Genomic DNA, 72,089 nt, shown 5'->3' with positions numbered 1-72,089 from the left:
TGTGTGTGTGTGTGTGTGTGTGTGTGTGTGTGTGTGTGTGTGTGTGTGTGTGTGTGTGTGTGACTGCATTGCTGTACGTGGAGATTCGGTAGCATTTAATAGATGCTGGTCTTAAATGAAGGCAGTTTCATAGGAAAAGATGGCTGCCTGAGAATGTCAGCAGATATTCTTACAAAATCCCTGCAGAATTTGATATAGTGTTTTGTATTTAAATTTGATATACTGTTTTGTATATTGGGAATCTTATTGTTTAATTTTTTGCAAGCTTTGTCTATAATGTCTCTTGATCATCAACCCCCTTCATAGTCATTGAACAGCTTTGATCAATCAGAGAGGCGAAGTTTGACTAGGACAGGCTATCATTCAGACAGCTTCAGTCATAACTTGCATACACTAAGAAGACTGCAGACAGCGGTGTACAATGGGCTGCCCATGGAGGACATTCCCTCAGTTTTACAAGGTGCATTCCATGCAAGCATCACTATTGCTACTCACATGACACATGTAGTGGTTATCCTGGGCTCAGCCAGTGAAATCACATCATCCAATGTTGACCCAGTATGTGTAAACATCTCCCTTCCTCACTGCCTCTCTTCCAAAAGAAGTGAGCAGTCCATACTCTTTCACTAATTCCACTGCTTGCCTGGCTCTTCCAGTGCTGTGGCCACTTACTGACCCCTGGTCTCCTCGGTTGCATTTAAGGATCCATCCCTCTATGCCATGGAACCAGTCCATGGTTTTTCCATCAAATATTGATTTTTGCTCTATCATTGCATTTAGGGAGGGCGATTCTTCCTTATGTACATTTGGGCTTTATTGTGTACATTTTTGAAATATTTCTTTGTTTTGATATAATTTTATTGACATTCTTAGTTTTTTTACATTACTGCTAGAGAATGCCATTATTTTCAGACGTGCCACTTTGAGTAATTTTTTTATAGAAATGTGGTAAGCATTTTTTTTTTAAATTTATATTATGTACATTTTGTTATATGTTTTTAGACTATTGGCTAGAATATGTGCAACTTAGGCCTTCTGTTTTGCTTTTAGACTAAAGGTTTTCTGTTTATATTTCTGGTATTTATAAATTATGTTAATTAATTTTCTTATGTTTAATTGCAGTTTATTTTAACTGCAGTTGTTGTTGTATATGCAGTTTTATATATGTTAAAATTTTGAGTTGTTAATTACACTAGGCAAATTGATGATGCTCAGGTCATATGTACATATCTGTTGATATGTAAACCCTACAGATAAAAGGTCTGCAACCAGTAGCTCTGGTTTAATTTAGCTATTTGACTTTATCTTTGGCTTTCTGAGAAGTGTAACAACATGGCTTGGCTGAACAGTAAGATTTTTAAAATACATCAGTATTGTCAAAATTTTAAAACATTTGTTGTTGACACCAATAAATATATACTTTTTTATTTAAAACCATTATTCCTATGTGGTCATTAGTCAGTTATTTAACCAAAAAGCTACACCCTCCTCAGCTCTTGAAAGACTCACCCCTGGATTTACTAATCTTCCGTTGTGCCAAGTGGTTTTTATTCTTGGTAAGACTAGATTAGTCTTACATGGAAGCGCCAGTCTAAGAGTATGATGGCAGCGCGCCATGCATATTAATAAGGGCGCGCTGCCTCAACTCTAAAGCTTACACAGAGCATGGAAGAGTGTAGGGGGCCTGTCTGACTGCCGAGCAGTCCAAAAATCCACGCCCCTGCAATGAAGATACGCCGCAATTTCGAGTTACATGAGCAAGTCTGCTCACATGTGCACAATGTAACACTACACTCCCCCATATGTTAAACAACTGACAAAATTAAAAATAAAAAGAGTTTTTTTATTTTTTTTTTATTTCATCCGATATAGCTGCCCGTATTTGCACATGTTTGTGCGGGTTTGCCCATTGCTTAGCTACAGTTAGCAGCTTAGACACCAGTAGAGGATAATAAGAAAAATATATGCAAATTAAGTAAAATAATGATAGTGTAGTGGTTAGAGCCTTCACACAAAGAGGAGGTATTCCCGGTTCGAGTCCCACTACTGCACATTCCATTTTCTGTTGGAAATCTGTATACAAAAATATTTCCTGACATTTTTTATGTATAAGTTTTGTAAAAAGTATTGAAATGTTAAATGTAGTAGTGAATGAAGTTTATATATATATATATATATATATATATATATATATATATATATATATATATATGAAGGTGAAATGGTTATGCATTCTGAGTCATGAGTACCCTATTTTAAGCAATATAAAGTACTGCTAAGCACATTTTACCAGTATTGAAAATATTTAAAACCAATTGTGTGTAGCTGCGCACCGTGTTAACCAGCACAACGTCTTTGCATGCAGCTGCGCAATGCACTAACCAGCGCAATCACAACATATTTGCGCATAGCTGTGCACCACGCTAACCAGCGCAACGCCGGGCAACTTTGAGCAACGTCAAGCAACGTCGAGCAACATTGAGCAACATTGAGCAATGTTGGGCAAAGTCAGGCAAAGTTGAGCAAAGTCAGTTAAACATGGCCACACCTCCTTTACTGTACCTTAACCAGTCATGTCTGCCCAGTAGGAAAATAAAAAGCAGTGACAGGGCTCGAACTCAGGATACTGTGCACTATAGTCACAGTACTTAGCCACTAAGCCATGACAGCATTTCATAAACATGCACTTTCAACAAACACATATCTATCAAAGGAATTTTAAACATTGCCAACATCAGCTAAGCAGGCGTGCCTACAGCTGAGTTTTTCCAAAAGTGGCCAATCACAAATAAGTGTGGGAAATGAGGCATATTTAAGCTCCACAGGTGAGAATACTTGCTATAACTGGTTGTAGCTTCCTTCTGCAATCAGCATGGCTGGTGTTGGAGAAGGCACTCGATTTATAGCACAATGCTGGGGCATTGAGGAGTCCAAAGTAATGGTTTGGCTCCTTGTCCATAGTCATGAGGAAAGACTCCTGCAGGGCCATTACCAGGGTACCCAATATAAAACGGAGGCTTGGAACAGTCTTGCCCATGATCTCGCCAGTCCCACTGGTGTTCCTTGGACAGGTGAGCAGGTCAGGCACCATTATTCTGACCTGAAGTGACATAGGGAGGATCAACTGGACCAGTGGATCCAGGAATCCCATGTAATGCCGAACGCCCCAGTACTGAGTAAGTAGCCATTGTATTAAGTAGTTAAGAATTGCTATGCTTGTCTATACTATGGATAGGTATGGCTCAATATCACTGCATTTACTTCACAGCTGCAGGTGTCTGGGCTATGAACCAGCAATCCCATGAAGATAGGCTGCAAAGGCTGCGTCATCAGGCAGGTTAGTAATTATTCTGCATATACTGTTATATAAAATAAAGGAGAGAGCCTTCAAAAAGTGTTTTAACCCAATAAATAAAGGTGTAATAATCCTTTAATAAATGTATAATTCCTGGAGTGCGTCTGTGTCATTTTCTTTGATATGTTGTTGTACTGTTGCATTCTACAAATAGTAGTGTTGTATTAAGCAGTGTCAACCCACACTTGGGTAGGCCCATATAACATGAATGAAGGGAGTGCCAGTAGCTTTTATGCATATTTACAGCCCTCAACTGTTGGGTCATGCCCAACATGTACAGGTTAATCTGACACATAATTAGCTTGGTATTGTGTTCCCCAGAAATGTCAGTGTGCTGCCAGAAATGTAGGTAGCTGTTAACATATAACTGATACTTTCACCTGAACATATCTAGATAATTATATGAAAGTAGAGCTGTCAGTGTACCATCTTAGCAGTAGTGTGTGTGAGCAACTCTCAAAATATGTTGCAGTAACACCTGCATCTTGGACAGTTTGTATGTAAGATACAGCTAATGTATATAATGATCTAGCAAAATCCAATTATACAATATAAGGACATTGGGTAGTGTAATAATACATGTAAGGGACATATAACTGCAGTTTATAGGAATGTAGTGAAAACTAGAAGGACATATAAGTTGTTAATTGAGCTATCTTTTTCCACCCTACTGTATGTGCATAAAAATGCAATTCCACACCTCAATCGGTATGTCTAATCTCAAAACATTTGTTGGGACATATGTCCTTTTGGTTTATAAATATTTGCATTTATGTCTATGCATGCGCCCTGTTAAAATACCACAATATTAGTGGCCTGTTGCCATCAATTAAACCTGCATGCTGTTGTAATGTCCACTATTGTTCTATATATGCATGTGTTATGCTTGCTTTTCAACTATTGAAAATCTGGTGTGTTGGGTTAATGGGAATACTTCTGCATGCTGTTATAACTAATTGGCAATGCTGTTGACTGTTACTAACCCATACCTTTACTAAACTCTCCAAAACATAGTTTGTATGGGAAGGCCGGTCCCAGCGGACCCACCTGTCCCACCTCAACTTGCCATGGCACCTGGCACCAGCAGATCTGGTGCCCAGCCTGGGACCTCCTCCTCCACTGGCCCTGTGCCACCTTCAGGTGGAAGCACTGCAGGGGATGGGGCTCACCCCCCCCTGTGCAAGCGTGGGTGGATGAGGGGCACCTATCAACCTTCTAATGATCCGGGCTGTGGTGCGTAGAGAGATTGAACATTCTGTTGCAGAACATCTATGCCGGCTTAAGGCCTGAGTGACGCAACTCCCGGGTTAGTCTGCCCCTCCTACACAGCCCTGAGCACAGCCACCCTCTGGGCCGTGAAGGTGCAGTGGTGACTGCCCATGAGTGTGGACCTCAGTCCCACTGTTTCCATCTGGGGGCTCATGGGCTTGCGATGTCCAAACATCCCTCCCTGTCAAAGGTGTTCACCCACCACGTGTCATATACCGCCCCTGTATGCATCTTGTTTGTCTGGTCTGTTTACCTCCCCAACCCACTTCCCCAAATATACCTACTTTCCCTACCCCACATTCCACTCTCACCTGAAAAAAAGGGGAATCTGCTCCCAAAAAAAAAAAAAAAATGACGCCCCATACATAGCTGCTCATTTTGTACACATGTCCACTGGACACATGAAATGTTATTTAATTGGCATTACAACATACTTTGTTGTTCTCACCCCTCTCTCAGGGGTTGAAGGTTTCATATCTACCACCAAATTTATTGCATATGCACAGCTGTTGCTGTTGAAGAAATGGGCAGCTATGGACCTTCCCTACACCCGTCCTGCACATCCCACGCTATTTTCCATACTGTCTTTCCCTCTTTGTGCCCCTTTTTCACCACTTTCCTATCTCCCCATTTTTCTTTTCTTTCAAAGAAATGAGCGCAGGGGTTAGCGGGAGTAAGCACTATTAAGCAGTAGTTAGTGGGTTTGCGCGAGTTTGCGCTTGTTTACGCTTGGCTAAGCAATGCGCAGCAATGCCCAAACCCATGCAAACCCGCTTACAACTGCTTAAAAGTGCCTTAGTCACTCTGTATGTGAGGGCCCTTGTTCTGCTCAGGAGCACAATAAAACACCTCTGTAAGTCTTGAACCCCGGATCTTGCACACACTACACAACATGAAGTACCGCTAAGCCATGGTAGATATACATCAAGTTGGTGCTTAAATAAATATATCATGCATCAGAATGAGTGAATGTAAAGGAAAAATAGGAATACCATACCACACAACTTGTTCTGTGGATGTTGACCAACAGTTGTTGTGGGATAACATTACATGACTGTGATAAGAGAAACAGCCATTCTAGCAGGAAATAATGTTACACCATCACTTTACAACCCCACACAGTATCACAGCAGGACAAACACTGGCATATCTGTTTAGGGCAGAGGACATACCTCCCAACTGTCCCTAATTTTCAGGGATGTCCCTGATTTTGACACAAATTTTAGCTCTATCCCTCTGAATCCCTCCGAAAACTACTGACTTTGGCCAGAAAGGTGGTGAATTACACTTAATGAATAATGACAATAACTAAGAGTTAGACACTTCTTTTACTTCAGAAAATGTGTATTAATTCATATGCTCTGATTCTCTCAATGTCTCAACTTAATGGCACTAAAAATTTAAAGGTGTCCCTGATTGTCCCTGACTTTTTCTTGACGTTTCCCTGAGTCTGTTCAAATATGTACCTGATTGGTTGTGAGGTCTGGCAGAGGCAGAAACACAGAGGCATATCAGCCTTTCTGCTGTTACACACTGTGCAAATAGCTTTGGAAGGAGTTTCGGAAGCATACCCTTATGTAGGAATACAACCTTAGCCTTACTACAGGATATGTACCTGAACACTGGCGTACAGCAACAGTAGTCCCACTCCACAAAGGAGGCACCTCTACAGACCCTGTTAACTACCGCCCCATAAGCTTAACCAGCCTGGTCTGCAAAGCTATGGAAAGAATCATTATGGAACTCATAAACAGAGACACTGGGGACTTACAGATACTTGATCCCACCCAGTTCGGCTTTGTAAAGGGCAGATCCCACCTTTTGAACCTGGTTGACTTTTTCAAAACAGTCACTAAAGCCATTGACGAGGGCAAAGCAGTCCATGCAGCTTACCTGGACTTGGCTAAAGCTTTCGACACAATACCCCACTCAGGCATCATAGACAAGCTCAACAGCTTAAATGTAAATCCATATGTCACAAGATGGGTTGCAAACTGGCTAAAGGATAGAACCCATAAAGTCAAAATCGCTGGAGCCATGTCAGACTCAAAGCCAGTCACAAGTGGTGTCCCACAGGGCTCTGTCCTTGGACCCCTCTTGTTCGGCATTTATTTCTCAGATGTGAAAGCAAACATGGGAGGGTTGTGGCTGACAAAGTTCGCAGATGACTGCAAACTAGGCACCATAGTCGATACACCAGCTGACACATACATCCTACAGAAAGGCCTTACTGAAACGGACAACTGGTGCCGGAGTCATGGCCTTAAACTAAATGCCAAAAAATGTATAGTCATCCCCTTTGGGACAAACAAAGTATCCACAAATTATCACATAGACAGTAACCCACTGAGTACGGAAAAATTAATCAGAGACCTGGGGACCCAAGTCGATAGTGACCTCTCATTTGACACCCACATTGCCAAAGTGGTTAGAAAGACTTGCTACATTGCCCACCTTATCATGAAGGGATTCACATCCAGATCAAAGGAGGTCATTGTACCCCTATACTCCTCCCTTATCAGGCCCATGATTGAGTACAATGCCCCATTTGGTATGTAACTCACCCGGCACTTGCAACTGCTAGAGAGACCCCAAAAGTACCTCACCAAGAGGATCAAGGGTCTCCAACATAAGTCATATGCTGCCAGACTAAAGAAACTCCAGCTCTATTCAGTAGCATACCGCCTACTCAGAGGTGATCTGTGCCTGACGTACGAGGCCATGTCCAATCAGGAATTGATGGACATGCTCCACCTCAAAAAATCCAAATCCATCAGTACCATGAGAGCTAAAGATTTAAACCTCAGCACAAATATGAATAGGACATGCTGGAGGGACAGATTCATAACTCAGAGGCTTCCCATACTCTGGAACAGAATCCCAGTTCATGTTAGGCAGAGCCCCTCACTGACTCTCTTCAAGAGAAATCTTGACGAGTGGATGGGAGATCGTAGGTTTACCCCAGGGGCCATCTCTGTGTCACTACTAGACACCCAGGGGTCATCTCTGTGTCACTACTAGACAGAGGCACAGTAAACTAATTATATTATGTAAGGGGGTCTTCACTGTGTCACTACTAGACAGAGGCACAGTATTCTAAATCTATTCTGTACACTTTTGTACCATTACATGGGGTGGTGAAAGCCACATCACTATGGCTAGGCTTATAAATGCCCCAGGGCAGATAGCCTAGTACTAAACTATGAAACTATGAAACTATGAAACACTGAAATACAAATAGATGTAGCCATGTACTGGTAGCAACCAACTGTAACAATCCCATTGCTCTATTGCTGAAAAGATCTGTGTGGTGCTCAGACAAAAAATAACAGGCTATTCTCTGGCTATCATGTGGATAGGTCCACAGTTGGGAGTTACACAGACAGACTACTTGCCTTGATAAACTAACATGTACACAGCAACCCTGTAAGTCCAGCAAGATAAAATCCACACAATAATACTTAAGCTCTCTGTACTTCTGCAACCCTACCCAAATGCAGAATATACCTGTGTGTGCAGGGTCTACCAAGGATGTAGGTAAGCATACTCACAGTACTGAAATGTGTCCAGTTTTTCTGAGCAGCTTGTGCTGATGTCAACACTAAAAAAGCACAATCTGTTTAGAACTGAGTAAATGAGTATTCACAGTATAGCAGTTCACAAACAATTCATGTGCCAAAGGAATACATCTCAATAACTAACTTTGTATGGCAGTTAATTGTAACAGTTGAAAAGAAAGTACATCTTTTCATGTATCTTGGGGTAGCATTTTGAGGGGTGAGTACATTTCTACACTGACAAGTGGGTACTGGAAGCAGCAACATTAGGTCTGAGTACAAAATGTAAATCTCTGGCTACACCCCTGGCTTCTGATATAAGAACTATACCAACCTTCTGTCTTAAACAATGATGTCCACAGCAAACAAGGATGATCTCCATCTTGGAAAGATGAAAGGGCCACGCCTACATGAGTCAGCAATTTATAGTACTGGGATGCTATGACAGTGATTACTGCAAATACTACACAGCAGGCTGCATGCAATTAGCAAATGGTGACCACTAATTGGTGCAGAGGCCATCACATGCTCATGTCCAAATTCCTACAAATGCAGGCTGCAATCTCTGCCAACAAACTCAATCACTCTATTGCAGAGACTGACAGAGAGAGAGAGAGAGAGAGAGAGAGAGAGAGAGACAGAAAAAAGGAAAAATAAATATTACCAAATCATACAAAGGAAAGGTATGTGACACATATGTATTTACTGGCATGTAGTAGATGTTATTGAAGAATAGTCTACATAATGTGAACCATTCATATGTGGTAGCAGTACTACTTTATTCACAGATGTTCTGCTTAACTACTGCTATGGACAATACTGTGTGTACCTGTGGGCAGTGGGACATACCTGTGAAATGTGTAGCTCAGCATTAAATGTCAAAGATCTGATCCATGTTATCTGTGTTCTGTACAGTAGTGTGGCCAATGGCTGTTGGGGGGATTAGCGCTAACATTATATAAACATGGGTGTGACAGAACAACACATGCATGATAGTCATATTAAAGTGTAGCTTAGCACTGGCAACTGCTGTAGCAGTCTAGTATGCTCTAGCATCTGTTGCCATACATACCACCCCTAATGTTAGTGTGTGTTCATATGTGACACCTGTTTGTGTTGCAGCAAGGCCCAACAGTTCAGCTGTGAGGTCCACGGATTTACAACAGTGTGGACCTTGTGTGTGTATGCCACACACATATGGAGAAATATATATGTGTCATATATATTCACATCTGTATATGTGCATAGAGCAGGGGACATATTGCAACTGTTTGTGAAGGGGGGGGGATATATATGTTGGTGAAGGTTAGTATGCGCATATTTGTATGTAGGTTTTAGTGTGTGACAAATAAGACAGCATACAGTGCTGGTATATGACATGTGGTGGTTAACCACTGTGGGTGGTTTGTTCAGTTTGCAATGTTGAAGCCAGTAAGGCCTGCTAAAGCTACCTGGGCTGTGAACACCTTCAATGCATTTATCCCAAGACTATGCAATTTTATTACATTACTGTACACCTTACATCCTTTGTATAATTGATATTCTCACTATGAAAGGTGAAATGTACCAATGGATGTGTATATATATATATATATATATATATATATATATATATATATATATATATAGTTATATATACTCATACACACCTACATCAACTTGTTGCAATAGATTCTCTGTACTGTTGACTGACTGTGATGGTCAATATGTTTGTGAATACGTCAAAGATATGTATCTGTGGGATAGCTTAGTGGGAAACTGTTTATGTCATGGTATTATGGGTCCTTGCTTTGATCCTAGCAAAAGCTGTGTATTCTGTTGCTAGGCAGAACAAGTGCTATTGCATACAGTGTGATTAAGTCCCTTGGTTTTAACTAGGGATAGGGTGTATCATTGGAGGTAAAGCCCTACATCTAGGATTATTGATTGATACCGATGTTGAATGCAATTCCTGTGTGTACTGTAGTACTACTTGAAGCTCTGGGCCTGTACAGCAAAGAATGGTGTATGTCCACATTGCTTGCATCCACTGTTTTGTGTGGTCCCTGTATTCATCACAGATTATATTTCTCAAGATTAAGGTTGTGTAAGTACTGACACAGTACTGTATAGTACACACTGAAAGCTTATCTGAGTTGTCATACCTTTGTGCCCTGTAATTATGTCTGATGTGTGTGTGTGTATGGGTATGTCTGTAACATGTCCTTTGACATATGTGTGGTAAAACATATAACTGCGTATCTAGCAACATTCATAGTGTACTACAGCAGTATGCGACCTATATTCCCAATTGTGCACATATTTTGGCCATGGGTTTGACATTAACAAGTTGTGTGGTATAATAGTAATTCATTTACTGGACCTTACACTGATTGTGATGGATGATATATTTCTTTACACATCAGCTTGATGTATATCTGCTGTGGCTAGGTGCTGTATCATGTTGCATACAGTGTGCCAGGTACTCTTGTATAGTCTTATATAGTGATTTTATTTTGTTGCTGTGCAGAACATGGTTCATTAGATAGAGAGTGAGCAAGGCACTTTCAAGCAGTTGTGGGGTGAGCAGTGATAAGTGGCAGTTATAGTGTTTCACTCCCGGTTAGCTTTTAGGTTGCTATATATGGCAGTTCAATGATATCTGTACTGTATAATGTTAAATGTGCCATATGACTTGCTCAGACATATTTTTGTATTTATGTCTTCCAGGGATCATGGCCCATCGCAGGAACCCCAGTTACAGTAGTGCTGAAGATTATATCATTACTAGCAGTATGATTCAGCACTACCGTCTCACGTTCTCACGAACCAGCCAGGACCAGCAGGAGCATACTGCAATGTGGCAAGATGTTGTCCACAGGGTCATTGAGGTAGGCCTGCATAACCAGACATATGAGCAGGTACACCACCACTGCAGTGATCTTCTCAGACATGTCCATCAGCATGCTGCTGATGTGCATAGACAACAGCTTGCAACAGGAGGTGGTGTTAATATCCACCACCCCCTCACTAGAGTGGAGGAGCAGCTCCTGAGCCTGGTGGCACCTGCCAAACAACAGCAGCAGCCATACACCATGATGGAGGTTGGAGCCACCCAGCAAGCACACATGGATCATGCAGGTAACATGGCATATCTGTACACTACTGTTATCTGTATTGGTAGATCATGCATATGTGCAGGAGCGGCTCGTGGCATCGGTCTGCCGGACTGCAGCCCCCTCAGCTAGACAGCTGAGTAGTTTGTTTAATTGTTTTATGTAAAAAAAAAAAAAAAATCTGTTTTTGTACGTTTTAAAACGGTAAATTTCGAGTCCGCGACTCGAAATTACGCGCATGCGCATTGCGCGCTTTAATCGCAACGGCGTTTTTTTTTCCCCCTAAATTCTTGCTGGGTTGCTGCAATGTTTACATTGCAGCCGAACTAAGGAGGCATCATTCTGATGCCCAGAACTTCCCAGAAATCTATGCGGTTGACTCACAAACCGCATAGATATGGAAGGGGCTCGGACTGCGACGTCCGCAGGCACGTCATGACGTGCCTGCTGGGCAAATGCTACTGATTGGTTGTCGCTCTCTTCCCGGGCTTTATGAGCTGGGAAAAGAGCGAGAATCAATCAGTCGGTTTTCGGCAGCATTGGATGAACCGTTAATCTTTTTTCTGTGTGTTAATTTTATTATAAAGCTTAAAAACGTCTTTTTTTTGGCTCAACAAACAGTTACAGGAAAATTATAGTGTCAGTCTGTGGTGGTCTGGTCACTGGTCTGGTGGATTTATTGCTGCAGCTGCTTGAAGAAGTTGAATCAGTGGATTGGAATCAACGACAACAGGTGAGTTAGCGGATTAAATGTATATAAAACTATCTTCTGTTGAGCATTTGCACTTTAAGTTCCATCTGTTGCTGTAGGATGTTTTTTTTTTTCTTATTTAAAATGCAGAAAACACTCTGGTGTAATGCTGCCAAGTTCTTACAGCTATATTGCTTTGTTAGAGCCACATGTAATTTACTAGATTTATCTTTTGCAATGATTGTATGTCGGTGTTTCTGTCAGTGTTTGCCAGATATTGTAAGAATGGCTAGCAGTATTAAACAATTTAAAGCTAGATACAGGATTACACGATTACACAAATACAACATATATGGATTACTAGTTATGCTGAGCAGTTAAGAAGGCACTGGAGTTCAAAATAAGAGAGCACGCATACAAAATGGTGGAATATATTATTAAAAAGGAAGGTATGAAAAACATTTCAAAATGCAGTTAACAAACTACCAATCAGTGGCCGAAATATGTAGGTGCTACTTTTAAATGGTAAAACACCAAGCCTTTATAAATGCTACATCAAAAGTGTTACTCAGCTAAACATTATGAATTCTGGGTTAAAACAACAAAACAAAAAAAAATGTCATAAGATAAACAGCAAAACAAACTAGCTTAAATGGTAATTCCTGCCTCATGATTGCAAGCAATGTTGCATTGTTGTTTAATAACAGACATTCCACTGAAACAACAGGTTGTTGAGAAGGCACAATGTCACTCTTGGATATCCATTTTCTTATGTTACAAGGCGTACTTTATAAATTAATTTGCAACCCAGATTTCTAGAATTTTATTTTATTTACATGTGGTTCTAACTGTGGCTTCAACATATGCATTATGTCACCCATTTCTGATTTAGCATTGTATCCATACTGAACATCCAGTTGTGAAATTTAAATTAATGAGCAGTGGGTGAAAGTCCAGCTATAGCTAAAATTTCATGTTTCTGTATTTTGATAGTTGTGGGCATTAAAATATTCAAGGTCCAAATTTACCTTTAGCGATTCCCTCATCAGATGTGAAGATAGTATTGTGGTCCACTTCACTTGAAGGATAGCTTTCATTAGTGGCATGTGTTCCAAATGCCACCAAAAGCCTTGATGATCTCCTTTGCAAGGTTTTCAGGGGTACAGTGGGTTTTGGAATTCCCAGCAGGGTAGTTAGCTGGTTCATCTTCATGGATGCTGAAGGTTGAGTAGGTACTGGTCAGTAGCTGAACATTTTTCTTCAAGAGCTATGGCAGATTTCACTAATCTCTGATTATAGTTTACTAAATTTTTAAATGATTTGTCCATCTTAAACTGGAGACACTGCAGGCATGACTTCAATAGAAGCAAGAAAAGTTCCCCAACATAGGAATATTTTCTCAAAGCAACCGTTCCTACTGTAGTGAGCGTGTCTGTATGTAAAATGCCCCAGATGGCTAGACTCAAACCCTGCACTTTGCAAACAGGTAGCAACAGCTTGAATTCCCTACCCACCACCACTTGTAAAGTTTTTGCTTCATATTTGTGGTTGTTTGGATTTTGAATAATGAGAGGCATTTGAATTTCAGTCTTCATGTTCTTCAGGAAGTGCATGGTAACACAAAACCTTTTATTCTAGCAATGTTCTGTTTATATAATTAATATTTGAAGTTTGTCACTATTTTGGGGGCTGTATGCCTCCATTATTGCCTTTGTCCAGGTTTTTTGTGCTGATAGGTTGAGAGCTATGATGAGAACTGAATTCACTGAATATGTTTAGGGATCTCTATTCCCCCATTATTGGCTTTGTCTAAGTGTTTTGTGCTAAGAGGTTGAGAGCTATGGTGAGAACTGAATTCACTAAATGATAGCCATTTAAGTTTCAGTCTACCTGTCTTTCAAGAAACAGCTGATTTGGCATAGTGGTGTGTTTCTCTGACTGTAGTGCACAGGGTTCAAGACATTGGTAATGAAATGCATGGTGGTAACACAATATTTTATTCTAGCAACTTTCTAAAATTATGCAAGCAATGTTTAAAATGTGTCCTTAGCTTTTCAGCTTTTGCTCCCCCCTGCCAATAAATTTTGGCTTTTTCCAGATTTCTTGTGCTTCAAAGTTGAGAGATACCGTTACGTGTCAAATGGATTTTACAAGGAGCTGAAAGCTTAAAGAGAAGTTTAATGCTGGTTATGTTGAGTTTGCTTGTATTAATAGCACAACAGGTAGTGTACTTGCTTTTTATGCAGAAGGCTGTGGGTTCTACTCCCACAGTATATAGATGCATTGCTGATACTGTACTATGTTGTACTTTGGCAGAGAATCCTACTAACAATGAACCTGTTATCAGTTTGCCATCCATTCCCTATTGCAATATTGCTAGCTTATCATTTTGTTTATTGTAACATAGGCAATTTATTCCTCAATGACAACAGGTACTTTATTTGTCGATGAAACAATGAAATATAAAGTTATTTGCTAGCAGCAACCTCTTCATTAGTTACAGATCTCTTTAATGTGGAATTATTTAGATTACCTTTACTTCTGCAGAGATTGTGAATATTTACTGACACTGGTGGATTGTAGAAGTTTGAGTAGACTTTTATGATGGAAATGTTCCGAACTGGGCAGTTTTGTCATTATTAGTGCATGCATTTTGTTTTATTGTTTACTGGAAAAATGTTCAAAACAATAAATTTAAAATGCTCTCTAACAACTGTACTGTATACTGAGGAATATAATTTAATACAATCAAGAAGGTGTATCAAAGAATATATGTATGTTTCCTGTGCAAGGGGCCTATGATTTGAAAACAGCCCAAAGTTAATCTTTATCTGCCACTGGCCAGATGTATTTTCTTTGAATGTGGGTTTCAATGCTGTTTCAATGAATGTGAGTTTCAAGGGCAGAGGAGTTATAATGCTAAGTCTATTTTCATTGTGAGACTGCATTGCTTTATCAGATTTCTATTAGTGTTTGTGCTGCAAAATGTAAAATAAAACTTTTAAATGAAATCCAAATCATTGTAGAAGTAAAGCAGTATGCACATTACATTGTTTATGGTAAATGGGGTGAAATAGCCAAGTCATGGTACATTGGAGTAGCTGCAGGAGGGAGGCACCATTCAACCATGATTTTGTGAGGAGGGGAAGGGCAGCAAACTCATTCAGCCCCAGGTGAACTATACCTCTTAACTGTCCAGATTTTTGCAGAATGAATAGATTTTTGCTTCTTATTTTTGGTTCGTTCCTCATAACATTTGTAGTTTTCTGGCAAATCATTTAGGAATGAAGTCAGTAAATAATGACAGACATTGAGTTTCAGACATCATACTCTTCAGAAAAATTCATGCCTAAGCAAGACCTGTTATTCTGTCAACTGACTATGTTTATACAAGAGCAACTTTTTGTACTGTTGGTATGTTCCCCTAATATATTTGGCCTTGTCCAAATTTCCTGTGTTAAGAGGATGAAAGGTACGTGCAAATAAATCACTTTATAGAATTAGGTATACCCAAATCTCTCAACTGTCCCTGATTCTGGCTCAAAATGTTGCTCTCCCCCAATAATCCCTCTGCAAAATGGCAAATCTGGAAGAAAATGTGGAGGGTTTACAATTAATAAATTGTAATGATCAGTTATAGATTACTTTTAATTTCAGAAATGTATGTAGATTCTCTTATTTTGTCAGCTGCTCAAGTTAACATTAGTAATATTAAAAAGTGTCCCTTCTTTGACAGGTTTCCAGCTGTATTGTGTGGGTATTTTATATTTCCATCACATTTTAGGTCCGTTTTTCGTAAAATTGTGGTTTTCTGGCAAATTAGTGGCAAATCATTAAAGACTGAAGTTAGAAAATAATGACAGACATTTGAGTTTCAGATTTCATACCCTTCAGAAAATTCATACTAATACAAGACCTACTATTCTATTATCTTCCTAAGTTTATAAGAGCAATATTTATAAATTGTCCTTATTTTTGGGCCTGTGTCCCACTTCTGTTTATGGCTTTGTCCAGATTTCTTGCTCTGAGGCTGAGAGATATGACAAATGTATCAGGGCCATCACCGTCAGCCAGAGACATTTAATTGTGACATACTTGTTGCACCCCACTCCCCACTTAGTGGCTCTGGATGTGTCCAAGCAAGGCAAGGAGCAGTTATGCAGTGTTAAGTGTGCAGAGTATCCCCCCCATCCAAGGTAGACACAAGTACTACAGCGTATTTTCATCTGTCCTTGATTTTGCAGAATATTCTGGTTTTCTGTCATCTTTTTATACTGTTGATTTATGATTCTTATTCAGAAAATGCATCATTACACTACCTGTTGCTCTGTGTTTAAGTAGCAATGCTTTAATAACCATCAGGTATGCTTGTCTGAGATTGTAAGATGCAAGTAAGCTTTAATAAGCATACTGTTAAAGGATTACCAACACTGAAACCTTTTTGTTGTTGCCATGCAGATAATATTTACATAACTAAATAACATATAAGCCTTGGGTATTGAAATGCATATGACAGTATTTGTAATAAAGGACAGGATTTCAGTATTTTCAGAACTTCACTACATTTGTTGGACACTTGCAGTCATCTTTGCAGGCTTTACCATTAAACTAAACAGAGTGCCAATCTGTCATGTGTGGTCCATAACCTGTGCAGTAATCCTTTTAGCAATTTATCTTGAGCTTGTTTGTTCATTTTTTATTTTGATCATGTTTTCCCCATGAAACAAGTAGATAGTTGTTGTCAGGCAGCATGTCTTTTTTGGATAAGAAACATTTGTACAAGTGGGAGAAACACAGAGATTGCTACGTTCAGCATGTTACTTGGTACTTTTATAAAGCTGAAAATATATTATAATTAGAACTGCAGTGCAAGGAGAAGTTGTTTGAGTTGAGTGCTGCTTGTTTTTTTTTTATACTTGATTTTGACTGGCATTTCAGTAGTGCATTTAAAAAGTAATTTATTTTTTCATGCCTCAGAACCTTTTTGTTTCCATCTAGATATTAAGTAAGCTGTCATGAAGCCAATGCATTGAAATATTTCTTTTCTACACTTTATTTTGGCGTGACTGGACTCTTATAATGACGGTTTGGCACCCAGGGCAGCGTATTTAATTAAAGTCCCATTTTTGTGGTTTTGAGCATAGCTCCACCCCTTTCTAGTTGGACACACCCCTTCCCATTGGCCCCACCCATTCAGCTGTCTTCTGCAGCCCCCCTTTGATTTGAAGTCACCAGCCGCCACTGCATATGTGAGATGTGGAGTTTGTCGTTCAAAGATGTGGAGCCTGTTGTTGTGCAATACTGATCATTTGGAACATAATCTGTAGCCCTGTGAATGCAAACTGTTATTGTACTGTAAGATTGCAAACACACAGTAGCAATGCCACAGTTGTGGCCACTGACAAACTGTCTCATCTCTATGTAGGTCCCTCTGGGGTGACATCAAGGCAGCAGACAGATACTGATGAGTGTGTTCTACATTTATTATTGTAAATAAAAAGTGCATGTCATAGTTAAGGTGTAGGCCATGTACACATGTAACACACCTACCCATAATGCATGCTGTGCATGTTTGGAGTAAGAGCACACGCATCTCACTAATGTGATTAGCTGCCTCAAGCACATGCAATACCCAGACCATCTCAAACAAATGTGGCTAGACTGTAGTGACCATTGGATAGGCACAGGTGATACTCAACATACACATAACATACACATCTATGTCATACACAGAGCATTTTAACATGCTACACATAAAGGATTCCCAAACCCTCTGTAAAGACACACTCCAGTATTCAAAATCTCGTCCAATCATAATATACCTGAGGGGTAGAGGCCTTTCATGGGACATTTAGACACCCTGCAATACACTACACATTCATGTCAGGGAATGCTCCTTATTGGGCTGCTTACAAACTCACGTAACAACTAGTTGTGAAATGGTGAATTTAGCCAAGGTAGTACAGTTCCGGCACAGCATGAATAGTGCTGGTTTGTGAAACATTTGTAGCCTTGAGTGACCACCTGATGCTTCATGATGATGGCCTATGGTATTATACCCCATCCAGTTATTGTAACCACAGTACTACACATAGCTTTCATTGCTATACACCTTAATGTTGTGTGCGTGCACACATATGCACCTCTAAACAGTATGCATACCAATCACCATTTGCACAACTGACACATATATGTCTTGTGATGCTATTGAGTGGCTAGGTCATATGACACATATTGAGTATGTGTAGTGTTTAAATATGCAGTTGTGTTTTAGCATGCCATGTCATGGATGAGACTGGCATGTCCACAATATGATCTACACTCACCATAAGTACCATACATTGGGTATGTGGCCAAATGGTATTCCATCAATTATCCATGCACCACTGATGATGCTGTGTGAATACTCATCATGCATGTGATAAAAATGTGTCCACAATTATTTGCTAAAGACACAGAGGCTGTAATCAGCATTGGATACCTATCTGACACACAGATACACATCCAGCAATGGTATGTACACCTGTGAGTTATGGTGCACAGTACATTACAGGGTTATGAATACCTGCACAGCAATGTTGTGTCCGTGTATGCATTGTGTTCCAGGGGGAGGGCCATCACCTAATAACAAAGCACATGCATCAAAGCCATGTATACTGTTAGTAACAAGGACTGACTACACTTGCACTGCATGCTGTTGATCAACACATGTCCTGCATGCTGACATGTGTGATATGACTGTTTTGCTTGTAATACTGTACCCCACCATCACCTGCTATTGTGCATGTTCTGTGATTGCTGGTGTTGTGTGTGTCTGCTTTAGGGAGGAGTGTAGTTTTGTGTGTGTGCATGTGTGCATGTGCGCATGTGTGCATGTCTGCATGTGAATGTGTGCGCATGTGTGCATGTGTGCATGTGCGTGTGCGCGCATGTGTGCATGTGCATATGTGTGCATGTGTACTTGTGATCTGAAGTCATGTTCAGGTCTTAAAGTGTGTTTCCTGTTTTCATCTCACAGTTGCCAAGGTGGGGCTGGTTCAGTACAGCAGGTAACCTGATGTCAATGAGACAGACAGTGATGATGAGGATAGGTGTGTTGAGGCACAGGCAGGTTTGTCAGGGTCTGTTATTGGGCCACCAATTGACAGTACACAAGTCTCCACCCCATCCATGCACACAGTCATACTGCCTGTACATCCATCATCACCATTGCCCTTAGCTGAGGGACAGTGTACGGTTGGCACTGGCCAAGACAGTCTGGTATCTATGGCACATGTATCAGGACATAGCAGCCATAGCCAGATGTCTGGAACGGTACCACATAGGCAGATGCCCAGGGGTTCTCGTCAGAGCACTGCTGGTCATCATGCCCCTGGCAGACGTGCCACACCTCTTTCTACCACATGTATGTTCCCGGCTGTCATGGAGGCACAGACACGAATGGAGCGGTACACCAGACATGGGCTAAGGGCATAGAGGGCTCATTACACCTCTGTAAATGACAGTATCCGTGACCTAGCAGGTGCCATACATAACTACACTGAGGTCATTGATAGATGTTGGGGTGAGACATTGAATGTCTTCCACAATGTCATGTCCATGTCTCAGAACAGTGTGGGATGGATGAGAAGTCGATGTGGATGTATGCCAGCAACATAAGCAGCTGGAGGTCGCCGTGGACGTCCAGCAAGTCATGCCACTCCTGTAGTGCCCGTATCAGCCCCAGCAATGCTGGGGGGCTGTCCATAGACCATCCTAGCAGACCACATGCATGTGGCTCTGGCCAGTCCCAGCAGGGACCTGGATCCAGTGGACATATGTCAACCTCTTCAGATAGTACCCAATCTGGATTAGTACCTGATACTGTCTGTAGCACCCCTGCCAGACACAGGTTCCATATCCGTGGCCAGAGACGGTGATCTGTAAAGCCTACCAGGTACAGTCTGTAGCTGTCTCACAAATCCCCGTATATGGCAGCCACATAGTGGAACTGTGTGCATGCAGTCACACACATAAACCAGAAACCTAGGGCAAATACATACCCTCATAAATTACATCAACATTGGCCCATAACAGTACTCATGGCCCTCACACACACACTCACACACACATGTCAATTGTATGGCTCAGTGTAGGCCTCTGGCAAACCAACAACACACCCTGAGCATATGATGAAACCTGTGCAACCTCCTGTCATCTGTAACATCGATGCAGGAACAGGGTAACATGGTGCTGATGCACAGGGTGACTTTAATAAAGTATAGCAATGGTTGGATGTGTAGCATGTTGTCAGCAGTAAAGTGTAATGATATCCTTGAAGGTGTAGCTGAGCAGGCATGATGCATTAAAGATGTAATTAGCAATGTTGTATTGTTTTCACCAGTGTTTATTCCAATTGTGTTTTGTTTGCCCATGTGCCACTTGGCTGATGTGTGTAGTTGTGTCAGCATGCATTATACAGTGGACAGTAAGTGTGGCATGTGTGCAACACACGTTTGCAGGTGTCCATTTGTGAACATGGTGGAGGTGCACTGTCTGCATGTACATGCATATTGGACACATGGGCAGGGTGACATGCCCTGTATTGGCCAGTGTTAACAGTCCATAGTTTCTACTGGTGGCCAGTATGCATTGTACTACACACGTTTTGGAACTTGAGTATGCATGTGTGTGTCTGACACAGGTTGACACTGTGCTGTGGGTGATGCTGTTTTTGCTATCTGTCATTGGTTTGCATTACTAAGGTTAACACTGTCCTAGCTGAATAATCCTTTAGTAATGCACACTGTTCACCTACAGGGTTGCATGGACCTTGCTATCACAAACACAAGAAATTCTCACTTATACAGTAAAAGTGCATTAGTCTCATGGACCCTTGCCATAAACTAAATATATAATAGAAGGTGTGAAGTTGTACCAAAAAAGAGTTGCATACCAAGAAGGGATAACCTCTCTGGTAAGTATCATTGGGAAAATACAATCCCTCAATAAACATACAAGGCAAGCTTCAAAATACAAAATGGCAAGGATTCCAAAGAAAACACTAAAGCTTTCTTTAGTGTTGTGTAAAATCTACAGGAGAAATCTCAGATTGGGTCACAGTTAATGTAAATGGTCACAAAGCACACTTATCTGACTGACATTACCAGTTTCTTGTCAGACAGTGTGAATGCGGATTTCACCACCCTGTCGTTACACAAGGGCCACATTTCCAGACCTGAAGAATGCAAAACCTGATGATTCACAGACACTCTAGTTAAAACATCTCTTTACCAAAGTCCAAACCACAGTGGTAATGATACTGGACAGTGTCCCTGGCTGTGTCATACACACGCTGACATATGAAGTCACCACTCACCTAAACACTCTGTCCAGATGCAGTTTCTATACAGCTTACATACTTGTGGAATGACGAACGGTAATGGTGTTCACAGTCCACAAGAGCTGAGCTAAAACATCTTCTTCTTCTCCTTTCAGATGCTCCCATTAGGGGTCGCTACAGTAGATCATCTGTTTCCATTTCTTCCTGCCCTCTGCATCTTGCACTGTCACACCATCCACCTGCATGTCCTCTCTCACCACAGCCATAAACCTCATCTTAGGCATTCCTCTTTTCCAGTTACCTGGTGGCTTCATCCTTAGCATCTATTTCACAATATACTCTGCATCCCTCCTCAGCACATGTACAAACCAACTTAATCCTGCCTATCTGGCTTGGTCTACTAACCTTCAAACCTGGACTAACCCTCTAATATACTTATTCCTAAACCTGTCTACCCTCATCACACCCATTGCAAATCTTAACATAAATTGATTAAGGGTAGAACTACAACAGATCCTGGAAACTCTCACCCTATAAGCCAGACAAATGTTATCAGGAAGGCTATGGAGCACAGCATTATGAAACTCATTAACAGAGACATTATGAACCTGCAAACACTGCACCATACCCACTTAGGTTCTCTAAAGGCCAGATCATGGCTCCTACACCTAGTGGACTTCAAGCCAGTTAGCAAGGCTATAGGTGAGGGAGAGGAGGTCCACACAGCCAAGCTATAGCTCACCAGCAATTCATACCCATCCTACATTCTGGTATTATACATAACCTCAACAGACTGACCATAAATGATTGTTAGATGATGGATTGACAACTGACGCACAGATGTAGGACACACAGTAACATTTGCAGCCTCCATGTACAATTCTATGCCAGTAACAAGTGGTATTCGGGTCTATATTATATCCTCGAACGCTTAAAAAAAGCGAACGCTAATTGATCGAACTTATTTTTGCGAAACTGCAAAATATTGAAGCAGCAGAAACTCGAATTTTTTCCTAGGGAAAGAATTCGGTTGTCCGTTTCTGTTGCTTCGATATTTTCAATGTTATGGTGGAAAGTTACCAGTCGGATTCAGGTAAGTGTGCGATTGTGTGGATGTGAGTGTTAGGGTGATTTAGGTGAGTTAGGGTTAGGGCTCGGGTTAGGTGTGTGTGCAATTGAGTGGACATGAGGGTTAGGGCGGATTTAAGTGAGTTAGGGTTAGGGAGCGGGTGAGGTGAGTGTGCGATAGTGACAGACCTTAGTGTTAGGGTTTGGGTTAAGGTAAGTGGGTAGTTAGTGGTGTGTGCATAGTTTAGTGTAGGGCTAGGTATCAGATTTTAGGTGTATGTGTGTGGATTTCTGTTTGTTTGGTGTGCTTGTGTTGTGTGTATGTGTTTTGGATCAGCAATTTTTTTCCCTGGGAAAAAAATCGCTGATCTGACAGTTCGAGATTGTAAGCTTTTGCTTAAATTAGGTCAATCAATCAGCGTTCGCTTTTTTAAGCGTTCGAGGATATAATATAGACCCTGGTATTCACCTGCACTCAGTCCTGGAACCACTCCTGTTTGGCATATAGCTTTCTTAGGTACAGGCAAACAGAGTAGAGATATGTCTGCCCATGTTTGATGTAAATGCATTCTGTGGGCTATACGTTATTCTCCAGATGACACGCACATCCTCGAAAAGGGTATCATAGAGACAGATACCTGGTGTCAAACTCATGCTGTAAAGCTATAAGCCAAATAAAGTATAGTTATCCACTTTTAGAAAACAAATTATCCCCAGATTACAACATAGGTAGTAGCCCCCAAAATGTGGAACAGGTACTAATGTATACATAGAGCCATGTGTTTAGTCATCTCTCCTTTGATAATTACAAGCAATAAAGGATTTGCATGCAGATCCACAGAGGTTGTTGCACATCTATAATGAGTAGTCATCTTTGCCAGACTTTGCTTGCTTTGGAACAGGATTCAAATATACTTCAAGCATAAATCCTCACTCACACTCTTCAATAGAAACCGTGATGAGTGGATGTGAAACAGAAGACGTAGCCCAGGGATCACTGCAGTGGCTAAGCTTGTCACTAGCATACAGAAGTGACCTAAGGTCTGGAAAGTGCCAGCATGCTCTGGCAAAGATAACAGATGCGTTCACGGAGAAAACAGAGTACCCACCTATGAAATAATTGAGGTCACATGTATGTATATGGCTTTGCCCTACAGCTACCTTACATGCGTAATGCACATACAGTTGTCATTGTAATATGTCATACACTAGAAAAATCAAAACCAAGTCCACATTGACCAACGGTGTCACACACCTACACAGTCAGCAAATGTGAGATTCAAACTCCTTCATAAGTACATTAAGATACCACAGAAGTATGCATTTACACGATGCGCTATACACATTACTGGAATTTCACCTTTTCACAGGTATATTTGTAGGATGGTGACATCATCAGAGTTGACAAAGATGAGTATACCACTTTTAAGGGGTGTAAGTATTCTCCAAAAAGGTTGCTCCTCCCCAAGGAGACACACACACACACGCACACAGTTGGCAATTGCAGGATTCAAACCCCTACCTAACTACATTATGATACTACAGCAGTACACATTTACACAACGCACTATACACATTACTGGGATTTCAACTTTCCACAGGTATATTTGTATGATGGTGACATCATCGGACTTGACAAAGATGAGTAGACCACTTTTAAGGGGTGTGAGTAGTCTCCAAAAGAGACGCACACACACACACACACACACACACACACACACACACACACACACACACACATACACACACACATAGTTGGCAAGTGCGGGGTTCTTAATCCAAACTAAGTACGTCTTTACACTTCAGCAAGCAATATGGAGTTACAGGGTGCAATACAGACATTACTTGCTGACAGTTTGCCCAAAGGTTTTTTCACATTTTCTAACCTCAGCAGGCTTATCATACTAGGTGTATTGTGAGTGTATTGCATGCATAGGCCATGACCATATCATATATGGGTTGATGCACCACATGCTGGCACACACAGGGTCAAACCGGTGGCTAAGCTCTGTCAACCCAATACTAGACAACACAGTCAAGAGGAGCAGGGTCATACAACTACAACACCAACAGTTTTTCATAGACCTACAATATAAGCACCAGCAAAACACACACATAAATACTCATTACCATACTTGGAGAATACAAATATTAATCTGAAAAAGAGAGAGTGTCCTCCTAAGCAGACAAGCAAGCAACATGCACCTCCAAGCACATGCCAGAAAACACATAATATACCAAAGCAGTGTGCCTCACAACAGGCCCTAAGGCAAAACAACATACCCAACACACTAGTAATAAGTGACTTCATAGTCAGGCACACAGATGTTCCACTCACTCGGCTGGACAAGGGAAAGTTACTGTCAGTTGTCTGTCAGGTGCTATGATCCACCACATAACACAAGCACTTACATCACTCCAGAACAGGTACATATATGATGTATTCTTTGTACATGTCCGTGTGAATGATCTGAGACATACCTCCCAGGACAACATGACATATAGAGTAGCTCTATGATCATGTAGCCCAGGCTGGTATGACCCTGACCTTGAGTAGCATCTTACCTTCACCTACATGATACTGTAATATAACAGAAAGATGATAAACTTCAACAATTGGCTGAGCTTCTGGTGTCATTCAAAGGGGATCCAGTCTCTGTCTGCCAGTGATGACATGATAGACAAGCCTCGTTGCTTTACTACAGATGGTTTGCACCTGTCGCCCCTATGCTTCTGAATACTGGCCAAGGCTCTTGCTGTCTCCATATTACCTTTTTTAGGCAAGGCTCAAAGGTTCATAGGTTCATAGGTAGGTACTAGGCTATCGGCCCTGGGGCCTATACAAGCCCAGCCAAAAAGGTACCCTGGCTTTTGCCACCCAAGAACTTTATTTTCCTGTGCCACTGTCAAGCAGAGACACAGAAGTGATCCCCAGGGTGAATTTCCTATTTCCCATCCAATCATCAAGATTTTTCTTGAAGAGTGCTAATGAGGAGCTTTGTTTGATATAGATAGGTAGTTTATTCCAGAGTATGGGAAGTCTCTGGGACAGTAATCTATCCCTCCGGCATATTTTGTTTATTGTGGTGACAAGGTTTAGGTCCCTAGACCTTGTAGCTCAGAGGGATTGGGGATTTCTTTAAGTGGAGCATGTCCAACAGCTCTGGGTTTGACATAGCTTTGTATGACAGGCAGAGATCACCTCTGAGAAGGCGATATGTGACAGAGTAAAGCTGAAGTTGTTTGAGATGGTCTGTGTAGGGCATGTGTTTGAGTCTGGTAATCCTCTTTGTGAGGTATTTCTGCGGCCTTTCCAGTTGTTGTAGATGTCTTGTGAGGTACATACCAAAAGGGGCATTGTACTCTATAATGGATCTAATGAGTGATGAGTAGAGGGGAACAATGACCTCTTTTTTTCTGCATGAGAAACCTTTTGTGATGAGGTGTGCCACGTAGAAGGATTTCCTGACTACTGTGGCAATGTGATTATCAAAGGAGAGACTACTGTCCATCTGTGTCCCAATTTCTCTTATCAAACTTTCAGTGTTAAATATACTACCGCCTGTGTTGTAGTTCATGGGTACAGAGTTTTTACCAAAGGGGATGACAATGCACTTTTTGGCATTGAGCTTGAGGCCATGGCTTTGACACCAGGCATCTGTCTCATTGAGGCCCTTTTGTAGGATGTCCACATTGTTAGTAGTTTCGATTATGGTACCTAGTTTGCAGTCATCTGTGAACTTCATTAGCCAAAGACCTTCTGTGTTAGCCTGTGCTTCAGGGAAGTAGATACCAAACAGGACAGGACACAGGACTGAACCCTGTGGTACTCCACTTGTCACTGGTCCGAAGTCAGATTTGGAGTCTGCTACTTTCACAGTGTTGGTTTTGTCAGTGAGCCAGTTGGCAACCCATCTTGTGACATAGGGATTTATACCTAGTTTAGTGAGTTTATCTATAATTCCAGAGTGGGGGATGGTGTCGAAAGCCTTGACAAGATCTAGATAGGCTGTGTGAACCACCTTATCCTTGTCTACGGCTTTGGTGACTGCTTCAAATAAGTCTATCAGGTTTAGGAGACATGATTTGCCTTTTACAAACCCAAACTGGTTGGGGACCAGAGTTTGGAGATTACCAATGTCTTTGTTTATAAGTTCCATAATTATACATTCCATGGCCTTGCAGACTAGGCTCATCAGGCTAATGGGGCACTAGTTCCCGGGGTCCATGGTGGCTCCCCCCTTGTGTAGTGGGATAACCATCAATGTGCACCATTCAGCAGGCACAAAGCCTGAGGTGAGGTTACGGTTGAACATGGTACTTAGGTGTGGTGCCAGTTCATTCTGTAGTTCATGTAGAATGCAGCCTGGGATATTGTCTGGTCCCATGGATGCTGTGTTCCTGGATTTGGAGAGTGTGGTTTTTACCTGTGCAGCTGTGATGACAGGAATTTTGCATTCTTCCGGTATAGAGACGGGCTCTTTCATGGGTGAGAGGGGGGTAAAGTTAGTACTGAACCTATCTGCCAGGATGTTGGCAATATCAGTTGGGTTTGTATATTTAGTGCCATTGTGCTGTAACTCAGAGCAGATCTGAGTGTTGCCATTGAGATTCTTGACTTAGCTGTAGAATGCTTTGTGGTTGTCTTTAGAATCAGTGGTGATTTTGTTTTTGTAACTAGCATTGGAGGGTTTTATCAGGAATCGTAGCTTCTTACAGAGGCTGACCAGGGAGCTCCTCCACTCATGGGATTTTACCCTCTTTTGCAACTGTTTCGTCCTTCTGTTGTACAGTTTGTTTATGGCAGGTGACCACCAGATTGGCTTCCTTTTCTTGGAGAATAGCGTCTTGGTTCTGTTTGGGATAGCATGATCCATGCACTCATGTAAGTGCTTATAAAGTGCAATTGTGTAGGATTCAGTAGTCGTAACTGTATTGTTCATCTGCATGGGTGTCATGAAGTTCACCACTTCTGTTTTAAAATGCATGAAGTTGGCTTTGGAGAAAATTTTTAACATGGTTTCCTTAATGGGGGGGGGGGGCAGAATGTGGATATGTAGGGTAATTAGCTTATGGTCAGATTGGACCAATGAGGCATTGACTTCAGGTTTGGAACACCGGTCACTCAGGACAAACCAAACACCATAACCAACACAAATAACCACAAAGTGAGCTAAATGCTACTCATTGCCAGAACTCTCATCCTCCAAATGCACACACTCGAGGCACTTCTCAGTATGGAGAATATTGATATCTGTGCAGTAACAGAAACCTAGTTCAAGGCTCCAGAGAGCACACCAGCACTACCAGGATACTACTCATTCCATACATTCCAGTATCAGAACCTGGATCATAGCACATATGGTGGGGATATATCCATATTCATCAAGGATACCTACACCTCTCTCTACATCCTCTCTACAGGATATGTACCCATAGAATGTTGCACAGCAACATTCTTCCCACTCCACAGGGGTGGGGCCACAAAAGACCCTTGGCATTTATGCTCTATGAGCCTGACAAGTCTGATCTGCAAGGCGATGGAGCCAATCATAATGGAAGTCAACAATAAAGACATTGAGAACCTTCACACAGTTGAGCACACCCAGTTTGGCTTCATGAAATGCAGACCATGCCTCCTGAACTGGGTGGATTTCTTTGAGACAGTTACCCAGGCTACAGATGATTGAAAGGAGCTCCACACAGCCTACCTATACCTCGCTAAGGCCTTTGACACCATACCACAGTCAGGTACCATAGATGAACTCACCAACCTGGGCATGAATCCATACATCACAAGATGGATTGCAAACTGGCTCACAGATAGATCCCACAAATTAAGAGTTACTGGCTACATGTCAGACTCTACACCGGTAACAACTGGTGTCCCCCAGGTTTCAGTCCTGGGGTCCCTCCTGTTTGGTATAGACTTCTCAAATGTACATGCCAACACAGGAGGGTTGTGGTTGACTAATTTTGCTGGGAACTGTAAAGTGTTTGCCATAATAGATTCCTTGGATGACACAAATATTCTCCAGAAGGGACTCTATGAGACAGATGTGTGGTGTCAGAATCATGACCTCAAGCTCAATGTGAAAGAATGCATAGTAATCCCCTTTGGGGAAAACAAAGTACCCACAAACTACCACATAGGTGTTACCCCCTAAAAACTGACAAAGTAATAAGGGATCTGGGGACACATGTAGATAGTCATCTTTCCTTTGACAACCATGTTGCCAAAGTGATTAGGAAATCCTATGTGGCCCACCTAATCAACAAAGGGTTTGCATCAGGATCAGAAGAGGTAGTGGTGCCCCTCTACTCTTAAGTCATCAGACCCATCACTGAGTACAATGCACCATTTTGGATGTACTCGACTAAGCATATCCAGCAGCTGGAGAGACCACAGAGGTAGATCACCAAGAGGATTACTGGCCTCAAACAGTTGTGTTATGCAACACAACTGATAAAACTAAATTTGTTCTCCGTTGCATACCGCCTACTCAGAGGCACACTCTGCCTAACATACAGAGCCATGTCCAACACATAACTGTTGAACATGCTCCATCTACGGATAACAAAATTGAGACACACTACACACTCCAGGGATATGAACCTCATCACAACAATGAATACAACATGCTGGTGGGATAGAGTACCATCCCAGATACTTGCCTTACTGTGGAAAAGAGTCCCAATGTACATCAGACAGAGCCCCTCGCTGACACTCTTCAGTAGGTACCTTGATGAGTGGATGGGAAACAGACAATTCATGCCAGGCATCACATCAGCAGCCCCACTAGAAAGGGGCTTAGGGTACTAACTATTAGAACTAGGGCTTAGGAGACTACCCAACGGGGTGGAGAAAGCTGCACAACTTGCCTAGGCTAATATATGCCTTCTTGAAGATAGTCTACTACATACCTATGAACCTATGTGACAGGTACATGTCTACAGATGGTAGATTTGTACTTCATTGTACAGTCATGGTTTACAGCAGGCACATGCACCTCATACACTGTAATGCTTACATATACTGGTGGCTATTATGTACAGTGGGTGAGATGTGCACCTCATGTCTTTTGTGCCATTGGGATGTGTGCTGGATGGGACAGTCCTGGATGGCTCCCTGTCATGGTCACCCTCTTACACACATCTCTGCCCATCCATCTTTAGCTTATCATACTGTGTTCCCCCTACATATATATAGGTACATAGGTAGGTAATAGGCTATCTACCTGAAGGCATATATTAGTATGGCCAGAGTGTGCAGCTATCACCGCACATGGGGTTAGTTTCCTAGACCTCCGTGTAGTAGACCTGATGAAGTGACCCATGGTGTGACAGCTCAGTTTCACATACACTCATCAAGGCTCCTCTGGAAGAGTGTCAGTGAGGGACTCAGCTTAATGTAGGTTGGGAGCCTGTTCCAAAGCAAGGGAAGTCTGTGAGTTAGTAATGTATCCCTCCAACATGTTCTATTTATTGTTGTGATGATGATGATATCCCTAGAGCATGTGGCACAGTGAGCTTAGGTTTACTTCAGATAGAGCATGTACATCAGTTCTGCATTGGACATGGACCTGTCTGTTGGGCAGAGATCGCCTGAGTAGACAGTATGCAACAGAGTACAGATTGAGTAAACTTCAGTCATGTTGCATGGGGCAACTGTTTGAGGCCAGTAATCCTCTTGTTGAGGTACTTCAGTAGTCTTTCCAGCTGCTGAAGGTGCCTAGTCAGATTTATTGCAAGTGTGTCGTGATACTCTCTGATGGGTCTGATGACTGATGAGTAGAGGGAACCTCCTTTGACCTACATGCAAAAACTTTGTCAATTTGTGGGAACACATAGCATGATTTTCTAACCACTTTATGAATGTGTTTCTGGAAGTAGAGATGACTATCCACATGTGTCCATAGATCCCTTATTATTACCTCCATATTTAGGGTGTTGGCACCTATGTGGTATTTGTATAACTGTAGCTCGAGACCATCATTTTGACACCACATCTGTCTGACTGAGACCCTTTTTAAAGATGTCTCTGTTGTCCCAAACATCGATTATGACAACCTTTTTGCAGTCATCCACAAACCTTGCTAACCATAGCCCTTGTGTGTTTGACTGTAATTCTGAAAAGTATACACCAAAAAAGGAGGGGTCCCAGGACTGAGCCATGGGGGCAGCAGTTGTTACCAGCTTACAGTCCAACAGGGAGACCACAATTCTTACCTTGTAGGATTTATCTGTGCCCCAGTTGGCAATCCAACAGATGACATACGTGTTTATGCACAGGTTGCTAATTTTGTGGATACATGTGTGTGGGATGTTGGAAAAGGGCTTTTCAAGGTCTATGTAGGCCATGTGGAGCTCATTTCATTGATATATGTCCTGGGTGACTGCCTTGAAAACTGTCTAGCAGGTTTAGGGACCATGATCTGCCCCTGACCAAACCAAAATGGGTAGGATTGGGTGTTTGTAGGTTCCCAATAGCTCTGTTTATGAGTTCCATAATGATGGACTCCATGGTCTTGCAGATCAGGCTTATTAGGCTTATAAGACAATAGTTCCCATGGTCTGCTGTGCATCAACACTTGTGGAGTGTGCCAAACATTGCTGTAATCCATTCAACAGTTTCATATCCTGTACAGAGGGTGAGTCTCAACAGAATGTTCAGGTGCAGGGTCTGTTTGTTTTGGAGTTCACATATAACACAGCCAGGGACACCATGTCATCCCACAGACACCGTGTTTTTAGGTTTGGATAGAGCTGTTTAACCATTGTATATGTGATTTCTGGCTTTTCACAATCTCCAGGTATGGTAATGGGCCCTTTTGTCAGTGAGAGGGGGGTAAATATGTATGAACCTGTCTGACAAGATGTTGGCAATGTCAGTCATGTACATGTATTCATTTACACTTTGCACTGACTCAGAACATGAGTTTACATTGATATTTATGACATAGCTAAAGAAAGCTTCATGGTTGTCTATGGACTCTTTGGCAATATGTTTGCCAGAACATGGCTTGGATAATGTTAGGAGTGCTCATTGTTTCCTGATGATACTGATCAGAGGTTTATTGATCTTCTTTTGATTTTCACTTTCTTTGAACAACTTAAGTACTTGTATTACATAGTTTGATTATGACAGGGGTCCAATATATTATATGGGTCTGTTTTCATATCACTGTGTGTGCAAGGCAGGATTGGTGAATAATGACATGTGTCTGGAGTAAGAATTGCAACTGCCAGATATGCATGGCCCACTGCTGTACTCAGACATGGCCTAAGTGTGTGAGCATGCTCAGTGTGACCTTTCGGTATGTTGTTGACTGAAATTTGCTTTGTTTGTTTAAGTGTGTGAGCATGCCCACTATGGGCATATATATACTATAAATGTGTGTGGAAATTCAAGTTGGTTTTTACGTCAGGGCTCACCTTTGTGTTGTACATCGACAGGAAGCACGCTGTGCCTGCAGGGCTTCCATGAGTCAATTTGCATAGAGTTATCAACATTTCTACATACAGGGGGGACAGCTATTATTTGTACATTTCTACCCGGAGGGGGCACACCTGATTGTTACTGTGGGTGTACATAGGTACACCTGAGACTTGTACAGATTTGCTAGGCCTGCACTGCTATGTCAGGTATTCCATTTTGGTCTGTACTGTTGCCTATCATACTGGCTTGAGACATACCACTGTATTACAGACCTTAGCTTTGAATTACATGCATATAAGTTTGTGACTTCATAGCCTCCCCAACCCACATCACACTGCCTGGCCTGCTATCTGTCTGCATAGGCCTGGGGGAGGTTACTCATATCCCTCTTCAGAGGGCACGATACAGCATTTGTTTGTGTTTGCATTAGTCTACAATTGTCCTGCTGGCTGTGACTGTTAGGTATGTGACCCCCCCCCCAATTGGTATGTGTGAGGGACTTAAGTTGTGTCTGTGCCAGTGAAATGCTGTCATGGCTTAGTGGTTCAGTACTATGAATACAGTGCACAGTATCCTGAGTTCGAGCACTGTCACTGCTTTTTATTTTTATTTTCCTGCTGGGCAGACCTGACTGGTTAAAGAACAGTAAAGAACAGTAAAGCAGGTGTGAGTGTGTTTAACCGACTTTGCTCGACTTTGCCCAATGTTGCCCAACTTTCCCCGACGTTGCCCAATGTTGCGCTGGTTAGTGCGGTGCGCAGCTACGCCCAATTGTATTTAAATATGCTCAATACTGGTAAAATGTGCTTAGCAGTGCTTTATATGGCTTAAAACAGGGCACTCATGCCTCAGGTGGTGCTGCAGGGCTGCCTATGTCGGATCCACATAGTACACTCCCAATACATGTTTGAAACCAGGTAGTGTCAAGTTAGGTATCCCTTTTACTGTATGTGCGAGTCAGAGAGAGGTGTAATTTCCAGGGTTTCTACTGAGTCAGTGTATGTGCTATGTGTTGCTCCTTTGCCAAGGCCAGGGCATACTGGGCATGCCTTCTTCTGCCTACTGGGGCAGGCTCAGGTTGTTCCTCCTCCGAGTCACTCTGTGCCTGTGCAGGCCTTGGCAATGGTGGGGAGCTATTTGGCCCTGCCCCATGCTGTTCCTGCTGCAGCTGTTTCTGCAGTATCATATTGTGTAGCATGGCACATATCATAACAATTTTGGTACATGTAGTTGGCGAGTACTGCAAGACTCCACCACATGTGTCCAGGCACCAGAACCGTGACTTGAGCATCCCAAGCACATGCTCAATTATGTTTCTTGTTTGTGCGTGTGCCTCATTATGGAGTTCTTTTTCAGTTGTGTGTGTATTTCTGATGGGTGTCATCAGCCATGGCTCAAGTGCATATCCAGCATCCCCCACTAGGTGACCATCAGGAATGTCCCCACTGACAAATCTCTGGTACAGCTGTGTCAGATGCCAGATGTGGGAATCGTGATAGCTTCCAGGGCAGCCAGCACACACATTCATTATTATGCCCTGGGCATCGTACATAACCTGGCAGTTGATGGAGGGGAAGCCCTTGCGGTTGATGTAGACCTTACCCCGCTCACCGGGTGGTGCTTTGATGCATATGTGCATGCAGTCTATTGCACCCACTACCTCAGGGTATTCTGTTATTTGGTGGAAAAGACACATATTGCTGGCCAATGCCTCATGGGAATTGGGGAAATATACGTGCTCACCGGCATGTGCTGACATGGCATCCAGGAACTGGTGGAGTACCCTGGATGCTGATGCCTGTGAAATCCCCATCATATCACCAGTAAGTCTTTGGAAGGTACCTATAGCTAGTATTCTTATGCCAACACATACCTTGGTATCCACTGGGATGGGTTCCCCTCTGTTGGTTCTGTGTGTGAGTCTTGGCCAGCACAGCTCAACAATTTTCTGTAGGAGGTCTCTGTCCACCCTATAACGCTCCACTATCTCTAGCTCATGTAGCCCCTGGTAGGTTACCCTGGGTCTGTACACTCTTCTCCGTCTCCTCACTGTGGGTTGCTCAGCAGCATTCACAACATCACCACCCTCAGCACCTTGCACATGTTGGTTTATGATAGCAAGAGCAGCCCCTAACATTTTGTCGGACTTAAGCTTTTTAAGCTTTCCCTGTTTGTTTATTGCAGTGTTGCAGAGTTCTTGGGAAAAACAAGGAGGAATGCTGTTTGTAAAGTTTAAAGTGCTGGGCTGGGCTGGGCTAGTCTGCAGACTGTGTAATTGGCTGATTCTGAAATATTTCACCTGGCAGCTCTGCTAGTTCTCCTTGGTTAACTTCCTACTACTTCTTTTCCTTCCTTTTGTCTTTCTGTTTCTGCCCGGGGGAGGGGGGAGCGGCGCACAAACAAGCGCAAACGCGCACACACGCTGTTTGCATGTTTGCAAGGAGTTTCCTATCTTTTAACATTGTGCACCTTTGGTTTGAGGTTTTCAAATAGGACAACTGTAGGCACGCCTCTTGCAATCCTGAGCAACTCAAAGCAAACATAAGCCACTGTGCTCCAATTAGCTTGCAGCCTGTCTGACACACCCCCTCATGATGTCATCTATATTCTACTCTACTACTCACCTACTCCTACTCTTACACTCTTGGGACATGGCTCACATGCTGGGGAAAATTGGGATTCACTATCCTTATCCTCATTTGCATAGGAATGCCTACTAATGCATGGTTACATCTCTGACACTGAGCTTCCCCCCCTTAGCAGCCACTACTCAGTGGCCATGTTGTCTTCAGCCTGCCATTCATCTGCATGGCAGAATAAGCTTTTTAGTGAAAATGCCATTTTTGGCTTTTTTTTAATTATTTTCTTGTTTTTATAGGCGCTGCACGTTTGCGTGGTGCTGCGCTAAGCTTAAACATCGGAGATCGGGGGAAAAAAGTTAGATTTTTATATTTTTAAACATTTATAAATGCCAATGGCCTTATATTTGGCCATTGGCATGCTTCCTCAACTGTATGCATCCTTTATTTGGAGCTGTCATAGCTCCATTTAGCTATTTGCAGAACGGTACTCCGTTACCAACGAAGGACATTTCTGCAGATAACACTAATCTTCCACGGACAGGTTAGTGTTTCCTTGATCGCAAATTTACCTCATTTGTATAGCTTTCACCAGCAAATGAGGTAATTTGCATACCATGATGCTGTCCGTGCAAGAGTAGTTTTAGCAGTTCTCGTGCATGCCCCTACCAGCTGTTCCTGGATCGCACGGCAGACATATTGCCTGTTTGACGTCTTACACTACTCTACAACTCTGTGCAAGCTTTCATAAATCCGGACCTGAGTTTTTGAAAGAATTAAAAAGAAGGTAACAATGCGCTCCCTCAGAGAAGTCTGACTTATCTTTTAACTTTGACATTTATTGTCATGATTCACAGAGCTATCATAAAACAAGTAATTGCCCCTCCCTGAGTTGAAATCGACCCATGGTCAATCTATATGTTAACACCATAGAGTTTTTGTAGCATATTACGGAAGTAGATTTTGCCAGGCCTTTTTCCACGCAGATACTGCTGCTTCCCAGTTGTCTGCCAGACAGGTTTTGAATCCTGGTCACCCTGCTGGTAATTATAACTGCTAATCAATTCATTGATTACTAGGTATTGTGGATGTCTAGGTGGCTTAAACTACTAGAATTAGTCCCTCAGCTTTTATGTGTGCTTAAGATCCATGATACATCATGCGCTTAATGTGCCATTTTAATAACATGTCATTACTGAACTTTTAATGTGTCAGTCTCTTTGTCACCTAGTGGCTGCTACTGGCATGAATGAGGCTGTATTTCTATCACTTTTTGATGAGAGGTTGTAGACTGCTGCTGCATCTAGCCAATTCACAGTTTTTGTGTTTGGGGATGGGATGGTCCTGCTTAGGAGGAGGACTTATTTTTGACATCACAGATAGTGAACATATTGACTGTGAGTGAAAATGACTCAGAAGGGTTAAATTGGGAAATACTAAGTCTGTGTGTGTTGTGGTTTGGATGTTATTTGGGATATTTTGCAGCCCACCCCCAAATGTTTGTGGACATCAGGCTTGATTTTTAAGCTCTTTGTTCCAAATGTATTTAGCCAAACAATCCATTATGCTGTACTGATAAGGTAAAAAAAGTCTGAAACATGCATGTTTATAGCTAGTGGGGTTTGGCTTTATTGGCCTGAATGTACCCATAAGACTTAAAAAGTAAAGGCCATGGAAATGCAGAAGCCATGTAGATAAAATATTGATATGCCCTTAAGGTGTCCATTGCATATATCCCATGAGCCTCCACTACAGAAGACATCACATAGTGAAAACTCTACCTTGGCTGGGTCTTTCTTGCAGTTTTTAATGTGTATTGATGTATGGGACATTATTATCCATTTTGTAAGGTGAAAAGTATGGGATGTATTAAAGACCATGTGCACCATTTTTGGTTACCATTTCTTGTTGCTATAATTATATTCCCATTGTGTAGAGTACAGAAAACTTGTATTTGTATTTACTGTAGACTGACCAGCTACCCAGTTACTTCCTGATTCCATATCATTTGACCTAGAATTGTAATCCTGTGATAGTTAATACAAACAGATTGACAGCTCATAGTGGAGAGTTGATTTCTGTAGTCAGTGGCATATTTCAACACAAATACAATACAGCCAATCAGTCAGTCAGACAATAAATAAGTAAATTGCAGTTATATTCAAGTAAAAGCAAATTTTGCCAAATAAGATTATTTTCAAGTGTATACTGCTTTTTGTTATTCCTTGGTAGACAACTACTAGTGTTACTTCTATGTTACTACATTGCAAGCCAATCACTATACATACTGCAAGAAACTTATTCTGTTGTAGTTAGCTTTTACCTGAATATATCTGTATTATTTTGATGATTTGTTGTCTGACTGATTGATTGTGCTGCATTTGCATGTTGAAATCTGCATTCAGTTACAGAAAACACCTACCTACTACAAACTATCAAACTTTTTGTTCAATTACATCATTAGAATTCTAGAAAACAAGCAGAGCTAGGCCACCACGGAGAAACATTTATTGACTAATAAAACAATAAAACAGCATAAAAACAGCACAGGCATAGAAACAGGGATAAGAGCTTTCAACTCATAGAGCCTTCATCAGATCCTGCATTACTGCCAGTACTCCTCCCCTTTAAAGCAAAGAATAGCCAATTAAAATTAATCTAGGAAGTCTTCTCTCTTTCATCAAATACTGCAATACTGCCTGTGCTCCTCCCCTTTGAAGTAAAAAGCAGCCAATTAAAATGTAAATTAAAATTTTTATATAGGAAGTCTCCTCCCTTTCAACAGTGGCTTCAGAGGAATCATCCCATTAAATCTAGAGAGTTGATCAGCCTGCATATCAGCAATCCATTGGCTCTCCAAAACCTTTGCTTTATTATATAAATCACCATCCCAAGGATTATCATGCACTAATTCTAATGCCATAAATATAAACTTGTGTTGTACATTCTCTTGGATATGTTTAGACAAAGCACTGGTGTCCTTTCTTAGTTGAATGTCACTGAGGTGATGTAGAATTCTATATTTGAACTGCCAATTAGTGTTACCAACATAAAATACATTACAGAGGGTGCAAGTAGCTACATAAGATAACTTTAAAATCACATTATCTAAATAATCCATCTTGTACCTGCCATACAAACAAACCACCTTAAAATAGCAGATTAACTAAATATTAGGATGGCAGAACTTATAATAACCATTCTTATAATACCTTCTATATACCAACTATCCATTTTACTTTACTCTGACTACAGATAGTACTCTTTTAAAGTTCATACTTTTTGACCTATGTAACTTTTTCTAGTCCATTTAAATACTCCTAATGCATATTATTGTAAACCCTATGAAATGGTGAACTGTACTATGTTTTTGTCTCTTTATCTGTAAGATCTGTTAATTTATGTTAAAAATTTTTGATAAATGTATGTTAAAAATGTGTCAACTTTGTAATACTTCTGGAGCTTTTCTCCCTGTGCCTCCAATGAAAATGGGTTTCTGACCCAGTTAATAAATAAATGAATAAATAGGTTTTCAGCTAATATAATCTTTTGGTAACAGGATGTCTAAAATAATAACTACTGTTAATTGAAGCACATACCCTGCATTTCTTGCAGGGAAAAGTCACATTTTTCAAGGTTGTGTTCTTTGATGGAACCCCGACCTTATAACAGAGCAGTTTCTTCAAATTTATCTTATTTTTTTAAAAAAAAATCTCGGAACTTCCACTATGTCCTTTATTTTGGCATCCATTGTTTGTATGCACCAATTCTTCTTAACAATCTCACAAACCTGTGAGACATCACTGCTATATGTAAGCAGGCACCTTAGGCCACATTTATTGCTGTTATCTTGCTGTGGTGTGGGAGAGGTTGGTTCTGATGTAGTATTCTCTGAAAAGTAAGGACACACACACACACACACACACACACACACACACACACACACACACACACACGTCATTAGCACTTATGGGCAATTTGGAGAATGACTAATTCATTTTTGGTGAAGTGGAAAGTATATATATATATATATATATATATATATATATATATATATATATATATATATATATGGGTCTACTACGGTTGATTGAAAACTCACTTGACTGAAAATGAAATTACTAGGACCACTTCACTGAAAGCTCACTTCACTGAAAACTCATTTCTTTGAAACTCATTTAGTTGAAAGTTATAAATGGCCTGTTCCCCACTGTAGTGTGACCCTAGAGTTAGTATATAAAGTAATGGGGGTGTGGGGGTGTAGTTCCCCCCACATTAGGGGGTGTGGGGACGTAGTCCCCCACATATTATAAGCATTTTAAACTATACACGGTGATACTTACAAGTGCAATAAATAACTGTTTCCAAAAGAGAATATATAACCAAGATATGGGGGGGCTTTGCCCCCCCCACCCCCAATGTGGGGGGCTGGCCCCCCCACACATCCCCTTACTTTATATACTAACTCCAGGATCACACTACAGTGGGGCTAAGACCATTTATAACTTTCAATGAAATGAGTTTCAGTCAAGTGAGTTTTCAGTGAAGTGAGCTTTCAGTGAAGTGGTCAGCTTTCAGTGAAGTGGTCCTAATAATTTCATTTTCAATCAAGTGAGATTTCAATCAACCATAGTAGACCCATAGATATATATATATGTACATATATATATATATATATATATATATATATATATATATATATATATATATATATATATCTGGTATGAGAGCACTTTATAATCTCAAAATACTGAAATGTCGAATTTCAGTATCTCAAGACTATAAAGCTGAATGTTTACAATAGCGAATGTTCATAATCACGAATTTGAATATCTCAAATTCACGGTTATGGCCTTACACTAAGTAATGTTCGGGATTGTGAGTTGATGGTGCGCGGTGCCGTGTGTGGATCTAGGTGTTATGTCAGATAAGTGAGTGTTTTGTAAGGGTTTTGAATAGGAGTTAGAGTGTATGTGGGTGTGCTGATATGTTTGATGTGTGTGTGTGAGAGACTGAAGAATGTGTGTGTGTGAGTTTGCTTTTGTTTCCTGTTTGTGCGATCTCGGAGTTAGTTAATATAAGTGGGGGGTGCAAGGGTCTTGCCTCCCTGCTTCTGTGTGTATGAGTTGTGTACGTGTGTAGTTTTGTTTGTTTATGTTGTGATGTGGGTGTTGTGTTCGGTGTTTTGAATTTTGTGGTTTTGGGTTTGGGGTTTTGTTGTTTCGGTGTTTTGTGGATTCAGTTTCATGGTCTCGAGATACTGAAATTCAGTATTTCGAGATTATGAAGTGAATCCATGTGTGTGTGTATATATATATATATATATATATATATATATATATATATATATATATATATATATATATATATATATATATATATATATATATATATATATATATATATATGTATGTATGGGCCTCCGATAAAACGGGTATTAAGGATCACCCAATCAGCCTTTCCTGGTAAGTCTGGGACTAATGAGCGAATGGCCATTTCACCGAATCTGAAATGGCTGTGCATAATTACGCGAAAGTGCTTTTCACTGAAGAAGCACTTTTGCGTAAGTATGCCTGGAATTAGAGGGACTGTTGTGGAGATCGTACTATTGTGCGATTAAGGGAATTTTTCCCCTTTTCTCCACTGTAGTGTGATCTCAGAGTGAGAATAATAAAGTAGTGGGGGAGTGGAGGGCACAGCCCCCCACATGGGGGGTGCAAGGGGGCTTGCCCCCCTGCATAAATGCTTTTTTATTCTTTTTTTAATGTTTTGTTTTTAACAAGCTTTAACAAAAGTGCTTTTTTGGTAAAAGCACTTTTGTTAAAAGTGTGTTCGGATAATTTGGATTCGGTCTGTTGAACTTTTGTTCAACAGTCCTAGCTCTACATACATATATATATATATATATATATATATATATATATATATATGTATATATGTATATATATATATAAATCAAGGGGATCAAGCGAATGTGATGTGTGTTCAGCTTTCCATTAATTCTATCCCCTCGTCTAGTAATTCTTTGGGTGATCCAGGTCTTGGTAGCACGAGTGTACCTATACCAGCGGGTCAAGCGTTGCCTAACGGCCGTAATTGTTTGTCTGCTGGTGCTCAGCCTCCTTTGCAGAGGGCGGATTACCCACGAGGTGCTTCTACAATTAGAACTTATGGTTTGGGACCTACGGGCGATTCACACATGCCTCGTCCAACTGACTTAAATGTTGATGCTCGGCAGCAACCACCTGAGGACTCTATAGCTGGTAACAACTGTGGATTAATTGGTGTACCATCTTTCTCAGACTGGGCTGGCAATATCGAGTGCTTTGGTTTCGGTATGGTATCGTCTGGTGGTTCATCGTCCCATGTTTTGGACACAGGTAACTCTACTGATAACATCTCTGAGAAACTAAAAATTCTGGATAGTAAGATGTTAAGAATTAAGAAATTACAATTGGAGGTGGCCTATTTTCAGCAATGTCTTGCTGAAAAAATCATACCGAAGGGCTTAAGGAGTTCCTTTTCCCCCACTAGTCTACTTTGGGATTCAGCATTTTTTGATGACTTGTCGAGTTTATTTAACCGCCAAGGGTCAGAGTTGCTTGAACTTATGATCAAGCACTATAATAACTACATAAGGAACCTCTTAACAGAAACTGAGGAACTTGACAATACTATAAAGACTGACACGAATTTTTTGCGCTACAAGTATGACTATCAACGCATCTTTTCTAGCATAGATGCGCTTATTGTGAAGTTGAAATTCAATAAGTCAAAAAAACTAGTGAGGGATAGGAAAGCCTACCAGCAAGGTATTGCTTACCTAACCTTGTTAAGAACAGTTTTAACAACACTAACCAGAATGATGGTATGAATCGTAGTGTTGATACGACTGCCATGGTCCCCATGGATGAAAACTTGGACAATGACCACCATGGTGATGCGGACCTTGTTACTTCGAACCAGGGACTAAGGAGAAGTAGCAGGATTAAGGCTAACAACCAGAATTATAAAAATAACTTTAACAACAAAACTCAACAGAGACCTTTTTTAGGGGGAAGGAACAACAGACCCCAACACCGGCAGAATCACAACAACTAATCTCTCCCAATGCCTGGGAAGAAGACTCATTAGTAGATCGGAATAAACCTACCATCTTATTAAATAAAAAAGGTGACTTTAAAGTTTACAACTTTTCAAGTTTCCGTGTCGACCAAGAACTGGTTGAATTACTGTCTAGAGGTTTTTCCTTTGTTCCAGACCAAAAGCCTAGTTTAGCTAGAACATTGATCGACTTTAAATGTTATGTACGCAAATTGAATTTAAAATTATTGTTCAACAATGATGTACATAGTGAGTGACCAATGTTTAAATTGCTTAGTACTTTCAATCCCCCACTGCACCCTAACTTGAGCACTTTTGAAAATGTCTGTGAATTGGATCTTAGACACTTGTTTCATAGTGCAAAATGGCTCGACTACCAGAGTAATATTTCTTATGACGAAAAAATGGCTTTGAATTACCTGAGTGGGTTGCCTGTTAGGGTCATGAAACCTGATAAAGGTGGGGGCTTGGTCATTTTCGACATCTGTGATTACAATAGGAGAATGCATTTAGTATTAGACTCTGAAGCATATGAACGTTCTTCTTTGAATGAGATGGCGGGGTCTTATAAAAAAATCAGTGGATATTTTAGGGATCTATTCATTGATGGCTTGATTGACATTGACATGTTCAATTTCATCAACATCTCATCTCCCAAAGTGCCCGTGATGTTTGGTATTCCTAAAATGCATAAAGACCTTGTGAATCCACCATTGCGGGCCTTGGTTGATGGTAGATGTGCAATCACACACCCGGCTTCTAGGGTTATCGATGGGATCCTCTCAAAATACCTAAGAGGTATCCCTGAAATATGTAAGGACTCTTGGTCCTTCTTGGAAACTATCAACAACATCGGTTTTGACCCATCCTTTAATTTTTTAACAATCGACGTGGTTGATCTATACACGTCTATACCGCATCAGGAAGCGGTGGAATGGGTCGAAATGATGTTAGTGAGCCTTGGGGCCACTAAGGAAGAAATATCTATTGTTACCCAATTGTTGGAGATTATTTTATCCTCCAATTTCTTCCTTTTCGACAACCAGTATTACTTACAAAAACAGGGCATCGCCATGGGGTCTCCCTGTGGCGGGAGTGTGGCTAACTTGGTTGTCGCTTATTGGGAGAAAGAATTCTTTAGGGCCAACCCTAAGTTTAAGAATATGGTAAAATATTACACGCGTTTTTTGGACGATGTGTTTATTCTGGTCGACGGTAATGAAAGGGATGTAGTCGACCTGATTCAATTTATGAACGGCTCTTCTACATTCTTAAAATTCACTTATCAATTCTCAACAACTGAAATTGATTATTTAGACGTCAGGCTGGTGAAGGATCTTGTTAATAACTGTTTTTTATCCTGTATTCACAGGAAGCCAACTTATTGTAACGCCTTCTTACACTACTCCAGTAATCATCCGCCCAAACAAAAAAGATCAATTGTCAAGGGACAATTGGTAAGAGCTGTGCGTATGTGTAGCACACTGGAAGCTTTTGAACTTGAGTGTATTTTTCTAAAAGACTTGTTTTCTAACAGGGGTTACCCCTCCCTGTTGATTGATGAACTCATAGAGGAGGTCACTATGAAAAGAGATATTGGTTTTTATAAACCTTTGTTATTTAATAATGTTCATGAGCCAATTACTTTAAGGCACATACCAGGTATGGATGTATTGGATGGCCCACTGGTGGATAATACAAATGCTACTACCATTCCCCCTCCAACTGATTTCCATGCCAGTTTTGTGTTAACTTTCTGTAAAGAAGTTGGTACTATTTGGGCCATTATCAAAAAGAACTGGTACTTTATTCACAACAATTCTACACTACTTCAAAAACTAGGTCCATACCCCCCTGTTGTTTATAGGAAGGGGAAAAATTTGAAGGAATTACTTCAACGAACCACTCCATCTACTCTGTTCACTAGGCAGGTCGGTACTGTCCCCTGTGGTTTTTGCAACAGATGTAAATATTTAAGATTGGGCAGTTCTTTTACTATCAGGGACAGGAAATACACTATTCATTCAAAAATTAATTGCAACACGAAATCAATTGTTTATGCTGCCTTTTGCGTCTGTTGCCCTTGTTTTTACATAGGGAAAACCGACCGTAAGTTTAGTGACCGTATCTACCAGCATTGTTATGCTATAAAAAATAAAAAAACTGACAATGCTTTATCTAAACACATCCTTAACAACATAGGGCATAGTTTTGAATTCATGGGGATTGAACTTGTTACTATGGGCCCTAGGGGTGGACCTCAGTCTCTGTTTTTAGAGACTAGGGAATTAGAGTGGCAAATTGGGGTGGATGCTTATTCATACCCCGGTCTGAATGAGTCTTGTAACATTTCCTCGATACTTAGATATAAAAGTTACAAGAGATGATATGGCTCATTTCAAATTTAAATTTATGTTTTACGATGAATGCATTTTTAATGTCTACTGTGACTTCTACTACATAAAATGTTGATTGTAATGTTATGGTTTTATTGGAATTTATGTACTTCTAAAGTTAAGAATTTGTATTTTTTAACAGTCCTTTCAGAGCGAATACCCCTTTGTATGATTCATCTTGGCAACATTGTTTCTAAGGAAATGACATCATGATTTTACTGTTTAAAAGTGGCACTTGGATTTTTTATTGTGTTGTTTCTGATGAAGCTTTTGCATAGCGGAGGCGAAAACGTTTGGTCTTAAATAAAGAGCGTTAAAATACTACTGGTGTTCCTTGGCTCGAGGGTATTGGCTTGTTTTTGTGACAGTTTTTCTATTCGTGTCTTCATATATATATATATATATATATATATATATATATATATATATATATATATATATATATACATATATATATATATATATATATATATACACACACACACACACACACACAAATAGATGCATGTCATTAAATTGACTTCCTGAATGACAAGTACCATAACACCAACAGTGAGAAAGTACACCCTCACACTCTTGCTAATTATGTATACTAACCCTAAGATCACACCACAGCATGGACATTTCCCAATCCCCCACTCTTCTCTAATCATACTATAGAGACTCCCTATTTTTCCCATATATTTATATTTGTGATGTCAAAGTATAGGGTTTGATGTTGTAACACTTGACATTTATTACAATGTAATAAATGTATATATATATATATATATATATATATATATATATATATATATATATATATATATACACACACACATATATATATATATATATATATATATATATATATATATATAATGTTTTCTTTATTTTCAATGCACACACACATTTATATCTATCTATCTATCTATCTATCTATCTATCTATCTATCTATATGGGTCTTGGACATTTGCTCGGATAATTGCCTTATAAAATGAAGCATAAAAATGTCTGTAGCAACTTGCAATACTCCACTAAGTTATATGCCACTTTACTGCATATAAAGCACATTTTTGTGCATTTGTAATATTTGTGATTAATTTGTTTAAAGGAGCATGTTGGTGTAAGTAAGGATTCCATGAAAGTTGCAGTTTTATGTAAAACAGAGGTGCTTGAGTGTGTAAGTAAGGATTTCATTAAAGTTGCAGTTTTATGTAAAACACAGGTGCTTGAATGTGTAAGTAAGGATTTCATGAAAGTTGCAGTTTTATAACACAGGTGCTTGAATGTGTAAGTAAGGATTTCATGAAAGTTGCAGTTTTATGTAAAACACAGGTACTTGAATGAATGATATTTGAGTGGAATGTTTTATAAATTCTGCTTTCCCTTTCTGAAACCTGATAGGCAAAGGAAGATACTCGATTGTCCTAAGGAAATAAATCTTTGCCTTTTTTCTAGGTTTTAGGGATATGAGAAAGGACTGTTATAAGGAGAAGGAGCATTCCATTTGTTTAAAATACTGGAGCATACCATTTGTATAAAATACTGGAACATACAAAAGTCCATTTGTGATCTGCTTCTTGCTTTTTGCATTCCCTGTAAAATGCTCACAGTTTTTATCACTTTGATAGCTACTGAGAAGGGCAGTACATACTGCTCATAGTACTAGCATGTGTTGTGAAAATAAAGTAAATACTAACCATAGTAGTCATAGTTGTAGTTATACCTAAATGAATATCAATAACTTCCATTATCACCTAACAGACAGTAAGTACTAATTTAATATTCTGCCATCATTTGTGAAGTTGTACAATTTTTAATTTTTTACGTTTTTTGAGTATCTGTCAGTACCTCTAATATATCAGAAGACAATTACACCATGATCCTAAAATGAAACCGGATATCCACTTGCAAAATCTGCTCCTAATTCTGATTAACAGGCTCTGATGATATTACTGTGACTTCCCACTGAAATCAACTGGACTATGTAAAAGTGATACAATGTGAGACTTCATTTGACTTGTACATCGCTACACAACATAGTTTCCCTGTTTTGGCTTTCTGATAATTTTGTAACTGCACAGGGTTTACCATTTATAGTGAAGAATTCCATACAAATTGTATTATATGTTTTTTCAAAATGACTGCTTCATGCTCAAGATTTTCTGTGTTGTAGTCAGGTGGCTTAGTGTTTGTTAGCAAATGTTTTCAGTAGGTATGCAGACATGACTGTGTACAAACATAAAACAGTATATCCCTTAATGGAGTACTTGTAAAAGAGGAATACAGAATAGAAAACAGTACAGTGACTGTGGTAGGACTTACTAGTAAAAAAAACTGGATGGATTAGGGCATAATCATCACAGTAACAGAGTATCAGTACTAAAATATCATGTTGACCATGCTATAGCAGATATTACCTTATATTTAAAAAGTAACATTGTTACTGTCAAATCAATGAATATGCTGTGCTGCTTCATTGTCAATGCAAACGGAGTTCTTGGGAAATTAAGTACATTAAGTATAGGTGCCAATGCAAATGGAGTTCTTGGGAAATTAGGTACATTAAGTATAGGTGTAAGTATGGCCCTAATAGGATGCCAGACAGATTGCTTAAGAAAATAAGACCCAGACTCAGAATGGCTCTAGTGCTTGTCAGACCTGCGATAAAATAACATGAAGCTACTCAGTATCCTGACAACTGGTAGGCAACAATTACTTTACCAATAATGGATGGCAAGCTCAAAAACTCTAATTTGTAGGAAGTTAAGTCACCTTTTGTTACTGTATTTATTAGCTGGAGTATCTGAAATCATTCATCTTAGTCATTTCCTAAAGACGATTGTGAATTCATTTATTTCATTTGTTAATTAGGCAGGTGGACTGGTCACAAAAATCCTTATGCAGAATGTCCAAGCCCAAACCAGTACTTACAGTACATTTGAATGATATGTGAAATGAGGCAATGTTTTGCAAGACGAGTATATTTAAAAACAACAAAAGGACTGTAAACATAAAGAAAGAAAGATAAACAAATTCATTAAGAATGAATGATTGCAGCAGAAAATAACATAATATAGAAATAAAGCAGATAAACTAACAGACACATTTTAGGATTATTTCAGATATACATAACAAGAGTTATACATAAAACACGGAGAATGAATGGCTGAAAAAAATGGCCTTACATATACTATAAAGCCCAAGATGTCCATTTCTATTTTCTCCAAGGTATGGTGATCTCAGAGTTAATATATATAAGTTCAGTGGGTGGAGGGGGGCTTGCCTCACTCTAAAAAAGAAGTTTAAAGAAAAAGAATAACATTCAAGCTCTTCTGCATTTTGAATGTTTTTACTTTGGTTTGTCAGCACTCAGACTTTTGAGTGCCAACATTTCAAAAGAAAGCCTTTTAAGTTCACAGACACTTCATGGGTAGGCAGGCCTTTTCCAATATATGTGAATATGATGTTAGTTGCCATACAGAGACAATGTTAGTACTGAAGGAGGGATGCATGCTGTTGATGTCCTTTCATATCACTGTTGCAATATTCATAACCTATGGTATCTTCTGCCGAAGGACAGCCTTACATTCAACCAGTATACCAAAGCCTGTAACTCTTACCAGCATTGTACATCACACATATGCTCTCAATGTCAGCATATGGCATAAAGGTGATATACAGCTGCTGTAAACTCAGAATTTCTTTGCCACCAGTCCGAACGCCATAGTTGTGTGTTGCTCTGAACACCCTTCAGTATGCAGATATGTACCCATTTGGGGTTTCTTTTCTTTTCTTTCCTTTTCCTTTATAGTGCATTTTGTAAGTTCATGTTATCTAAGAAGGGGAAATGACTGTGTGGGAGGCAATTTCCCCACAAAGATTTTCACAAGTGTTTGTTTTGTCTTGGTACTTCTCACAACCTCACTCAATGTTCTACTTATCAGGTGTTTCTGCTAAAGACTCTTAACGGTCGTCTGTGTTCTCTTTCAATTTATCTTGACAATCAGTGTTTCAAGTTGTTGGCCAAGGGTACCATGGCTGAATCCACCAGGCTGGAGAAATAGTCATCTCTTAATAAAAAGGCCCAAAAGTCAAGGTCTGATACTGCCGTTGTTCAGCCTCTGCCCAACGTATATCTCTTGAGGAGAGGTGGATGATACCCCTGAATGTCACCCATTTCTTATGTTGGTTTCCCTCTGTCACAACCCTGATGCAATTAGCTTCTATATGTCCTCCAAGATTATGCAGACATTCACTGCAGACATGGAGGGGGAGCCATGGCTGGTCATATCAGAGGACCCTGAGGGGGGGGGGGTACCACAGATCTTAGTTAGGGAAAAGGTGCCTGGTACCCTCATTGAGTCAAGACAGGATTCTGAACGACCAAGATTTGTTAAAGCCAACATCCTCTTTATAAAAAGACAATAAATTAAGTGCATTTCACACACTCCTAAAGATCCTGAGAAGGAGTGGCAGGATTTTACTCAGGGCTTGTTTAATGCCCTGATGGCCTTGAGACTAGTTAAGGGGGGTTTAGTTCCTGCCCCCCCCCCAGCATACCTCTCAACCATACCAAATTCCTCAGTATTACTGGTTTTGAGGGCAAAATAATGGGGAGCCACAAATTCCTGAGTGGCCTCTTTAATTCCATGATTTTTTTTTTAACTATACAACTTCAAATTTATGGCTAATGTCACTACACATCACCAGGGTACAGGGGCATGCGTAATGACATCAGCCTCATGAGGAAGCAATCTGCCCATCAGATTCCATCAGTGTTGGAGACATCTGAACTTTTAATATTTGAATAGCAGCAGCAATCGGCCAGCGATTGATCGGAGCTCAGCTGTGTACAATTGCACTTTACATTTTAATTTTAGTAACTTCTGCAATCTGCAGAGTCTTCCCAAGGCCCACCCACCTCCTGTGTCTGAGTCCAGTTCTGCTTGCAGGTTGCAGGATGAGAAAATTTACTGTCACTGTCTGAGGCTCTGGCAGCCCAACCTCCAGTCCAGCTCCAGATAAGTAAAAGCACTAAAAGATTAAGAAGATGCTAAATTCAGTTTCAGTTAAGGACATGTGCAAATTTAAATTGTAAAAAGTAATAATCACCAGCAGGCAGTGACCCGAGTTTTACTTTATTTTTTTCAGAAACGCAAAAGCAAGTCTTTAGCAGGCAATTAACTTCAGTTGTATAAATAAGCATGCATCAGAACATAGGGTAGTATATTCCTCAGAATGTGTGTGTGTGTGTGTGTGTGTGTGTGTGTGTGTGTGTGTGTGTGTGTGTGTGTGTGTGTGTGTGTGTTTGCAGAGTAACATAGAGAAAGGAGATGGGAGACAGGAAGTCTGTTGTCCTTCTATAAATTTTTAAATCTCAACAACAGCCAGACCTTCCTAGGCTGCATTACAGTTCTTCTTGATTTCACCGAAGCAATGCAGGCTTTCACTTTCCTTATGTATTACAAAACACATTGGTTTTGCTGTTTACAGTCTGGTTTACTTTTTGCTTGCAATAAACAGACTTGTGCCATAATCAGCTCAACAATATAGATGTCTAGCTTTTGTCTGCGACCTGTAATAGGCCTTTTCTGAAAATAAAATAATGTGTACAGGCAATGATGGTTCTACTGGTCTTACTAATGTGTGCTAAAATCATGTATATGATATATGTACAGATCACACTCATGCTACATAAAATTTAGTTATAATGCATACAGCCCTCTGAATAATTGCTCATACAGATCATAAAATACATTGCACTATTATGTGTTAGAATTAAGTGTCGAGCTTTTCCTGGTTTGGTCAGAGTGAAAAATTCTGGAAATGTGAGTGTTCTTTTTAAGGCTTCGTGTACACTGTGCAGAGATCATTTGACACTTTCTTATCTTTTTAGTATGTGACTGAAGTAGAAAGTGGGTTGCAAGATGTGTTGGACAGATAGTTTAAGTGACTAGAAAAGTTGCTTTGAAGTTAGCAAGGAAGGTGTGGAGACTTTAACAGTGCACATCATGAAGTGCTGAATAATTTGGTAAATGTAAAACACCTTCTTCCAGTAGTACAAGAATTTGCGACCAAAATGAATGACATATCATCATAAATCTGTAATATCTTCCCCATCTTGATGAACAGTCATGCATATAGACTCCTTTAGAATTTAATGCAGCTGTTTTTGTCAGGGCAGGTTACATGTTGACAAATGTTGCAGATTATTATGCAGAATTTAGTGGCTGGATTCCAGAAAGTAATGCTGGGTAAAAACACATCCTGCAATTATTTTAATGCAGAAAGTCACTGAGTAATACACTGCAGATTTATGTTTGTGTAATAATAGTACTAAGAAGTATTCTTATAATGTAAATGCTAGATGTTTAAGAGCATGCATTTTAAAACGTTATGGATTCTTTTGCATCTTGCTTTTATTTTTTAATTATTTGGTACATCTCTGACATTGGGTATGCAGGATGGGTGCAACTTAAGCAGTTAATTTTATTTTTCTAAAAGAAAATTGTATTTTGGTTTTACACAAGTTAAAGGTTTGATGCAAGTCCAAATGTTAATATAAATAAAACACTATTGTCCTGGTTATATTTTGTGTTTAATATTTTGTCTGTTCTTTATCCCACAATTCCACTGGAGTGGGTGGGATTATGTAATCATGTATGCAAATTATATTTTAATCAGAGTACAGATTTTTGGCCAGTTGTACCTACTTTTCATGAGCCTTTGTCCAGATTTTTGATGTTTCCAGGTTGAGAGATACGCCCTCCAATCCTTTATCCCTAAAGGATCTAGGGTACCCGATTCATCTGCTGAGGAATCAGACTGAGATGAGGATTTCTTGGCCTACTCCTCACAGATGTCATCACCATTGGACTATGGCTCTGAACAGTAGGAGTCTTGACGTCCTGACTTCCATTTGGAGGAATTGTCCTTTGGGAATATAGTGGCTCACATGATAGAGCATTTTAAGTAGGACTGCTCCCAAGTTTCTGATATTCAGAAAAGATATTAGGAGGTAATATTCCTGTCTTCATCTTCAGGCTTTGCCCGATGAGATTGAGGCAAGGTTTCTCGATACCCCCTCTCCCCAGATAATCAAAATCTCTTTGGTAATCCAGTGGCAGATTTACTTAAGACCTTACAGGGCCAGGGCAAGGTCATGAAAGACCTTAAACAGATTTTTGTCTCTCCCATTCCTATGTTTCAGAGGAATTATTCTGCTGAAATGGTCTTTGTTCATAGACAGCCTCTTCAGTTCTCTAAGGGCAAAAAAAGTCCCTAGGCTAGTTTTTTTTTTGACAACCAACTCAAATACCTAGACCTCAAAAGCCTTCCTTTCAGGACAAATTTATCTCCATCTGACATTCTGTCTGACCTTCTGGTCTGCCAAGTTCTCTTGTCTCTCAGACTTTTTCTCACTTCCTATTTGGCAACAGATTACTTCAGACTCTTGGGTTCTTTCAGTCATCCATCAAGGCTGCTTCATGGTCTGGAAACTCTTCCTCCCCTTTTCGGTTATTCTTCAACCCCTTTCAGATCAAACTCCCCATTTTTCATGAGTGTTGCAGGGTTTACTAGATCACAGCACTATCCAACCAATCTCAAAAGCCATCAGGTGTGCAGGATTTTATTCCAAGATGTTTCTGGTCCCCAGAAAAGAAGAAGCCTAGAGGCCTTTTCTAGAACTTTCTTTTTTGAATACCTTCCTTAAGGTACCCACCTTCAGGATGCTTTCCATCCAGACTTTGTTTCCCTCTTGCTTCCTCAAGCCTTCCTGGTTTCCCTGGATCTGAAGGATGCTTACCTTCAAATTTTTCACCTTTTATTCAGGAAGTAGTTCTGTTTCTCTGTTTTTTTCTTTCTCTATTATTTCAGTTATCTACTTTATTATTTGGTCTTTTCACCATACCTCTCAATCTGGAAACATCAAAAATCTGGACAAAGGCCCATGAAAAGTAGGTACAACTGACAGAAAATCAGGACACTGATTAATATAAAATTTGCTTACATAATCATATAATCCCACCCACTCCAATGGAATTGTGGGATACCAATATGAAGCTTGAAGTCACTAAATAATAATAAACAATGGCAGTTGGCAGACATTTGAATTTCAGACTTCATATCTCTCAGAAAATATATAATAATGCAAAACCTGTTATTCTAGCAACTAAGTTTACAGGAGCAATATTTAAAATGTGTCCCTATTTTTGGCAGGTGTGACTGGGATATGAAGTTAAAATGAAAAAAAAAATGACAATCACAGTAACAAATGCTACAGAATGAGATGTCTGACTCTGAACACAGCAACACAACAACCAATGGCAACAAATTAATTTAAACAATCTTGAACAAAAATGAGCATACTACTTATAGGCAACAGGTTACAGGTACCACTACCACAATGGGTGCAGAAGCTTGAGAGAGAACTCAGAGAAGCAGAAGCACATAGGTAGCGCACATGGTTTCATAGGTGGAATTTAGAATAGGAAAGCATAATTATGATGAGTGCAAAAAAAAACAAAAACTACAATACAGACTGAGTAGCATAATGATAATGAACCTTTTTTTCCTGGATGAGCTAATCGATATAAATTTTCTCATTTTCTCTGGAGACAGGGACAGGGTGAGGGTCACTGTCACTGCACTGCAAAGAAAAAAACATTGCTGACCTAGGAGGACCAGTACAAATCTGCAACTCTGCACTCTGCAGCTCACTGCTGCTGCTACAGTTAACTTAACTAAAATGTATGGTAAAAAAGTAGTAGTAGTTGTACAGAGTACTGACAGACAGAATAATGTGTGTGTGTGTACTGTACTGTGTACAGTAACAGTCCAGATCTTAATTAAAAAAAAGAGTTGATGACTCCCTTTTGGTGCAGACAGTACTAGGTTCCCCGTACTTTTTTTCATCTGGCCAGAGGCAATCATCACAAGTTACCTCACTGGATGGATCTTCTCACACAAGACAAGCAGTTTCTCCTTCACCTTCATCTGTCTACTCTTCAATTGACACTTTGGATAATTAGGGTTTTAATCCCCTTTCAACTCAATTTTTCTGAGGATGAAGTTAAGGTTATGCAGGAGGCCAGGAAACCCAATACTAGAAAACATATATGTCCAGATGGAAGAGATTTTCTCTTTGGTGTCTTAAGCTTCACCAGGATCCCTTTTCTGTGGGGGTCTCTTTGGTTCTCTCTTACTTGTGTGAACTGATCCATGATGGCTTAGCATAGTATTCTGCCAAAGGTCATTTGTCAGCAATTGCTGGTTGTCTGCCTTTGAATCCTCTGTTGGTCTCTTGTTTTGAAGTTAAACAATTCTTGAAAGGCTTCCTCCACATCTGGCCACCAACAAAGTCTATCCCTCTTTCTTGGGACCTTAACTTTTTGAGAAATTGACAACCTCCCTTTGATCCTGCTGTTGCTGCTTCTCTGCAACATTGCACCTGGAAGACTGTTTTATTGGTGCCCACACCTCTGCCAAGATAGTTTCTGAACCCCAAGCCTTGATGGTGGTTCCCCTATTTTGATTTTTCATAGGGACAGGGTGTCTCTTCTTACTAATCCCTCTTTTTATTCCCAAGATGGTCAATGAGTTGTGCCTTACTCAGTCTATTCAGCTTCCTTATTTTATTTCTTTGCCACAGTCTGCTAGTGAGAAGGTTCTATGCACCTGAAATCTTCATAGACAGTTCAGTTATCATTTATGTAGGACAAAAGCTATATGTAAATCTGAATAACTATTTGTTTCTTTTCATGTCAGGACATTGGGTTTAGCAGTTTCTAAGCAAATCATCTCCTCCTAGATTTCAAATCCATTTTTTTTGTTTCTCTTTTTATGGAAAATAGCTTTCTGCCTCTCTCTACACTCATTCTACCAAGGCAGTACCCTCCTCAGGGGCTTTATTCAAGGGTTTGGAAGCCAGTTCTATCACTGAAGCTGCTATTCGGTCTTCTGTGCACACCTTCACTAAGCATTACAAATTAAATGTCATTTCTAGATCCAGGGTGGATTTTACCAAGACTATCCTTCAAGAGTTTGTGGAGGGTTCCTCTTTGTCTTCCTCCTCCCTTTCTATTCTTCAGCTTTTGTACACTCCCTTAGGTTATGAATACTGCAACAAAGACATAGAAGGACACGGTACAGTTGTATAAAATCTTACAGTAACAGTAAATGTGCTTATCCTCACAATTGCAGTATTTAGTCCCTCCATCCTGCTCCCCCTTTCTTTCTTTGTCCTGCTGGGGACATCTGCCTGGCCAGGGGTCTTTGCCCTTCTCCTTAGGCATCCCCTGTTTCCCTGGATGCACATATTCTCCTTTTTCCTGGGGTGACTCTTTACTTTTGAGTTTGGAATGACCGTATATGAACTTTATGCCCTAAGCTGATGTGGGAAGCATACATGTGATGTACGGTGCTGGTAAGATTTAAAGGTTTTGGTATACTAGCTGGACACAGGGCTATCCTTTGCAGGAGATTCCATAGGCTGTGAATGCTGCAACAATGAAGAAAAGGATATCTACTGCTGTTTAAGATTTTACACAAATGTACCTGCTTTTAAAAAGGTTTATCTACTGCTACTCAACATCTTTGTTTCATGAATTAAGTCTTGTATGCTTATCGCTACTTAAATCATTCCATTTTACTGCCCAAAATAAATAACTACCTTGTGTACCCTTAAATAATTTAGTGGCTTCAAGACAGTGATCTATATGCATGTTTCCAGTTAGATTTGCTGGTATGACACCCAACAGTTGGGACTTTGACTGTTTTGCATGTTTGAGTAGTGCTTTTTCACAACATACTTTGATTTTTATCATGTAAGCAAAATTCTTGAAAATAAAGTGTAAATAGATAACATAGGATCTTACATCAAAGAGAAGAAAGTAAAACTCATATAGACACAAACTCACAAACATTGTTCTGCTCTATGAATTACTGAAAAGGCATTTACAAATGTATTGTCAGCGTAGCTTTCCTCAGGTTTATAGATATGGTGTACTGTAAAAACAACTACTGCACAATGCAGAAAACGAGAGCCACCTTCAGAATAAATATTGTGGGCTAGCGTACAGGATACCTGACTGTTGCTCAGTCTTTTAGACTTTTGCAAAAAGCATATATCCTATTATATTTTCATAGTTTTCATGGTATAAAAGGGAAATGACCATGTCCAATAACACAGTGGGTGCACAAGTGCATCATCTAGCAGTGCACTTATTAATATGATAATAATACAATAATAGAATTATAATATTAATTATTGTTATTATTAATATGGCTCTATTCTGAATGAGTGTGTACACAGATGAATTGTGCATATACATGAGCATCCCACTCAGAGAGTATGTATACATGTTTGTCCACTGACAATATTTTTTATGTACACTGGTTCTGCTACTTTAAACAGACTTCTTAAGGATTTACAGTAAGCAAGCAGGATAACACATATTTCAAGGTTTGTTGTATGATAATGCTAGTCCCTAATACAGCCATATTTCAAACTTTCCAATAAAGTTTATTTGTAAGATCTTACAGAAGTTTCAGAGCTCATGTTTAGAAGATGGCAGTGTTGCTGGCCTATAGGGAATTTTAGTGTCAAGTTTCTCAAAAACGCCCATCACACTTCTGTGTGCAGAATGATATTTCTGCCATCTGTGTAGCAAAGAATCACACTCTTATGTTTTTGCAAGTCCATTAGCAGGTAAAATGTGAACTGCACATTGGGAATTGAATTTGTTACTTTCATATTTCATATATATGCAAAAAAGAGGGAAAAATATGCTGATCTGCATACATAAGATAAAAACTGATTTCTCCCCCCTCAGGTAGACATCTTTTCTCAAGCAGCAATTTTCATTCTAATGCTGCTACAAATCCCACGTTCTTATAACTGCTTTCCTTCATCTTTAAATGTACTTTTTATTATGTTTTTAAAAGAGATGTGTTGTGTTTAGATGAAGGTTACATACAGTTAGTGGGAAAAGAGATACTGGACTTTATCGTATTATGGTATTATACAGGTAATAGCTTGTGCATGCAAGTTAAATATAACTATCACATGGTGTACGGAAAAGGTACCGCATGCGTGAACAAGTGGAAGACTGCAAGAGAAATTGAAGCAGTGCAAGTAGCAGCAATGCTTTTGGGTAATCTTTCTAGGGCTCTTTGTGAGCACTTGTGCTGTGGCAGTCAGTCCTACTAATCTACTTCCTAGTTTTTTTTCTAGAACATTTTAAATATTATCATTGTATAGGATAGCTTCAGATAAAATGGCAGACTGAACAGCTCCATAGATATCCAAGAAAAAAATGAATCTGTATCTGTACTAGTTAGCAGAATGCCCCCTAGAAAATCAGCTCAATATAGTAATGGTTACTGAGGTTCCAGTATCGTATTGTATTCTGAGCAACAATGCACAAACTAAAATGATTAGAAAAGGAGTTAAATTGCGTCTTTATTGTGTCATCAGCAATCCTTCACAACTGAAGGCTACACACTATGATTCATAGTATTATCATAATCTGACAATAACAGCATTGTTTAGCTAATCTGTCTGCAAGTCTGTGTTTCTTGGGTATACTATAGAACACAGTTATTTTCCCAGACTACATTTTCAAATACAGTTTGCTGTGACAAATATTCTGCAACAAAAATTATATTGTCTGAGAGATGCAGCCATAGACAGTGAATAAATAGGAGGCACAAAACAAAACAAAAAAAAAAAGGGTAGAGCAATAACATAAAGCAAGTGCTGTTGTTTTGGCTGTACTACTGAGCTGCACTGGTTTCTTTGATTGTTAATCAGGCTGGTAAAATGGCATAGGACCTTTTTCAGCCACAGCCTCGAACAAAGGTAGAATACACATCAGATGAACACATGTCCCCTATCACATACAGGGCTAAATGGATTTGTAACAAAAACTCCTCATGAAGACAAATTGTAACACATGTTATATGATGTAATTTTGTAATAATATGTGGAGCACAATGATGCTGGAAAGTAAAACTATTCAGAAAAATAAATGTCATTGTCTATGACAGGGCGTAAATGTGCATCTAATGTATAATGAATTGCCAACACTGTCAATAACAGACAGTCAGTACATTATGCCAGATGGCTGGCAGATGGATAATGCACCATGATATATCCATGCCAAATAAGAGAAGGCATAGCAGAAGATCCCTGTGAAACAGTTGTGCTCTCTGACTGGAATGTATCTAGGGAGTATGTATTTCAGTGAATTGCTGCTGGCAGAGAAATGACACCTTTTCTGTCTTCTCCCCATAGTATCCGTTCTTGCAACTATTCTCACTTACCTCTTCTAATGTCTTCATACCCCTCAATATAATAATATGCGGTTATCCCTATAGCATAAGCCATCTCAGTTATTATGGCTACATCTTATCCATAAATCTCTACTAAGCATTATTTCATTTTTCAATCCATGCTATGATATTAACTGCTTCTTGAACTAAATGTTGTAGTATATTCTTACATGTATAACTAGATATATAAATATATATATATGTATATATATGAACATATATATATATAAAATGTATATCTATCAATATATATATATATATATATATATATATATATATATATATATATATATATATAAAATGTATATCTATCAATATATATATATATATATATATATATATATATATATATATATATGTATATATATATATATATATATATATATATATATATATATATATATATATATATATTTATTTATTTTTAGCATATCATTGTATCTGTAAATATGTTTTGCTCATTTCTTATGTGATCCTATTCAACCTGGCTGTGCCTGCAAGTGGTCCACTGAGATCAGTGCATTACCCTGGTGAACAAATATAAATACATAAGTAAATAAATAAATAAATGGATGTATAAACAAACTATCTCGGACACACTTGCACAGGTAACATTTATTGAGATGTTGAGCTAGTTTTATATAAAAGCTAGCTAGATTGTTCTGCTTATGTAGAATATCCTGATAGAGTAGGTTTCTGGTTGCATTTACTTATTTATTTGTTACTTACTTTGTTATTATTTTATTTGACTCCTTGATCACTGCTCACAATGAACACCAGCTCTTCCCCTTAGCTGCCTTATTGGCCCATTATTTCCTCCAAGGGTCGACAGCCAACCAATCCCCCCTGGGGCAGTAGTGTTGACTGCTTAGTGACATTTCTATTTCTTCTGGCAATTGGCATAGAGGATTAAGGCTGTGATCTGTAGTTCCAAGCATGCAGGGTTTGATTCTCTCAGTCCTCATGTCTGTGCTGTATGATCTTCAGCAAGTTACTTACCCAGACATTGCTGTTAAGTTACCCTTGAAAAGGGACTTCATGTCCAATGGGCTTAGCTGTTTAAAAGATGGGTATTATTATTACCTCTTGGGGGTGTCAGACTCTTTTGCTTATGCACTTAACATCCTCCCCTTGTCACAGTTGTAAATCTATTTTAGTGTTTGCTCATGGAGCATATACATGCATCCTCAAGTGGTGATATGCTGTGAAATGTTAAGTGCAAGCATGAGCATCCCATTTTCTCCAAGGTGGGCAGGCTATTGATCCTTTCCCACCTCCCACAGACCAGCTCCTTTAGGTCCCAGGACAGTATGTGACCCCAGGCTGTCTGGTACAAGAGTTGGGTCTTTCTACTTATTTGCTAATGGAGCTACATGGCTGTAGGTAGTATTTCAGAGAATGTCTTCACGGGTATTGAAAGGCCAAAAAACAGACATGTGAGGGTGATGGCTACCTGATCTTGAGTATTAAGAGGATAGTGGTAGGACTTAACTGCTATCATCTGGTCAGTGTAGTACAGGCTTTTACACATAACAATTTAAAGATCTGAGAGGCAAGCTGAAGTTTTAAGTAGTGAGTGTGCCCTTTTGCATGAGAAGACAGTAGTACTCTGAGCACAGAGAGAGGGAGATAAGTCAGTGGATTTTTATGAAAGTGAATCAATGGGCTCCAACTGTAGCCTAGAGAATGCCAGTGCTGTGAACTGAATCTAGGACAACATGATGAAGTGCATCCTGAAAAATAAAATCAGCAAACAAAGGAGAGTAGTGCTGCTGGAACTGAAATGATCCTCAAGTCTTGGTGAGTATTTTCATGAGATGGACCCTGTTTTTATTTACAAAATCTCATCAAGGTGACACTGATTTATTGACTGCATTTTATATAGCATACATCATGGACAGAAGTAGGTTAAAAAATAAGAAAAACAGCTGAGTGCACAAGTCCCAGGATAAAAAAATGCCCAATCTTGGTAGGCGTACCTGTATCAGGACTAAAAAAAAATGACAGTGTTGAATCCTCGAGACACAAAAGCATTCCTACAATAGGGTTAGGCCAGGCTCAGGGGAAGGATGGCCACCTTGTTGTAGAAGAAAGTATCAGTCTACAAAAATCACAAAAACTGATAGGCCAAAAAAGAGCCATATAGATGATAGCGTGGACTATTGGTGAAAAGAAAAAAATATGTATTGTTACTATTATGCAACATGCTCAGAATTTCTGGACAGAAGATATAAAAAACAAAACTGAAAAATTAGTGGAAAGAAAAATGGTTGCACAAAAAAAACTGTCAAAAGTTTCAAATGCAAATTTATGTTCATTAATACAACAGATTCATGGAAAGCATTATATAGACCAAGAACATTTGGGCCATTTGGAAAAAGAAACTGAGAAACTTCAAAAACATAAAGAACAAAATCTAGAGACTTTTGAAAGGTATAAAAAAGAAATATGGACATGGAAATGAAATAGAGGTCTGATATGATACAATATTTATGCAAAGAAGAAAGCCAAATTAATCAATACAAAAAAGCAGTCCCAAAGATATTCAAAGGGAAATACAGGCAAAGGCACCCAGATATGAAAAGTTTCAACATACAAAAAATAAAATCACAAAGGGGAACGTAAAATAGAAGATTAGTAAAGTAAAAGTTAAAAAACAGAATCTGAAGTTATGGAACATCTGTGAAGTGAAAAACTTACCCGGGATTTAATAAAATCCATGTAGGCATAGTGTAAAGCCTACACGAAAGGTACAGTGGCCACGTATGCAGTACCCCCTCAGCAATGGACATCTGCCAGATATCTAAAACTAGAAACTGGATACACTTAATTATGAATGCAAAGGTCAAGTTTAAGCATAGCTGAGCAGGTTTGCGTGGCACACTGCGGTGCTCAGCGGTGCTTAAACATAGTGGAGAGATATATGTAAAATTATAGCAACAGTCTACATTGCTATGTAGCCAAATGGTTGCAGTGACAGCCTTATGTGCAGTGGGTGCAGGACATGAGTACAGAGACAGGTTATTTTGTAAATAGACATTATGACAATTATGTTAAATCCTGATTACATTTTGTATGATTACACAGACAAGTTATTACATTTATTTTGCATATACACATTTATGAGAAGTACTATTAAACCTTGACTGAATTTTGTATGAATACGATATTAATCATTTTTGTTGCAAATACACATTATGAGAAGTATGTTTAAACCCTTACTTGCATATTGATACTTATATTTCATTGACACAATAATCTTACAGCCTCCTTTTCCTCCCTTCTACATAGTAATCATCACCTCAATTCTTCCTCCTCTTCTCACTTACCTCACAATACCACATCCCTAAATACATCCATGCAAAACTGCAACAACCCCCCCTGCTAAAGTGAATTTAATCTCTCCCCAATTCCCACTTCCTGTATAAAAAACTCTTGCTAAAGCTAAAACACTGCTCCAACTCAGCTGACAATATTCCTGCCAAATTCCTTAAGATTTGTGCTGACACAGTAGCCTATCCTATCAGCATTCTAATCAATAGATTGATCCAAGAATCATATGCTTCCTCTCTTTGGAAAAAAGCCATCATCCTAACTCTTCCAACAAGGGGGCCCTTCCTCTGACATCTCAAACTTCCAACCCATCGTTCTTCTATTCCCTATATCTAAAAGTCTTGAAAGATATATCCAGAGACAACTAGTCCATTACCTACAAAACAACAACATCTTCTTCCCAACCCGACATGGATTTTATCACAGGCACAGTACTTCTACTGCACTGATATCCTTCTTAGATAGCATTAACAAAATCCATAACTCTGGCTATATTGCATCTGTTCTCTTTCGAGATCTATCTAAAGCATTTGATACTATACCCCATTCTATCCTTCTCTTTCAACTTTCATCCATTGGGCTGTCTTCTCCATCTCTTAACTAGTTTAAAAGCTATGTCTCTGATAGACAACATGCCATCAAATGACATCACTCTGTCTCTCCCTACCTCCACAACCCCACTGGCATCACACAAGGTTCATTCCTTGGTCACCTTCGATTTAACATATTTATAAACAACCAACACCAAGCTATACCACATACCTTCCTAGTCCAATATGCAGATGACTCAACCATAGTCTGCTCCTCACCCAACCCCAGTATCCTACAACAAATGACCCGAACAGCTTTCTCTACCATTGAATCTTGGTTCCAAAAAATAATCTTTCCTTAAATGCCAAAAATAAATAAATAAATAAATACACTTGTGCTGGTCACCCCTAAAATAATACCACTATCAATTTACAAGATTTTAAAATTCTCTCACTGAACTCAATAAAAATTGAACTTGTAGCTAGTATCAAACTCTTAGGAGTCATAATCGACGGCAATCTAAAATTTGATTTACATATCCAATCCAACATCTCAAAAACCCACAAAAAACCTGGGCTACTCTACAGGCATAATAAACTCCTCTCCCCATTAACAAAACAAGCTTTAGCCCTCTCCTATCTACTGTCCTCCCTAACCTACAGTGCTCCCTTACTAACTAATCTGCAGTCCTCCCTAAAACTAAGATTAGAGACTTGCTACAGCAAGACTGATAAATTTGCTTCTAACTGTTGTCATTCAACCCACCACTGTATAGCCTTAAGAAATATTCAATGGCTTGAATTCCCACATTACATACTGCACCTTCAACTAACTACCTCTCACAGACTAATTTACAAGCCACAAGACTGCCCTGCACTCAGTTCCTTATTTTTCCCTTACTCCCCCACTAGGTCATTATGATAAAAAAATCACAAGTTCACAAACCTAACCTACCTACAGGTAAAGTCTTATACTCTTGGACTATTTCCAGATTTTGGAACAATCTCTCACCTCCATCCAGTCTGAACAACATCCTGTTAAATTCAAAACTGCCCTACACAAGCACCTTCTCTCCAACTAGATCTGCAACTGCCCCAACTTGTCTAATGCTATCACTTAACTTTCTTTTCCCTAGACTCAGACGCAGTACTGCTTTTCTTAACTATCTAACCACCTAAACCACACGTTTCCTCTACTTGAATTGTCCCTGACACTCTATCAACCATTATTAATTATTTTATACTTCACACTAAGCATACCAACTAACTATAACATTATGTAGCTTCTGTCTACTTACATTTTATCTGCTTTCTTATTTTTCCTTTATACTTAATATCTGATATGGAATATATAGCTGTTACACAATCAAATTGATGGACCTTGCTTAATTTAACTTGATTTTCCTGATACTTTTATTATTGTTTGAACTTGCTTATTTTCGCATTGTCTAAATTTGCTTACTTTTGTCTTTTTGTATCACTTTATTCCCAACTTTTGTATTCTAGTGATTTTTGTAAATGTTGTAACTACCTTGTATTGGAACTACCTTGTCGGTTTGTGCATTGGCGCTTTTCTCCCTGGGCCTCCATTGAAAATGGGCTCTGTTCAGCCCAGTGGACATTCCTGGTAAAAAATGTCAATAAATAAAATAAATATTGTATGTATGCACATAGATGTTATTGAGCATTTACGTGGCAAATACACATTTATGAGATTTTTTTTAAATCCTGCTTTGCTGCGCTCAGCTACACTCTGCTAAGCACAGCTAACCCTTGCCAAGCACTGTTTAACCCATTACATCTGAGTGATGTCTCCAGGTGCATCTGCAGTTAACTCCTACTGATGCCTATAGGCGTCAAATATTGTCTGTTCATATTTGCATCAGTAATTCCAAAACCATGCTATATACAAGGTTTTAGAATATTTCATCTTAAAGTTTACACAATAACAAACTCAACTGCATTAATAATTGACATCTGTCTAGTCCAATTAATTTATATAGATATAGTTTTCACATTTTTCTAAATATCTCAATAATCATGTAACACAGACAGAACTCAGGATCATATGAAAGTTCTCAGCTAGATGAATAAAATGCTGCTGACAGTATGTGTGTAACTTGAGTAGTTGCTGAGATATTGTAAGTTGTTTACAAAATATTACAAACGTAATAGTTACTGTGTTTACTGTGACTTATAAAATTTGTTTTAAGACCTAAAACCTAAAGACTATGACCACTGTAAAAATAGTTTGTCCTAAAGAGTTTGCCATTTATACTTCTTTCATAATCCCTATGGTTCCACAGATATGAATATTTGTTTGAAATGTCAGGACATAATTTGATTCTGTTAAAAGGTTCAAAAAAAACTGATCCCACCTTAAACATTTTGATAAGGTATATTTTATTTTGATTGGTCTACCTATAGGGCAGGAATTTTTTGAATTTATTTAAGGCAGTTGATTTCTTTGTGATTTCACTACTCTAAAGATGCCCAAATGTATTAATGGGTGAAAGCGCTTAGTAGTGGATGTGTTTATGTTAACTTTCATGAATTTTTTGTCTTTTGGATTATTAAACTTTTGAGCTGTTTCTACATACTGCTGGTTTTTCGGCTTGCGTTTATCTGGGACCTGGACTTGGTTTACCTTACTAGGAATACAGCAGAACCAGTTGCAGTTTAAACCTGGCAGGAGCTATAGCAGGTGTTGGAGAGAGTGCATGCTTCCAGGTGCAATGGTGGGACAGTCTGGAGTCCAGGCATGGTAGAACTCCTTGTAAAATACCATGTTGTCCGGCTACTGCAGGGCCAGTACCAGGTATCAGAGTACAAGTTGGAAGCCTGGCACCAGCTGGCATGCGATCTCACCAGTGCTACAGGTATCCCCCACACAGGTGACTAGGTCCGTCATCATTTTTATGATCTGAAGCAATGGAATAGGGGACTTCTGGACACTTGGGTGCAGGATGCTAGAGATGGGAAGTTTGTAAGTACTGTTTGCATTATTTTACCAATACCAAATCTGAATGTGTGATAGACAGGTAACCATAATGGTGTGCTTCTCTCGCCTACAGCTGCAGAGGAGAGAGCTCACAACCTAGACACCCATGGAGGGTGCCTGGCCAGGTTGCACTGTGAGTACAGATGTATTTTGTAATCTATAGTCATATAAGGAAGATGAAGTAATGTATTAACTGCCATTAGTTATATACAGTTTTGATTGTACTGCAATGAATGTGGTCATAGAGATGGACTGCAATAATTGAGTAATGCCAGGTATAGTTGAATAAAGATGAAAGCATGAAACCTGAGCATGTTAAGGAAATAAAGTTTCTACTGCATTAACTGTAGAATTACAGCTATATTGCAACACCTGCATTATATGAACTGCTGTGCAATAAAGACTGGAAAAATATACCACTCACTGTATGAAGTCACCTTTAATAAAGCTGTGTTTTGCAATACATGTGTATTTTGAGCTGTTGTTCAAGAAATTGAGTTTTACACCTTCTGTGAACAAAAACACAAAGAATACCAATAAGTGACTGAAGGTTAGCTAATAAAGAGTGTTCTGCTAAACTGTAGATTTAGAGCTGTATTAAAAGATATAATGCGTTAACATATTTGTTCTGCACTAAGATCTGAAGCAATAATAGGAAAGGCCAAGGTATATTATGTATATCAGGATTGTCTTGTGTTAATCATTGCATTTCAGCTATATGCATTGCTGCTCTAAGGTATGCTGTGGCAGGCAAGTATGAAACTGTAATAGCTGTAGACTGCAAATATAACATCTGCAACTGCATATGGGTCAGGTAGCCAACCTAGCACTCTGATATGGTTGCAACACATCACAGATATTCCACCCACTAGGGATATATGGTGTACACCTGCATTCTATGTATTACTTGTACAGTTCACATAAATTCTCTGTCAAGCATGAATCTCATGCATTTGTGTTCAACTGTTAGTGCAGTTTTGTATAACAATCTACTTCTATTACCAGGTCATATTTTGTTGGCAGGTGAGCTCTAGGCAAATATCAGTCAATCAATATGCAGCAATAGCTCAGTTTGATAAATGCTAGGTCTGATGTACATGTTGTCACACGCAGACTAGGGTTCAAGTCCAGTGACAAGTGCTAGTAAATATTATTGACTCACTTATGTGTTGTACACAGATGTTCTCCCCACAGGAATTACAGGTAAATAAATGGCTGCAGTAGCCCATAGAATGGTTTAATAATTTGTGTGTTCAGATATAACAGAGTGTTAACAGCATTACTCAGCAATGTGGTAAGATTTCAGAAAATAAAGCCAAGTACAATACTAATAAAAGTTGATTCAATAAATAAAATGTGTACTGTTGGTACAGCTGTATGCCTGGTATGTCTGTAAATGTCTGCTGATAGTCTAACTCCATGCCTGCCAAGGATGGCATAATAGTCATAAACTTTCTGTACTGTGTCCGATACATGTCTCTCAAGTGTCACTCTGTCATGGACTGTGATCATTGTTGCCTAATCCCTCTGTCACAGATCTATCATGGACATGATATATGTCAAAAGCACAGTCACACTACATCAGTCCACAGTACACATTGGTAATCATATCTGTCTGCCTGACAAGTAATAGTCCTCTGTAGTTGTGTACCTGTAGGTGTTACAACTTGGCCCATACAGTCCCATTCAGATAGCTTGAGAGGTATGTACATGCTACAGACTCTATAGGGCACATGTATACATAAAGGAAGGACAGACCTGTAGACTATATAAGTGTACTGTTGCAAGCAATATAGCCTATAGTGGTATTAATGGACTGAATTTCTCTCTCTCACACACCCCTTAGCTGCATCATAATTTATTGTTGTTATACATTGGTTATGGTTTACTATTAACATATGTTGGGCCTTGTGTTTTATTAGTGCTATGTTTTACAATTTTACAATGGTTGTATACTAACATACCTTGTTGAATTACCTATGTTGCTCGCCTTATGCCGTAACCATTACTGGCATGCGGTTACTATACTGACTGTTATATCACTTGTTGTGTACCATATACTATGCAATGTTATGTTACTGGGTTATTTGCAATGTTCTGGCATGCTGTTATAACTAACTAAATGTTATGTTTATTACTAACATATATACACTTTCAAATACCTCAGCACCATAGCTCGACTAGGTAGGCTGGTTCTTGGCAATCTGCTTACTCTACCTTAGCTGGCCATGGCAACAGGTCCCAACATGTCTGGTACCCAAGCCAGTGGTGCCCCCTCTGCTGGCCTTGCACCACCTACAGGTACAACCGCCTCAGGGGACGGGGCCCGTCCCCACCCTCGGAGCTGGGGTGGAGGGGGGGTTGTCACCCAGAAACAGCTACCAGTAATGGTGTGCAGAATCATGCATCATGGCTATGAGAATTGCCTGCACCAGATTGGTTCATAGGTTCATAGGTTCATAGGTTCATACTAGGCTATCTGCCCGAGGGCATTTACAAGCCTAGCCCATCGTTTTGTGGCTTACGCCACCCCTTTAGTATGGGGAACTATACCCATTATTTTGCTGTGCCTCTGTCGAGCAGTGACACTGAGGTAATCCCTGGGGTATATCTGCGATCTCCCATCCATTGGTCAAGATTTCTCTTGAACAAGGCCAGCGAGGTGCTCTGCCTCACATGTACCGGGATTTTGTTCCACAGCATAGGGAGTCTTTGGGTGATGAATCTATCCTCCAGCACGTCCTATTAATAGCCGTGTCGAGGTTTAAGTCTCCGCCCTTGTGGCTCTGATGGATCTAGATTTTTGAGGTGAAGCATATTCATCAAATCTGGGTTTGACATGGCCTTGTATGTTAGGCAAAGGTCACCTCTGAGCAAGCGGTAAGTGACTGAATAGAGCTGGAGTTCTTTCAGTCGGGCAGCATAGGACAGATTTTTGAGACCCTTTATCCTTTTGGTGAGGAACTTTGTGGCCTCCAGCTGCTGCAAGTGTCGGGTCAGATACATCCCGAATGGGGCATTGTACTCAATCATTGGTCTGATGAGTGATGAGTAAAGGAGACTATGACCTCCCTTGATCTAGATGAGAATCCCTTCATGATAAGGTGGGCAATGTAGAAGGTCTTCCTAACTACTTTAGCTACATGGGTGTCGAATGACAGACTACTATCAACCTGGGTCCCCAGGTCCCTGATAACTTCTTCTGTGCTCAGTGGATTGCCACCTATTTGGTAGCTAGGGTAACCTTGTTTTTCCCAAAGGGTATGACTATGCATTTTTTGGCATTTAACTTCAGGCCGTGGCTCTGGAACCAGTTATCCATTTCTGTGAGACCCTTCTGAAGGATATCTGTGTCAGACGTGTTTTCTACTATGGCGCCCAGTTTGCAGTCATCTGCAAACTTTGTCAGCCATAACCCTCCTGTGTTTGCTTGTACTTCGGAAAAGTAGATGCCAAACAAGAGTGGGCCCAGGACTGAGCCCTGTGGGACACCACTTGTGACAGGTTTTGAGTCTGACATGGCGCCAGCAACTCTGACCCTGTGGGTTCTGTCACTCAGCCAGTTTGCAACCCATCTTGTGATGTGTGGGTTAACATTTAAGCTGATGAGTTTTTCAATGATACCAGAGTGGGGTATTGCATCGAAGGCCTTAGCCAGATCGAGGTAGGCTGTATGGACTGCCTTTCCCTCGTCAATGGCTTTGGTGACTGTTTCGAAGAAGTCAACCAAGTTTAAAAGGCATGATCTGCCTTTGACAAAGCCAAACTGGGTTGGATCCAAAGTCTGCAAATTCCCTATGTCTTTATTTATGAGGTCCATTATGATCCTCTCCATGGCTTTGCAGATAAGGCTTGTCAAGCTAATGGGCCGGTAATTTCCAGGGTCGGTGGAGGCACCGCCTTTGTGAAGTGGGACCACAGTTGCAGTGCGCCACTCCCTGGGTACGTATCCAGAGGTAAGACTTTGATTAAACAGCTGTCCTAGCTGTGGGTTTAATTCCTCATTGAGTTCGTGGAGCACACAGCCGGGGACACCATCAGGTCCCATGGATGCTGTGTTTTTGCTTTGGAGAGAGCAGTTCTCACTTGGGCGCTGGAGATGTTTGGGGGCTGCAATCGTTTGGTATAGATATCTCTCCTTTTGGGGGGGAGAAGTTTGCACTGAACCTGTCAGCCAGTATGTTGGCAATGTCTGTAGGATCAGTAATCTTCACATCATTTTGAACTAGTTCTGAGCATATCTGGGAGTTTCCTCCTAGGTTTCTAACATAGCTAAAGAAGGCCTTATGATTGTATTTTGAGTCTTTAGCTATTTTTCTCTCGAAATTTGCTTTGGATGATTTTATGAGAGCTCTTAGTTTTTACTTATAGTGATCAAGGGTGTCTTACCTTTTAAGGATTTTGCTCTATCTTGTAGTAGCTTCCTCCTTTTATTGTAGAGTTTGTTTATGGCTGGGGTCCACCAGACTGGACGCTTGCCTTTGGTACTAAGAGTCTTTGTTTTGTTTGGGATTGCCTTATCCATGCAGTCCTGCAGGTGCTGGTAGAAGGTGTTTGTAAGTGATTCAGCGGCTTGAGTACTGTTTTCCGCCTCGGGGCCTTAAAGGAGACGACATTAGTCTTTAGAAGTGTGAAGTCGGCTTTTCAGAAGTTCTTTACTGTGGTCTTTTTTATTTCAGGTGGGGGTGGGATGAGGACCTCCAGCAAGATTAGTTTGTGATCTGATCTCACCAGTGAGGGTATACTTCGGTGTTGAACATTGTGCTCCCATGTTCGTGATGATGAGATCAAGTATGTTATCTCCTCTTGTGGGGATGGTGACTAGTTGTTCCATGGCATTTGAGTTTATGAATTCCAGGAACTTTTGGGCTAGGGTGTTTGGGCTTGAGTAGTGTTCCCAGTCTATATTAGGGTAATTGAAGTCACCTAGTATGATGGTGTTTGGTGATACATTTATCCCCTCTAGTGTTTTCAGGAAGGCCATGTGAGGTTCCTGAGTTTGTGAGGGTGGCCTGTAACATGCTACAATTTGCAGAGCAGTCTTGCCTATGGTTAATTGCACCTGGATGGTCTCCGATGCATCGTGCATTGCCACCAGTCTTGAGGTGTGGGTGTCCTTGATGAATATGGATACCCCCCTCCTTTCTTGGTATTGTCCGGATTTTGGGGCCGGGGAAGACATGCCAACGTAGAGGGGCAAGGTGGCTCTGGTGCCCAGCCTCCAGCACATTCACCTTCTGGGCAGTGAAGGGGCAGTGTTGACTGCCCATGGGTGGGGAGCTCAGTCTCTCTGCTGCTGTTTGGGGGCACATGGCTTTCTGATTCTACAACACCCTCCCCGTCCAAGGTGTTTGCCCCCTCATATGCCACACACCACCTCTGTATGCTGTCTTGTTTCTCTTGTCTGTCTGAAAATGCAACCTCTCCTACCCAACTTACCTCCCCACACATACTTATATCTCTTCCCCAACATTCCACTCTCACCTTAAAAAAAATGGTGCCTGTCCCACAAAAAAAAATATTGTCCCATACATAGCTCTCCATTTTGCACCCGCGTCCACTGGACGCAATCAATTATTAAATTACTCTGGGGTGTGAGGCTCCAAATTCCAAATTCTCTACAACATGCACAGCTGTTGCTGTAGAAGAAACAGAAAGCTATGGTCATTTCCTACACCCTTCCTGCACATCCCTACTTGCCTTTCAGTATGTTTTTCCCCCTGTTTTCCACATTTCACCACTTTCCTATCACCCATTTTTTCTTTTCTTTTTTTTTTAAATTAACATAGGTTTAAGTAGATCTAAGGGGCACAGCATGTCACATAAACCTGCCCAAACCACGCAAATCTGCTTAAAAGTGCCTTAATCACCTTCTGTGTTTCTGACCCTGTTAGGCACATCTACAAAACAATCACCCCCTGATAAGTTTTGAACCCAGGCCCTGATTAACTACAGCATAGTAGATTAGCCCACTAGGCCACTCAGCTCTGAAACAAAATAGGTGTTTCCATAAACATATCCTGATTGCCAATGACACACTTGCAAGTACATAAAATGGGGAATTTGGCAGTGTACTTGGAATTGTGATGCAATAGCCGCAGTGGTGCAGCGGTAGCATTGTCGCCTCACAGCAAGAGGTTCTCCCGTTCGATTCTCAGCTGGAACGTCTTCTGTGTGGAGTCTGTATGTCCTCCCTGCAATTGAGTGGCATTTTAAAGACATGCATGAATGGGCATGCCTTCATTGAAGGTTGGGCGTCGAGCTGGCACCTCGGCATCATGAAAATCTACTGCCAATCATTAGTTGACTGGAGTTCAGCTGTGGCGACCCCTAACCGGGAAAAGCCAAAGGAACAACAACAACAACTACTTGGAGCTGTGATGCAGACACTACACCAGTACACAGCCGAATAAATATTAATGGATGTACGTGAGGCCTAAGATAGCAGGAATAGCTGTCAACTGTAGAGACTGTTGCAGAATGTCCACAGTTGTGGCCCCAGGTTTTGGCATGGTTTTACAAAAACATATCTGTCTGCTACAGTACTGGCACATCATTAAAGATTGAGGATAGAAAATTATAACTGACATTTGAGTGTCACACATCATATCCATCAGAAGACACATTGCTGATGCAATTCCTGTGCACAGACTGTATGCATGGACATATATCTTGCAAATACAACCCCTGCAACAGCTGAGTCTGTTGAATGCCATGCATGCAGTGTATATTGCCACCCACAGTCCTGGGTTTGAATCCAGTGAATTGCATTTCAGTTGCATTCTTGTCAATACAGCAAATTATGACTGAGTCATGCAATTTTAACCAAAACAGGTTGCTACTACTGAATTAACTGCTACACATGTTAGCAAGCCAAAGGACCGTAGGTATGGACACACTGCACATATTCATATAGCCTACATACATGTTGCCTACTGCTCTCTGATTGGCAGTGTTACATAGCAGATGTACCTTAAGCACATGCCTCAACTGGACTGTTATAGGTACCCTCACACTGGCTCTGCTGTGATGACAGAGCTGACACTGCTCCCTCAATGACACATACAGCTTGCTGTCCTCCAATGTGTTCACACTCCCCACTATGAGTCCTAGGCAAACAGCAGCAGCTACATGCTGCGGCATATGCAGGTGTATGTTACTCTACCTGCTATAGACCTACCATACTTCACAACCCACTAGAACTAGGGATCCACATGACACCCATACATAAAGGGGTGGGGGCATAGGTCATGCAACAGGGACATCTATCACAGTCTGCCCCTACAAACATACAGAGCTGATAGACCAGCAGCTACTGAAGCAGCATGCATATTCTGACAGGTATGATGGCTGACACCCACATGTCTCTTCCTCCTTACTGATCTCAACCCATAATGTTTAACACTGAACTGCCAGATAATCATAAACTCATTTGACAATGGCCAAACTTAGCATGGAAAAGTGTGGACATACCTCATAAATCTCAACAGTGGACAGTATTAGTACCTACCCTGTGCGATGAGGTAGAGTTCGCACCTCACTAATGTCCATCTTACAGACTAAGAAAGGGGCTAAGGCCTTAAATATTGCACTGTTGTGCCATGTCATTGGCTAATGAAAATGCAACCCAGCTGTTCTAGATGCAATTAGCAAGTGTGAGCCACAGATTGGTGCACAGGCAATATAGTGTCAATAAGCATTACCTAAAAAAAGTAAGCAACTGCCTATGGGAAACAGGTCTGTAACTTGGTAAACCATGACAGACTGCGATTTATCAAGCATTGTTCTGCAGGATTTCTTCACAAAAGGATTGCGTTACTCTAACAGGTATGTAATACAAGTCTCCATATAATAGCACACAGATGGGAGGATGCAGTTATAGGGAATAGGGATTACAACAGTAGGTCTCTAGTACATCTCTGGTAATGACATGCAGTTGATACTCTGCTGTCCAACAGCTACAGGCATGCCTCTCAACTATGCCTGCTGTGAATTACATCACAGATGAGGTCCTCTCACTCCCTCCTAC

The sequence above is a fragment of the Protopterus annectens genome, chromosome 7.part0 (assembly GCF_019279795.1).
Source record: "Protopterus annectens isolate FY-2018-M chromosome 7.part0, PAN1.0, whole genome shotgun sequence".
NCBI lineage: Eukaryota > Metazoa > Chordata > Ceratodontiformes > Protopteridae > Protopterus > Protopterus annectens.
Note: the sequence above shows the minus strand (reverse complement) of the source record.